Raw genomic sequence first — 60948 nt, 5'->3', positions numbered from 1 at the left:
TGCCAGTGAGAGGAGGGAAAGGAGGAGACGGCAGGGAAGAAGATAAGGCGCCAGTGATAAGAGAACAAGGGAGAAGGGGGAATGGATTTCCCCAAGGACCTATACACAATTTCAGAAAACTGCAGGGACCTATTTGTAAAACAAAATTTCCCACCAATCTAAAACCCGAACGAAGAAATGCCCAAAACGAAAGTTGGAGAGTTTTTCAAGCTCTACAACATTGCTTTAGGGCTCAAGTTCAAAAACTCAAAACTTGCATTTTTACACGTGAATTTTTGAACAAAAGTTGGATTTGAATTACTTTTGTCCTAAAAAGCGTAACTTTATAAAATTCAGGACCTAAATGCAAGCATTTATGACATGTCATGATGACTTGCACTTTTTACACTTTAGTCCTGAATAACTTTGGAAATTACTTTTGTAAATCAAATACTTGCGTAAAAGGATTTGTATTTGTATAAAATTACATAAATACCCTTATTTTTACCACTTTACCCAAAATTTTTACACACTTCAACACACACATTTCAAATGAAACTTTTGGTTAAATAAATATATATTTTTACAAAACATACAATAAGAAAAACCTATTTGCAAAACTACCCTTCACTTATTTTGAAATCACCTCCATCCAAATACATTTTGCAAAAACAACCCTGAGTTTTTCTGTATTTACAAAAATACCCTTTTTACTTGCACTTTAAATTTTCAAAAACTTCACATAAACACACATACGCTTTATACAAACAAACACATATTTTACACTAACAAAATATATCTAGTATTGCAAGTACACGGACGATCACATCCTCACTCTCTAAATTATCCATATCATAAAAATCCCTTGGTTTTGACTGAAGAACAGCGGCCCACTCAGTATCAATTGGATCAGGAACATAGAAGACTTGAACTGCCTGTGAAGCAAGAATAAAAGGTTCATCTGATATTTTTTCGCCTGTATTGAATAAATACCTAAAATTGACACTGGTAACCCCAAACTGATCGGTTTTCACCCAGTTGTCCTGCACACGATTGTCAACCCAATCACACTTGAAAAGAACCACATTTCCTTTATGTTGATAGTTCAGTTCAACAATCTCCTTTATAATACCATAGTAAGTCTTGTTTCCTAGTATGATGTTATCCTTATTGCCCCTTTCAAAGCATTCTGACTCAGCAATCAGAGCAACCCCACTATTTTGAACAGACCTACCATCATCATAAGATTTTGTATGGAAATCAAATCCATTTATTGTGTAGCTACTATACTTTCGTGCGATCATCATTGGTGCCTTAGCTAAAATTTGTATCTCATCTGATGCTTCCTCACCTATTTCTTCCACCTGTGAGTATAAAATACTACTGTTAAGGTAGCTATGATGTTCATCTCAAATAATGTGTGCCGTCTTCCTAGTTACTTACATGCGACCTAAGCCACTCATGAAAGGATTCATGCTGCATGCGGTTGATGTCTCGTTTGTTTCGAAGACCAATTGAAGATAGATATTGATCATGCTTGCTGCAATGGTAATTTTATAACTTTACCATGAAGAGAAAACTAAAATGTGATTTTAAATAAATGAGATAACTTACTCCAAGTATGGTCCTATATTGGCATAGTTGAACAAAACATATCTATGTGCTTGCAGCCATGTCTTGTAGTCTAAGCTCACCGTACACTTTCCAGCCAAACCCCGACCAAAGCTATGAAAGAAAGGAGTTGTACTGCAGTTGTCTACTTGCTTCCTGTCATCATTTCTAACTTGTCGACTAAATTGAGTCTCACTATGTAAATAGCGAGCACAAAGGGTAAGGCTCTCATAAAACAAATGCCCCTCCATAATTGATCCCTCAGGATGACTTTTTGTACGAACATCACCCTTACACCTCATCAAAAACCTGTACGCATATAATAAGCTCAAAATGTTGTAAAATAATATGTACAATTGTTTTTTACTACAATTCAGCATGCCTAAGGGGAATTACCTCTCAACAGGCCACATGCTACGAAAATGTACAGGACCAGCAATTTTTGCTTGGGCAGGAAGATGAACCATCAAATGTACCATGATGTCAAAGAAAGATGGAAGAAATATAGCCTCAAGAAGGCTCAAGGTTTCAGCTGTATCAGCCTCTAAACTCTCCATATCAGTTATTCGAATAACTGGTGAGAAAATTTTCTTGAAGAAGTTACTAACATGAATCACTGCAACACTGACTATTTCTGGTAATATTTTCCTCACAGCAAGTGGCATTAAGTGTTGTAGAACAATGTGGCTCCCATGACTCTTCAACCCAAACACCTTTCTTTCATTGACATGAACATTGTGTCGTATATCATATCGTAACCAGCAGGGAACTTTACCCCTTTAAGTACTTCACAAAATAATTTCTTCTCATTAGGACTCATTGTGTATGGTGCAGGTGGTAAATAAAGTTGGCCATCAACATCAATAGGGTGAAGATCACTTCTAATACCTAGAGCTTGAAGGTCCAATCGAGAATTCAAATTGTCCTTAGATTTCCCATCAGTGCCTAGAAATGTATTAACAAAGTTCTCATCCACATTTTTTCCTATGTGCATGACATCAAAATTATGTTGCAGCATCAATTCTTTCCAATAGGGAAGTATGAACCAAATAGATCTTCTTTTAAAAATTACTAATGCCTCCCCCTCCTTGCGTCTCTTGCTTGCTGGTTTCTTTCCAGATGGATCCTTCCCAAAAACTGTAACAATATCTTTTGTACACTCTAAAATTTCCTCACCGGAAAGTGGAGTAGGTGTTGGCCTAAGTTCAGTTGAACCAAATTTATCAACATCAAACCTAAATGGATGATTTTCATGCAAGAACCTACGATGACCAATATAGCAAGTCTTGGTACCATTACTAAGTCGAAACGAACATGTATGGGAGTGGCAATCAGGACATGCTGCTTCACCAGATGTTACACAACCTGATGCATAGCCTAGACCTGGAAAATCAGTGATTGTCCACAATATTGCAGCACGCAGCTGGAAGAACTCCCTCTTGGAAGAATCATAAGTTCTGACTCCATTTTCAAACATATCTAGCAAATCATAGACAAGGGGCTGAAAATAAACATCCATATCACTACCAGGATCGTGCCGACCAGGAATCAACAAAGAGAGGATGAAGTTTGATTGCTTTATGCACATTGAAGGTGGAAAATTGTATGGAATACAGATACCAGGCCAAATGCTGTAGCTAACATTCATGCCCCTATATGGATTAAAACCATCGGTGGCAAATGCTAAACGGATATTGCGGCTGTCTGAAGCAAATAGTTGATGTTTATCATCAAAGTCTTTCCACAGAGGAGAATCAGCTGGATGCCTAAGTAAATCATCCTTTGTTCGCTCCTCATCATGCCATCTTGTTAGCTTTGCTATTTTGGAAGTCAGGAACAATCTTTGGAGCCTTTTCTTTATGGGAAAGTAGCGGAGAACCTTGCTAGGAACCTTATATACATGTTTCCCATCTAGACTCTTCCTAACTGATTTCCACCTTGAAACATTACATTTTGGACATGAATCTGAATCTACATGGTCCTTCCAATACAGGATGCAATCATTTGGACAAGCATGAATACTAATGTACCCAAGTCCTATGGATTTAATCAATTTCTTAGGCTCATAGTAGTTTCTAGGTAGAGATGAAGCCCCAGGTAATGTATCATTGAGTAGATCAAGTAATAGGTCAAAACTTTTATCGGTCCATCCTCCAAGAAGTTTGATATGAAGCAATCTAATGAGGAAATGAAGCTTTGTATAATTCTTTCATGTAGAGTGCAGCTCTTGACTATTTGCTTCAACCAACTTATGAATCTTTCGTAGATCATCACTAGGTTTCTAAATAGAAGTTTTGTCTTCAAAATCCCCTCTATCATCTAATCCACAAGCTAGGTCTCTAAGCAATTCAGATATTTCATCTTCTTCACTAGACTCATTGTCACTATTCCCATGATTCACATTAGAGGTGTTTGCTTCTCCATGTAAGTTCTATGTTGTGTACCCTTTTACAAACCCATCACATATCAAGTGCTCACGTACATCACTTGCATCTCTCCAAAATGAGTTAATACACTTTCTACAAGGGCATAACATTTTTCCTCCTACGGCTGAATTTGTAAATGCATAAGCTAAAAAATCGTTCACCCCTTGCAAATATGCCCTTGTATGCCTACATGCAATTTATTAAGTTAAGTCACATATTAACTTGACAACACTTTCGCATCTTTGAAATAGTTGTGATGTACCTAGCCTCATTGTTGATCCAGGTTTTATCCATCCGTCTTTATGGAGATGAAGCTGCTTCTAAATTATATCTTTTAACACTAAACTATTGCACAACAGATAGCACAGACAAACAGTAAGCATGAAAGACAATGCAACAATCAGTAATAGGCATGAGAGAAATAAAACTTACTGTTACACATAAGCTCCTTCACTTAATAACTTCTCAGCTACAAAGGTTGGCTGCTATGAGTGTTGTAGATGCTCCAAAACGATGTGCGAGCTGCTGACAATGTTGTAGAGGCAATTCAATATAAGTCTAAAAAAATTTAACCATGAGAAAGAAAGATGGAAATATGTAGTACATGCATTATCATATCTTGCAACCAAATTAATTAGCATTTTATATAAAAAAGAATGGCATAGCTTTATTACCTTAATGGGACTTCAGAAGGCCAGCAATGCGGCGGCCACCTATAGATAACACAGTTGGGGAGGTGTTGTCGGTCAAAACCCGCCGGCGAGCAGTGACAGGCAACACGAGGAGCCGGGAGGCTTCCGGGACGGCTGGTGGGCCCCGGTCCCTCGGTCAACGGCCCAGTGATCCAGCGCGCGCCCTGGCTGCAAGTTGCTAGGCGTGCCACCTGACCCTACACCCGATCAGGAAGGTGTGACGTGTCAAACTCCTGTACGCACAGACATGTGTAAAGATTAGTCCGAGCCGTAATCGGCTCATCATCTCCCCCCGGTATCGGCTATAGAGAGCCGATTGCATTAATACCGGATCGGATCTTTGGAACAGGCAATATATATATGCTCCATCTTGCTCCATCTTCTAGGCCCATCTTGCTCCATGGCCCACTTCTGGCCCAGTCAGATTATGGCGCTAACAGGAGGATATAGGTTCAAAAACTAAAAGTAGGAAGCAAGACATAGATCCATAAGAAGATTCAAAATAAAAGGCCTCAGCAGCAAGGATACGACAATATCAACAAACATTGAGCTAATAAGGGTGTACATCTGAAATCATGTCTTATCACAAAATTGTACAGAAGTGACGGGCTAAATCAGCACACAAAACTGCATTTATGTAACCGCCAAATGAATCATCAAGTAAATCACACAGAATTCTCTCCAAGTACTAATAATCTAAGGATCCTATGGCATCATGCATCAACTCGCTGTTGAGTTGTGTTCCAAATTCAGTTGCACATAAAAGGCCGACTTGTGACGGAGCGTAGCGGAGGCCTATCGCCGGAGGCTTACCCAATTAGGGTTTCTCCTTGATGACAATCTTCTTGTAAGCCGCCGCACGGCGTTGTAACCCGACTCTTGATATATTGAAGTTCTTGCTGGTTGGCGCCCGTAGTTTTTCCCTTCCGCATTGGTTGGGTTTTCCACGTTAAATCTCGTGTCCCCTTTCAGTTTGATCTATTTACTTTCATCGTTTATTCGTCATCATTCATAACACTCGCAACATCATACAGAATTCACCAACCCCTATTACTGTAAGCAATGCATCATCATCAATTTCTGCTACCACCTTCTAGAACTGAGCATAAACTAATCGTGAAATAGAGCAATCGAACAAGCCTGCACTACCATCTTTCAGCATTGCCTACCCCCTAAGCGCTCGACCATATATGCAATGAAAACAAACTAAACTACAATAATCACTCAATTAGACACAGAGCAAATAATTTGCACAGGAAACCTGCTATATCCGCCATAGATCCTACCAAATCCTAGCACTGAACAAGAGAAATAGAGGGAAATACCTGGGATTACGAGGGGATCTAGAAATAGAGGGAAATACTTGGGATTACAAGGGGATCTGGAGGATGAAGCCAACGAGGTGCTCCTTCACGACGGCGTGGCTGAGCTGGGGTGGGTCGGAGGCGGCACGCAGCAAGGATGACCAGACGGGGGCAGGAAGCGCGCGCGACAAGCGGCCGGCGACGGCGCGCGCGAGCGGACGGGGATGGGTTGTGCGCGAGGGAGATGGGGGCTGGGTCACGCGGACGGGGGCAGGGAGCGCGCGCGACAAGCGGCCGGCGACGGGGCGCATGAGCGGACAAGGATGGGATGCGCGCGAGTGAGATGGGGGCTGGGTCACGCGGACGGGGGCAGGGAGCGCGCGCGACGAGCGGCCGGCAGGGAGCGCGCGCGACGAGCGGCCGGCGACGGCGCGCACGAGCGGACGGGGATGGGATGCGCGCGAGCGAGATGGGGGAATGGGTGGCGGCGCTGCCTGCTGGTGTGTGTCGAGCAGAAGCGGGCGGGAGTGGGTTTTTTCAGCCCAAGAGAGCAGAGTTAGGGTCCAAAACATTATGGGCGGGCGCACGAGCCTGCGCACGGAAATAGTTGGCGCTAAAATTTGTTATGTTTTACCGACTGACTGCCCGATGTAGTATCAGGATTTACCGACAGATCATTTATTGGTAAATATATATACATTTATCGACGGACCGTCACTCGTTAAAACAGGAATCACGGACAGATTGTCCATTGATAAGTTTTACCTACAGACTGTCCATTACTATTTGTGCACTTTTACCAACTGACTCCTGTCGCTAATACTGTGTTGTGGTGTAGTGTATGTACTAGTGTAGCTAAACCAAATATCTATTGCACTCGCTCTGTGGAAATCAATTCAGTTAACCAAACATCCGAGTCCCTGCATGTCTTGTACCTTCCCAATTTAGCATGGCTGCTAGGTGCGAGCCAGGCTCCACCCAACAGCCAACCAAACGCGCTCCAAGTGCATATATGACTAGAACCTGAGGCGCGCGTTGCGCGCCCTATCATTGAAAATAACTTGTAGTGTCTATAAATCAAATATAAGATGTTAGTTTAAATACTTGCGTCACTGCATATTTCAATGGCACTCGAGACAACTAAATTGCTCAAACGCAACATAATGTGAGGCACAGAAATAAATATATATAAAAAAAGTCTAGTTTCACCATTGCCTCAGAGAAGTCTAGGCACAGAAATAAATAACAACACATTATTAGTTCTGTATTTGCACGAGCAATTAAAATAAATTCAGAGCACATATTAGTTAGGCAGCAGAATATTATAGCAGTATTACTGGAAGTCGTATGCCTTACAGTGACTACGAAGTCCAATAGGCATGAAGAAAATGGATTAAAAAAACATCAGAAGGCGATCATAAGTTTCTATTTACATATGCATAAGTGGCAACAACAATATTTGGACTACATTGCAACCTGTAAGGTTGTTCGGAGCACTGACTGAAAAGCAAGCACCAACACAGTAAATTAGTTTTTTGATACTACCAACAAAAGAGGGTCCATATGGGCGCATATAAGACGGTATGTTCTCAAAATACAAGCACTGTTACAGTAGCAAGTGCGCTGGACAGCGTGTTCGTAGCAGTAGATGAACACGTGTTACTTCCTTTAAAATCAAACACAAAAGGATGGCGACCTTTCGCTCAATCCCACTCCTAGTAGTAGATTAACACACATCCGTTGTAGTCTATCCATATGAACATAAAAGCATGACACAAAAGTAGGACGATCCCTGTTTCGGTTAGGCGTCACCTTTGGCTGGGCTGTACAGAAAAAAGAGGCCATCAGGGATAATTCAATCAATGATAGAGGATAGTAAGGGCAAAGCATAATAACATACTGAAACTAATTTTTCATTACGTTGATTTACTTCTAGCATTTTCAAAAGCCTATTCTTGATGAGTATGTAGAATCGCCTTTCAAATAGGGATATCAAAAAAAATATTAGAGCAAGGACTTAGCTAAACTCAGTGAGAATCTCTGAGACAATAAAGTAACAGCTAAAAGGTTATGCATGTCACTTGAAGATTATTAACTGGAAACTTTCATCTAGGACTTAGCTAAACCCAAAGAGAATCTCTTAGAAAATATAGGACCACTAAAAGGTTATGCACATCACAAAACATTTCCATTTATTCAATGTACTCCTTTTATTCTTTTCCATAGTAGTTTCAACAAAACTTTCAAGTAATATAGGAAAAGAGGTCATCACATTACTTAGGCATAGGACAGCCTATCCAAGATCCAGATATAGAAGAACAGCCTAAATTCCAAAGCATAAATAGGCACAATGCACTAATCAGCTAGTTATATTATAAGGGTTAAACGTGGTATAGTAAATGAATAGGTAAAATGACTGAAATGTAAACACATTTAGACAAGGATGACCATATAGTCCCCATTTGTATTCACAGCTGGCAGCATCACCAACAGAACAGCTAAAATGCCACCGAGCGCTGCACGTTTCCACACTGCACCGCTAGAAATAATCAAACTTTGAACGCAAACCGACAAAAATGCAAGGCACAAGAATCCCCACTTTTCTGCAACGTATTTTTCCAGGGAGCACTGCCACCAGACACAGAAACAAATAGGCCTATAAGGTGTAGTGGCAGGCGACATACCACCTCATCTTCATGGTCGTTTAAGTAAACAGAGTAACGTACCAGCCTGTCATTTATTTTTGTATTGTTTTTAAGCCTAAAGAGGATTTATTACCATGGCGTGGGCATGGCAGCACATTCTGCATTCAATGAAATAAATGCTGTGCAATGTAACCCAAGCTGGTTCCTTTGCATTGTGATCCACACCACACGCATCAAAACAAATTCCTCACGCCACACAATTATAAGTTAATCTTGATTGCAAGCAAGAGGCAGATATTTTAAAGATACCTATATCCTGAGAGAGCCACACAAAATTAGAGGTATGTAGCTGTAAGCTGGCAAACAAATACTGGGCCAAGTCAGAACTGCATCCACATTCTAGTTATTAACTTGTTAATGTATTGGATACCAAGCCAGATTGCATACATTGTACATTTTTTAGCCATATTCACAATGCAATATCAATTAAGCAGATAGTGGGAGATACCTAGGCCCAGTAGGGGGAGCAGCGGAATCATCCCCACTGTCATTCTTGTCACCATCATCCAAAACAATCTTCCTTGCAGTTTTTCTCTCGAGTGATGCACGGTTTCTAGAACCATTATTCTATCCCTTAGTGATGTACAAAATTATGTGGTATGAACTGAAATATCTAAAGGAATCAAACAATGTTGTGCTGACCTTTTCTTAGTTGTGCTTTGTTGCGCTTCAGGCGTTGAATAAGTTGGTACAATTGGTGACACTGTAACAGGACCCTCACTTGGAAGGCGGCTGTCCTTGTCCTGCACTGCCTGTAATTTTGTACATGAGATTTTGACAAGAGTAAGTCTTGAAGTAAAACATGTGTTTGCACATCAGGCTGCGAGAACTATTCTACCGTATTCTTATCAGATCTTGTGCTGCTCCGTGGTGTAGTTGGTAGCCCAGTGTCAGGCATCACGGTCTTAGAAGGTGTGGTGCTTGATGCATGAGTAGCCTGTGTTCTGGCTGATGGTGAAGGTAAAGTGAAGTCAGAGTCCTTTTCTAGTGTGCACTCTACACTGGTGCCTGCATGGTGCGAGAGCACAGCTGACGATGACTGTGACCCAACCGGCGTTAGTGGAACAGGATTCCCATCGTCAATCTCCGCAACAATGGTATTGACCTGGAAAGAGACATTGCCAGAAGAAATTGTATTCTCTGTGAAGCAAACATTGAACGTGAAAACCTTTTCCAATAGTCTAGTGATCTCGTCAGGGATAAATCCAGGCGGATTATTGGCAATGAGAGCATCGACTGTCTTTTTTATGAGACGCTGTGCTATGCGTCCAAACATGACAAACTCAGTGTCACCAGTCTCGTCCCCAGCAATGATGACCAGTTTGTACCTGCAGTGAGAGAATCAATTAGTAAAAGTTGTATACGTCTAATGTGCTTGTGAAGAAGATAACCTCTAGACGAAAAAAATGGATGGTAGTGTAGCAAGTATGACCTGTACCTTGGGCTAGGCGCACCAATGGTGCTACATGTTGGATTAAAGCATTTGTAGGTGTTGCCATGAGGCCTAGTTGTCCTGAAACATTTCTTGCACGACTCATACCACCATGACTTATCAATCTTCATTATCTTTACTGTAACCAACCATTCTACTTTCTGTAAAATATACAAGGAAAGTAAGCAGCCTTATATAGCCAGCTAGGTCTATCGTTTCGAATGTGGTGCCAGAGGAATGACCTTGTTCTTGAAGGGGTGAAGATACTTGATATCAGATACTTTCTTGTGTTCTGCAACGGAAGTTCTGGGCTCACTGTATTTTACTTGTGGAGCGTGTGCGACTGGTTGGTGCACGCTTTTCATGCTGGTAAGAAAAGAGGTTAGTTGTTAGTTAGTACATAGACAAATGCTGGTAGTGAGTATCAATAATGCTTTAGATGGGCACATGGCCTGGCAATAAGTTTTTTTGCTTCAGGGACATCAGGATTTATATACCACTTGCATGATGAGCCACCAGACAATGAGATGGTTCCTAAAACAGCAAGGAACGGTTTTAAGCATAGTGGTACAACACTTGCCACTATACAGTTGTTAGATATACATACCAGCACCAGCATAGCCCCTCACAAGAGTGCCAACAAATATTACAATTTGTGGTGAATGTTGTCCATCTTTATGAAGTTGTTCAGCTGGAAATGAAGTGGCTCGCTCACCCCAAAGCGTGACGTCCAGAGAAGCACCACTGCTCATGTGAAATTGCAGACACACAATATTATACAAACATAGGTGCAGAACCTGCTGCCATGCAAAATAGAATAAAGCATGTAAAACTAACCTTTCATCACATACTGTCACAGTTCTTTTCATGGTATCAACTTGCTGGGATCTTGGCTGTAATGGCAAAGCATCCGAGATCTTTGTGACTGCGCCAAGTACATCTAACATGGAGAACAACAATGCATGAGAAGCTTTTTATTTGTTTTTTACCTGCATACATATAGAATGCATCGGCCTATGGAATCTTACCTGTAAAGTACTCTTTGTTATCCAAAACTGATGGGAGCTTCTCTATGGGAGTAAGGGAGTAGGTGAATTCTGGGAAAGCTGGTGGAATCTCAACAACCTCCTCCACTGTAGTCCATCTTGTGAAGCTGATCATAATGTCGTTTTGAACTGGTTTATAAAGTCGGTTCGCCTTTTTAACTTGGAAAAAGGAGAGATTGTAAACTCTTCCTTCCTCTAACAAAGGTTTGAATTTTTCAGGGAGAGGCGGGTAGATTTGTGCATGAATGATATTTCCCTGTATAGATTAATCAGAGTTAGCATATATTGTAGAACGAGTCAGTAAGATAAGTCAGTACAAGAATAAACAAAATCCTAGAGAAGCAGTGTGCTGTAAATGCGTTGAGGTAATTCTGGTAAAAAAAATAATTGTCACAAATTAATGTGTCAAGTAATATGGTCAAGCTATAGTCAAAGCAATCAACTGAGAATATGCCTAACAAATATATTCATCTGGCTGGACAATCACAAACAATGCACAGTATATCCCTAGTTATATGTTTTCAGGAAGTGAAGTTTTTTCCTTGCCTAGACCATGCAATATCCCTACTTCAACTTCGTTTTCTCAGTTAAATTAGTTCCATTCAAACAAAAGAATAATTTCTTTGTTATTTTCATTTGAACAGTTTTTGTTGTGTTTTAATTCAAATCGTTACAGGCTGGAGGTCCTGCTATTCAAGTTAGAAATTTTGGACCACAAGGCTCGTGAAAGAGCAGGAGCCATAACACCAACTTTCATAGGACCAGTACCAGTCCTTTTGCAGCTTCATACTGCTATGGAGGTAAAGCCACACATTAAATGGAGACCATTAAGGGGATTACAGAGTTGGCATGCAGCCTATATGAATTTCATTTTCCAATAGATACTGTACTTGATATAACATATTCATATAAACCTACTGTATCCGGTCCATAGTCATCAATTCTGAGATTATATTTTTTTTATTTTTGCCTTTTTAACAGCTCATGCATAGAATGCTGGCCACTGGATTTTGTATGTTGAATATCTTAGGATTCTTCATGCTAAATATAGCACATTTGGACGTTTTTTTATGTTGTGTTAAAATGTACTATGCATCAATATGACACTCAGCTTCCAGTATGTGTCAAAACACTTATGCACCAGATTCAAAAATCCCTTGCCATTTCTATGGTGTACCCTCTAATGGTAGAAATGCAAAATATTTATAACAGAAGTGACTTTTCAATATGTTCTCATCTTGCTGTTTATATTATGATGTCTAGATATGTTACGTGCTGACAGTACTGTCACTTTGTGCATTCATTATGGATTCTCAATGGAAACTGTTCAATGAATAGAATTACATGTTCAACACACTATTCACTTTCATCTTGTGGCCTCAAATAGAATAAACTTGGGGTGTTGTGGGACAGTTCGTTAGTTTGTCTGGTTCCGTGCCAGCATCAATGCATCCTCGGAAAGGATATGTGAATGTTTAGAATACATAAGGTTGCAAGAAATGCAACCTTGTGGAGCTTCTGAACAATCACTGAAAAGATCTTCCACGCACTCTTGATTTGCACATTATTGTGCTTATCTATGTCTTATTGTATAAATGTATTTGTGAAAACTGACTTATGGTTAGGTGGATTCTGCTATTGATTACTTCTTAGATATTGGTTGGGAAGGATTTCAAGGCACTGATATTGATTATCAGTAAGATTTTCAAGTGGGAGCGAGTAGAAAGTAACTTGTACATTTTTCCTGTAGTAAATCTGCAGCTGATCTGATTATTCTTCAGTTCTTTTTCCCTCTAGATTCTTGGGGAGGGTTACCTTTTTTTAACCTGTATTTCTCTTCCACTCGGAACAGTTACTGACCAAGTGCTTTCTTTGTAGGCTTTGCAGTATTTGTCTGTCAGGTATGCAGTTTTCCAAGCTGTATATAACTACTGGAAAGAAAAGGTATTTTTTACTTTCAAAATGCAGCATATGGCTTCTTCAAGTACTAATGGTGCTTCTCTTTTAGTTTTTGTAACATGACTCGCTGTCTTTGATATCTTCTCTCACTATCTATTTTGTCTGAAAACCTTCAAATTCTTACTTAGCCTTTAAGTCAGAAACTTGGCTTATATTTCATGATCTTATACCTTTTGTTCTTTTATAGAGGGAGCGATGGCAAAAGTCTATTCTTCGGCGGTTGCAGGTTAGCATAATCTTTTTCTGAAGTGATAAAAATGTCGTTCATGAATAATCTGCCCAACAAACTTTTAGTTTGCTTAATGAAATCACATATTGTAACTGCATGATAGCAGGGCAGATGTTGGGTTGAATCTCTGCATCAATATCTGTAGTTTTATGGATGTCTTATGTCTTGCTTGCAAAATGCCCAATCCTGTAATTTGATGATGGTCATCTGTCCAGCCCTAATGAGTCATGCTGGCAACTTGGCCATTTTGGCACCTCAAATGAGATTCAATTGTAGAACACATTTCCTCAAAGGATTTGGGCATTATTTTCCTGTGAAATTTCTTTGTCCATGCCATAAGCAAATATTGCAGTTATGAAATTCATGTAAACTCTGTTTTGGCCTACAAACTTTGGCTTGTTGTAAAATTAGGACGTTGTTATAATATATTCTGGCTTCTTGGCTGCATTACTTTTAATATTGGATGACTTGGCCGTTGTTTTGCAGCCTCCTCCGCCAGTGAATGATACAAACCCATACAATGTCTTCAGGCCAAGAGAAAAGGCTCATCGTCTTCATACAAGAAGGGTAGGTGTCTTGAGATCAGCGATTATTAATACATAACTTATGGCTGCAGCTATTTATAAAGAAGTTCAATTTCCTTTTTAAAATTTACTTTCTCCTATCATGTTTTTCTTTTATTTGAACTTGAGTTTACTTCTCTTTTGAGTTACATCATGTTTGCTGCCTGTTCCAGATGCAAAGACGGGAAAACAATATCCAGTCATTCGAAAAACTCCGCTTGGTAAGAGTTATTTTTCTTGTGGTTATTATATTAGTTAAACATTTTGGTATATATATATATATATTTTGTTAAGGCTTTTCTGGCATCTCATTTTGTTTTAGTTATTGCTGTTTCCTTCATCCTGTGCATCTTACTGGATATTTCTATCCAAATTTCGAATCTAAGATAATACTGTTTCTTTTAAATTAGAAACGTAATGATTCACTGATCATTATCTTTTTGGGGAAGTGGTACTCTTTTACTTTTCAAATGTCAAAAAAGTAAGTAAGTTGAATGTTTTGACACTCTTATGCCTGTTTATCCTATTGCAACGCTGAATTTGCTGAATCATATTACTTCTCAATGAATCCCATTAATTCCTTCTTTTATTTATACCTTTTGTTTCTATGTTTTCAGGAAGTGAAGTTTTTCCTTGCCTAGACCATGCAATATCCCTACTTCAACTTCGTTTTCTCAGTTAAATTAGTTCCATTCAAACAAAAGAATAATTTCTTTGTTATTTTCATTTGAACAGTTTTTGTTGTGTTTTAATTCAAATCGTATTTTTTCGGATGATAACACAACAGCTTCTATCCTTGGAAATATCCCTAGTTTACTTTGGTGTTGTTATATTACTCTGTCCAATGGATGTTGTTACTGGATATATAATGCAAATAAAAATACGCAAGCATCTCTTCATGTAGGCAAGAGTAGGCAGACAAAAAATAAACTGTACCTCTTCATCGAGCAACACCAGATCAGTATGCAGCAGCTTTGTTTCATCTTGAAGATCGTTGAACTCCCAAATCCTAGAGGCACGTACGCATAAGCAGTCACTGCAGTCCCCAACCATAAGGGCACCAATCAAAACGTTTCCCATCTGTTGGTATAGAAACAGAGCTGTTAGGTGCAGAAATAGTAGGACAGAAAGAAGCAAATGTGGGATTGCGATCAGTCAAACACTCTAACATATTAGGATCAAAATACTTTGCATGCAGCACCAAGCTCAACAGCATAAACGGAAGAAATGAGAGCCAACAACAGAGATCACCAAACTCCGATAAAATCATATTTACACGCTAAAATACGTACAGTGCTTTTTTTCTATGTAAACAAGTCTAAGCTGATGCCGTATTAGCTGCATCCAGGACTTCTTTGTAAACTACATTTCGAGTCTGCGAACCACATGAGCCATTGTCATTTTCAATCAGGACCCTAAGGCCGCTTCTAGATGTTGATCTTGAAACAGCAACATAAAGTTGGCCATGTGTAAAAACTAGTTTTTTTAGGCAAAGGCCAACCGTTGATAAGGTCTGTCCTTGACTTTTATTGATCGTCATTGCATAGCATATTCGCACAGGGAACTGCCTTCGCTGTAGTGTAAATGGCCACTTTACATCTGTAGTGTTTAGAGCGATCCTCGGTATGAAAACTTCTTCACCAACTCTGCAGCCAGTCAGTATTGTGCAGCATAATACACGCTATCCAAGTTGCGTCACAAGTAGTCTTGTGCCATTGCAAAGGCCCGTAGTTTGATTAAGGTTTCGGAGTAACATAACAATGACCCCTTTTTTCAGCACAAGTTTATGGATAGGGAAATTATTTGTGTTGATGGAATTTAGGAATTCGGTTGGGTACAAGACATCAAAATCAGGTATATGTTCAGTTGATTTAGATATTGTGTCGCAGCTAAGATATTGAACATCGTCTCCAGGGACCAGTTTGACGATATAATCGTTTATGTCGTCAGCATCTTGGTTGTCAGGACAGACAATAGCACGTGCGGCCAAATATTCAGGATTTTTGTAATTCATAATAAAATCTGGAAACACCTCTGCCACAAGGGCAGCAGTCTTATCACCGTCGGTGTGCACTAACAGATCATCAGGAATTGTAATCCACGAAGCCTCACGTTCCTCTCCCCTTTGCTCGGCAGCAATAGTCCCATCACCAATAGATAAGATCCACTTGCCAAATGATTCAATTTCAGCACGTTGGGTTGGATCTAGAGAGGGGTTATGAAGTCTCATGTTTGTATGTAGTTTTAGAACAGACACGTGCTGCCATAACTTAGAGCTTGTAATGCATGCATTAACAATCGCAGAACGTGATCCTTTGCGAACAACGGGTAAAATTTGGCGAAAATCACCACCAAGAACAACAGGTTTGCCACCAAATGGAACAATAGCATTGGCGGGTTTCTCTTCAGAAAGTATATCTCGCAAGGTTCTATCTAGTGCCTCAAAGCAATGTCGATGTGTCATGGGTGCTTCATCCCATATTATCAGTGCAGATACTTTTATGAGCTCAGCTAACATGGTGCCTCGTTTTATACTACATGTTCCAGCCTCGTTTAAGTCAAAAGGTATCTTGAATCTAGAATGTGCGATGCGGCCTTTAGGTAGTAATAGAGAAGCAACTCCTGATGAAGCGACAGCAAGAACAATTTTCTTTTCAGATCTAAGGTGTGTGATGATAGCATTCCATAAAAAGGTTTTTCCAGTACCGCCATGACCACAAACAAAGAAAAACCCAGGAGAGTTGCACGAAACTCGTGCAATGATTGTATCAAACACATGTTTTTGATCAGGATTTAGTTGGGATACCAACGACACAGCTTGCATAGATAACATTAGAGGCCTTGTATCTAGTTCATCATTGATCAACCTATTACCATACACATCAGTATATGTAGTTACTATCCTTGGCAAGTCATAGTCATTTATGTTGCCGCCACTATAAGCAAAGATATCAGTCAGTTTGTTTATGAGCAGTGACATAAGTTGTTCATGAGGCACAGTGTAATGTGGGTTTCCGAGGGCATGGCAAACCGAACGGTGTATATCATCACAAAAATAGAGCCAATATTTGTCAAACAAGGCACGCACATTACCAACCGAGCAGTGCAGCACAACCATGACAAACAATTGTCTCAATTGATGTGACGATGCATATACTATTGACTCGTCAAATAAAAGGTTCCATTCATTATCGTCTTCAAGGAGTCCGCGTGCCTCACATGCTTGTCGAAACGTATTGTACACCTTGTTGTTAAACGTCCTTATGTCAGCATAATTTGTAGCTCCCTTCACTATCATTAGCAACATGCGTAGGTAATATAACTCTCCAGCAGTTGGATGCACATAGTATATCCGCCCAATTTTAGTGTCGGGTGTTTTCTGACTCCAACACCTATGTGAAGCGTCCCAAGACCACTCTTTTGGAAAGTCACAGTAGGTCAGGTGCCTTGCCCTGCTGTGCTTTGAATTAGCATCAAACCATGCTGTTAACATAGTGCTTTTTGCTGCAGGGCTCTCGAGTATTTCTGTCAAGGTAGCGTTAGGCTCATATCGTACATAGTTCATACCAGGAAGATGCACAGTCAATCGCTCTATGGAGGGGGTCCTATAATGAATGTCAAATTCAAGAATACGCCATACGGCCTCACACGTGGATAGGTATCTCGCATCAATGTATTCCTGAATTTCATTAGGAGGAGCCAGGTGGGGCCCTGGAGATGCATTGGGTGTTTTCGCGGTAATCTCAAAATACACCTTCGCTTGGTCGCTCCCCTTGTTAATATATTTGAAGAGGTATTTAATCATGTTCATTTTGTTGCACCATTCAACATTAATATGCGCATTATACTTCTTCAGTAGCGACATGTTGTGTGGAACGATGTTCCTGTTATCCAATCTAATGCTGTTTTTTAAAACAGATCTGCCATCATCACGTCTTCTATATATCGTAAACCCAAAGTTATCTATGATGGTCTCGTCTTGAAATGTTTTAGGAAAATTTTTGGAGCACTTGTCATTTTTCATACATGGGCATCTTTTATTGTAAGTACCACAGGGACCATGTATCATGAATTCATCGACCAAAGCATATCCCAATGGATCTGCGTTTACATTGGGGATTTCAGCACAAATTATATTGTCAATAGCAGAGGCATTAAACTCGGAATTGCTGGTCATTAGCCACACAAGGTAGTGTATATGTGGGAGGCCACGCTTTTGAAATTCAACGGTATATAGAACTACATAAAGTAGGTAAAAGTAAGGATCAGTCAAAATAGAATAGGAGGTAGACTAAAGGGATGAGGCATGACATTAGAATATCATACCAGCACGGACCGGACCAAATGTCTTCCCCTCTCGAATGTCTATTATGAATTCTTCAACTTTCATATGGAAAACCCGAACAACCAGTTCAGAACGGTCACATGGTTGCTGTCCAGGTTCAAAATGCAATGCATCTGATATTTCTTTCCACTTGGGGTTGCAAGTGAAAGTAACAAAGAGGTCGGGAGGACCATATACTCTACAAATGGCCATTGCATCCTGGTAGTTCATGACATAGTACCTCCTACCGCCAGTAAAAGAGGGGGGCACAATCATCCTACTACCAACAGAATCAGCGCTAGTCATACCCTTATCAATAGCATCGACTATTCCTTGCACTGACTCACACCGTAGCTCCTTTTGGTGGTTTGCAATGAATTGCAATCTCGATCCTTCTATTGTCGAGTACGCATCAACATCTATCTGATCACTTAGCCGTCCATAGCAAGTGTATGGATTGGGGACGTTCAACCTATAATGCACATGGTATCTAACAAACTCAAGCATTGTGACATATCTACGTTTCTTCCCGTCACCCTCATCTTCATTATATTTAATGCCCAAATGAAAGCCATGTTCACCGTAAGGAAATAATAATGGGTACTGCAAGGCCATATAACATGGATGTAGGTATGAAACATGTTTGAGTCCAGATTTTTTATCATGCACAAGAACATCGTAGGTGTATTCAGCAGCAGAATAATCGCCTATAATTACAGCTGCAATCTCGCCACTCGACGGCAAATTGTATCGAACATCATCTCGTGTGTTGCACCCTAACAAACGAAGTGTAACCTCTTTACCAGGTTCTTCTTCTATATGTTCTCTAGCATATCGAAACGCCTTGACAAGTTGGTTATTTTCATTTAGCATATTCATCAAAGAAAGGGCAGTACCAGGATCTGGCTGAACACGAGTGTTGTCATCACTGTCAAATAAAGTAAGTCTGTTTTGTATCTCGTTTTCAGTATCATAAATATAGAGCTGCGCAAATCTAGGTCGTGTTCCTTGGTGGGGCAACAATGTACCGATACGATGATGAACTACTCCATTAATTTTGAACACATAAGGTGCATTACCACTGTTTATCGTCCTATCGACAGCCGCACCTAGTGAAGTGAATGCAAAAAGGGAGTTGTATGATCGAATCTGGCGCAAGAACCTCTTTGATCGTGCATCACCATCAAATTGCAAAAGGGTACATAAAGGCTATGGCGGTTTTTTGTAAGTTTCCAACCTGATCTTCCCTCCTTTACAGCAAAGGTTGTAAATAATTTTCCATTGTGTCACAGCGGATGTACGCTTAACACGCTCTTGGAACCAAAAAACAGCTCCACAGTACGCGCACTCATGCGTAGGGCCACCATAATATGACCGGTCGGGGTAGTTTTCTACAACATAGAATTGGAAAATGTTTGTGTGCAACTCACAAAAGAAACGTTAAATCTCGTATGACATAGAGGAAGTGTTTAGGCACCTTTAAGAGTCTCAATATATTCTGTACTAAGAGGAAGCAGGGCAGCTGGTGTAGCACTGGAGGCTGCCACGGATCCAAATAGTTAAGAATAGACAATTTTTATGCCGGCAAAGTAGGAAAGGATAGAAGCTCAAATTCCAAAGCAGGACAGAGGAAACCACCTCCGAGAGAGGTCAAAGAAGGGTTGATGCATATCCTACGATGCACCCTACGTATGTGAAGTCGATGACGTCTATTTGAGCTAGCAACATCCCTAGGGAAGTCCATCAGAGACCTATGTCCTGTGCAGCACGAGGGAGTAGCAAATAGGTACAATTATGGTGTACGGTATTCCAGTACTTTTTTATATTCAAAGGTTAAACGAAGGAGACATGGGGCCTAACCCAAACTAACCTGCTTTCTTTGGACTAAAAAACGGCCAACTGAGCGTCGTCTGCTGATCAGGCACTGCTACTTGAGCAGAGGTGCTAGGCTGACCAGCCTCATAAGAAGGCTTACCACAGGCTGATGGTAGGAAAAATAGAGCATTTGATTACCCCTCAAAGGTCTTTTTTTTCAAGAAAAAGGGAATTCGTAAGAGTAAAACCGACCGTGCCCCAAGAGTTTCCTCTTCTTCGCCTTTTCACGGCAACGCGTAACCCTCTCAGATGGAGTTCCAGCCATCAAGAATCAGATCGTACAAAGCTAAGGAAGACCGTAGCGCAACCACAAGTAAGCAGCACATATACCAGAAAGAAACGAAGGCAAAACAAAGGTGACAATCGCATCATCACAAGCACATAGCAAGGGAAAAGAACACATTATGCAACAAGATAAACATCGACACGATAAGGGACAAATGCGTTTGATAGCAGAAGCAAGCTACGAAACTAAGTACATACCTTTTCAGTTGCAACTTGTCTAGCTTGCTTGTATGAGCAGCGTCAAACGAAACAGAAACCGCAGGGGGTGAAGAGAAGAGCTGTATTTAAATTAGATTTCAATGCATATTTCGAAAACAACAACCTACATATATAAGTTCATCAAGAAATGTAACTAACCTCACACCTTTTTAATAATTAACCACCTAGTAGCTTGTAAGCAGGGACAGTTCAGAAGACGATGGCAGAAACCCTGTAAATAAAACTCACGTATTTAGACATCGCAAATACAATTCGTCAGCCATTCAGGAATCCACATAATTTACTGGTTTTGTCTATGCATAATAATGTGCCATTTTTGAAGAAAATGGCATCTCTGAAGCATCTATATTCTAATTTTAACTGGGTACAGCATTTATCCATACGGGATCAACCGAATGGATGTAAGAAAATATAAAAACCGGAATATAAGGAAGCACAAGTGGCAGATTCATCGTCTCTAATTGTATAAAGGAAATGCCGTTAGGCACATGCTGGGCCCTGCACTACTTATCAGCCTAAAAATCAAAAAAGGTTCGGACACTTCGCTGGTTTTTGCGACAGCCAGAAATGGAGAGAGGCGTGCCATTCTTTTAAGGAAATAATAGAGAAAGATTTCCTTCCCCAGAGGATGACCTTTGAAACGCTGTACCGTGGACTGATACAGGCAGATACGCTAAGGACCTGGAGAAGGCTGAAGCACAGAGTTGACCAAGAAGCAGCAGAATTTGGTGATCAGATCAAACTTTATCACATCAAGCCTTACAAGAGGTGAACATGTGCAAAAGTTGTATGCTGGCCTTGTGACTCCAACATGATTGGAACACAGCCATCGGATGCACGTCATCGAAACTGTATTCGTCAAGGGACTGCGGAACAAATTGTTAGTGCTTTGGACTTGTACTTGTAAACTTTTCAGTAAACTAAATCTATTAATGTCTTGGTGTCTTTACAGTAAAGCAAATTCTTCATAGTGTAGATCTACAAGAAAGTTCTTCAGATCTATTGTTCAGTTTTTTTTTAGAATGATCTGATCTATTTTTATAGACAAATAGCAGCATTCTTCCTTTTTTTTCTCTCTGTGGAGGTGCAGCAGGACCTTTAGTTTCTTTTTTCTATATCCACCATACAGCTAGCGTACGATGCCCAGTAGAAACTGCAGCTAATATTGCACATTGATATCAGCCCTTTCAAGGATATTTTAGTGGTCATATTCTCACATTCTTGTGCAGTAACAAAGTAGTTCAACAAGATTCAAATGTTATTTAAGTAGTACTGAGCTAGCAATTTAATAATATTCAGTACACAATTTTCAGAATGTTCAGCTAGCCCATGCATTTAAACAATGCTTAGTTAAAATGTTTGCTATTATTCCAAAGAGAAGCACAAGCCACGATAAATAAACACACATATTTTTCCTACTCAACTGAACAACTGTGGTTCCTGACTCAAATGAAGCACCTGTATTGTTTATAATCTGATCTGTGCATGTGCGCACAATACTATGGTAGATGTGTTTCTATCATTTCCTCTTAGTGAATAAGGTTGTCAAATGATTCGTGAATTTCATAAGGACTAACCATGACTAACATTACTCTTTAAAAAGCTGCAGTAGGACTTCATTCACTCCTAGATTGAAAAGGCAGTATTTCTTTGCTTGTCTGTACTCAAGCCTCAAGAAAAAAAACTATTTTTGCACGTGGGTCGTGCTGCCTTTTCTATGACCCCACAACAAGTCTAGTTTCGAAGTTTGAATGGTCAAAGGTAATCTTTTATTCCACTCGATCACTTGTAAATATAGATTAAGAATTGTCAACAGATTTTTGTTGCCTAAATCTGTCAAATTCTTCACAAATCAGATGTTAACATCTAAGCAAACAAAAAAATGGCACTAACAATAAAAGGCTGGAGCTAACTACCATTGAGCTCAACACATATGCACCGGACCAAAGCAAGGAAAATTAGTTGACCCCAAGTGCTGCCCTACGACTAATGTAAACAGAAAACAAGAATGCAATCAACCTACTAAGCACTAACAGGACAAGCTAGATTAAATGCTCACAGCAATGGATTAAGCTTGTCACCACACGAATCCACTATAATGCAAGCAAACAAATAGCACACCAAAAAAAAATCCAAGCAAGACCTAATCCAATGCTTGCTAGCAACAGGAGTACAGGGTCAGAATTCTGTTCATTATTCCGCAAGACATCCTCTTACATGCTTATGTACAGGGTGTTTCAAACATTATATTCATGGATACGAATGGATCCAGATAGACCCTCCCTCTCTTGACCACATTCTAGAGACTCAGGACTTTATTTTTCAGGGTGTATCACACAATGATCAGTCCTTTAGAAAGAACATAAAAAAAACAACGACTCATACATTACATGTCACAAGGTAAATACTCTGCATATCCAAATGCCAGGCATACAATTCTAAAGAAAGGACTAAACGGGGAAGCATTTGCAAAGAGGAAGCATTTGGTTATCTTATCAACACAGCTGATTCGTCTAACCTGCTTGTACGTGCAGATCACGTTGTTCTCTACAGCTTCACGTGACCGATGCCACTGCCATTGTACCAGGCCTACCAAAAAAAATAACAATACGCAACAGAGAAGCCACAAGCTTAGAAGAAAAGATCTGTACTTAAATTAGATTTCATTGCATCTTTCGAAGATAACAAATTACACGTGTGAGTTTATCAAGAAATATAACTAACCTCACACATTTGGATAACAGCCCACCTAGTATATTGTAAGCAGTCACAGATCAAAAGACAACCTGTAAATAGAACCAATGCATTCAGTCATCACAAATATATTTTACTAATCATTCAAGAGTCCCTTTATTATACATAAATCAGCAAGCAGATACAACATAACATGTTTGAACATAAATAGAATATCATCTGCGTTACAATCCATCAAGAAGGCAACACTTGAGAGACTCAAGATAACCAATACAACTAATACACCCCATTTGGTGCTCATACGTACAAACTTTTAGTTTGTATACTAACCAGTATAAAAAATTCTGATAAGAATATTTGTTAATGTACTTCTATAACTACTCTATTCAATGATAAAATTTTATGCTAAAATTCATCACCAACCGGGAGTTACATATATGCTAAGTTTTTGACAAATAAGAAAACAAAACGAGGATAAGGTTTGTGACCATTAGGCTAAAATAGTCATGATGTGGTAGGTGCATGGCCATAAAGCCTGCTTTGTCTTATACTTCTTTACATATACCTGCTAATAACAGAGCTGTTCTGCAAAAAATATGGGCTATGTAAATCAATTTTGACGTGCAGATCACGTTGTTCTCGTCGAGCAACAGTTGTTCCTTGAATCAAAAATGCGTCAAAATTGATAGCAGGTTATGGTTCAACAGAGTCAAAATAAATCAATTTTGACTCAGCTTGTCCCCTAAATTCCACTATGTAATATATATAAAACATACTGCTTATTAGCAGGTTATGGTTCATATTGACCTTGTCTATACAAAAATCTTAGTTTAGTAAAATAATTTCAATACGACTTTATAAACTGTCCCCTGAGTTGTAACTATTTTTTTTTCTGGAAGCTGTTAAAATCAGCTGTAACAGGTGTCAATTTTTTTGTGTGCCACTATGGCTTGGTTTAACACCAATTTGGTAGGGTATTGGCTGATTTAACAATCAGGATTTAACAATTATAGAACTGTAACAGATTGCAAAATATTTGCCGGGAGAATCTTGGTTAGGAAATTCAGATACTTAATATGATAAGCTCCTGGTATTCTATACATGATTGTTAAGATATTCTTTAAGGATTTCCTGACTTAATTTGTTGGAGTCTTAAGTATACTGCTTTACAAGCATCAACGGGCCATCATGTTGTACTTTCAAAGCTAATGGAAATATAATTTAATCTACACGTGCTGTAAAAAGTCCTCAATCTTACTATGAATATCAAGTGAGGACTTTGTGATAGTGCAAAATGCGGTGTTTCATATGATTATGATAGTGCTTTATGTGATGCTGCTTAAGAAATTTGACCAAATGTCTGCAATTGAGCTACTTGTTGGCTATTAGTAAAGTTACCTTATTCATCCATATGGTGGTTCAGCTACTGCCTTGTCTTTTTTTTTCAGCTAGAGCACTGGGATCTCACAGGGGAAATTATGGGGATCATGAAGTCCATAGTGTTTATTGGCAGTGCATATCAATGTTGTACTTCAGATCCTTTCCACAGGGTTGTTATAAAACCTATGAGCCTCATTTGGTTGGACTAATCACGGATGGAAGTATTGGTGATTTTTTTCCTTTAGAGCATGCAGAAATATTATGCAGTATGAGCTTCTTTTTGGTAAAAGGCTCCCTTTCTGAACAGTCAAGGTTGTTTCACCAAGTGGCTATTATGCGACATTTCTATATATGACAATCTGGTTATAGCAGTTCAGGATGCTTGCTAAATTGTCTTGGTTTTATCACTTTCTGCAGGGATGTCTGTTGCTGCCTCTCTAGTGTACAAATGTTTGATGTGGTTACCTGGTTGCTCAAAGCTTTTGTTCTAACCAGGGAGAGTCCCTCACTTTGTCAGGAGGTTTGTGGTGTCATTCTTGTGTTCTTGTAATGACTTATAATGCTTAGTGGATATTCTATCTTTTTTTTGAACAGCTGGTGTAGTGAGGTTATCATTTTCTTTGATCATTAGTTATATTGCCTGCTTTACTGCTTATGGCTTGTGTATTGAACTGCAAATTGGTTGCAGATTTGCAAGTTACTTGCATGCACATTTTTGCTATCGACGACAGGTTCCTGCATCCACTTGCCTTTGTATTCTCAAGAATCTCTTTCCTTGAGTCATTGGGCTGCATACTTCCATGAAATGTCTGTGGGAACTTATCACAATTATCATTACCTTGCTACTTTTCAAGCGTTGCCCAGGAAAAAGTTTTTGAAGGTCTGTACTGGCAAGTTAATAGCTGGATTAGAATAGTGCTGTATTCCAATATTACTGAATTGTTTCTCCTTGCCTTTTCAGGGCACCCTTGAAGATTCTAGAAGTGAGACGCATGAATGAGTCTCAGAATTTCTCAGGTTTAAAATTTTAAGGAATAAGCCCACTTTTAGCCCCTAAATTCTTCTGTTTGTCTAATTGATTTTGACCCCTCATACTTTAGGCCCCCAATATAACAAAAAAAGTTTAATATATAGTAATTTTGATATTTTAAATAATTGTGTAGCCACCTCAGATACTTATATATGTTGCTTGAATACATTTCTAAAATCAACTCATCAGTTGCCCTTATTCTTTTTTTTTCTTTTCATGCTTTTCATAACCAGAGTTATATTTTCTATTTCAACTTTCAGAAGACATGATTTAAAAAAGATGCACAAATAGAGAAAAAAATAGAATTAGCAGGGCCACAAATTCAAGTAGAAAACTGCAAGCACATGCAGGTTTACAAGTATTGACATGATTATTAGTACCCCTAATGGGGTAGCTGAAGTAGAGTCCTTGAGAACTCATTCCATTAGTTAACATTAAAATGATGTTTGGCACAATTCATTTCTCCTTGTGAACATAACAATTAACAACAGCATGCAAATTCAAATTTTTTGCTTATTCAAACTTACTTGTGTAGCGGTAAGCTCCGGGCTAAACTTTCCTTCGAAATAGTTCTCCTTTACAGCACTTCTTAGGCTACTCTCAGGAACGGGCATGAAATCACCATCGACCATAAATTTAACCTGCACATATAAAAAAAGGTCACCTTTGTTCCATTAAGAATACTGTAAACTATGAGGTTAATTGCTAGATGTCATTACACAGTTTTAGATGGCAACTAAAGAGCATACAACATGCGCCAAGAGAATGATAATGCAAGTAAAACAGAATGTAAGCAATTAATTTGCATCAAAAGGTTATCTTATGTAAGCAATTAATTTGCATCAAATGGTTATCTTATAATAGATGGAGCTCTTTGACATCTTCCTCAGGACCCTTACAGTAAGAGATGTAAGCAAACACGTGCTGCTGAATGCATGTCATCAGTTCCACCAAGTCCCAAGATGCACCCCAAAAGGGAAGCACTGAAAGACATTAGAATTTTAAATACAATCTGAACTTAAGATCTTTTAGTCCCAGAATCCAATTGTTCTTCAAACCTCAAGAACAGTTGGATGGTCTGTCGGGAACCAAAGACAGTGCCTGGACTACCAAATTTCCCAGAAAGATGCTTTATGCTGTAATCTTTTTTTGCAAACACGCGGAAGAGCTGCATATAATTATATTAAAGAATAAAAGAGTACGAAACCCTTACAAACACACACTGACCAACACCAATGTTACGCAGATTACAAGCATACACTGGCTACAAAATATAAGCGACCTCAACCTAGGAAGCTGTTGTTATCTCATCACAGAAATAACAATGTGACTCGTCATCCCCATTAAATGTGGTTACCTATGATCTAATATAACCCGGTGTGTTTCCTGAATAAACATTGCAACCGCAAATAAGTAACATCATATATCCTACACTTCTGATAGCATACCAATAACCATTTGCCTATTATATATTTATAGTATCAAATAATGACTGTTCTACATGCAAACAATCAGCACAGTCCAACTATACTACTGCCTGCATAATAAACATCCATAATGGTCCAAGTATATTATTGCCTTTCGAGAAGCTAATGCTGCTGCTGCTCTCTACGCACATGGAAAAATACCGAAAAAGAGGACCACATCTAAGAATAAGAGACAACCCAGACCACAATCGCCCATCTAGCATGATAAGGGCGAGCAGGAACCTACCTGGTATAAAAGCAAGGAGACAAAGACTCCAGAGTGTCCAGGCAGGTTATGTCACCTACGCCATGATTCAGTGGCACCAGGGCTACAAATTGAAACAACATATCAGCAAACCACGAGAAGAACCAGAATGAACACTGCAAAATAGAAGGGGTTGCAACGTTCCGAGGCATGGAACCTGGATATAGCAAGAAAATGGAAATGGCGAAAAGGAGTTTCCTCGAAACTACAGAAACAGGCCACAGGACAGTTAAGGAGGCAAGCAATGGAGGGAGGGAGAGGAGGAAAACAGCCCTCAGAACAGGTAGATAAAGGGAGGAGGGTTGGGAACAGCTCCAAAGGGCAACTGTGCAGGCGTCACCGAAGCCACTGCACAGCAAGGGCGCGCGTACGGGAGGTATGGGCGGCGAGCACAGCAATGGCGCGCGTACGGGAGGAATGGGCGGCGGGCTACCAACTACGCCGATGGAACCCGCAACAGGAAGTAGCCGAAGTGATTAGGTACGCTACCCATCCTCCAGACCTAATCACCGGTGGAGATCGACACGGCTCGGAGGCCACCAACATCGGCGTGAGGGGCAGCGGAGGTGGGCATCGGCCGCGGGACGGGAACACGCGGATGGGACGGCAGCGGCGGCGCGGGAGCAGCGCGTGCAGCGGCGGCGGCGGCCGCCGTGCCGGGAGCAGGATCTGGAAGATACGACCGAAGGGGAGCCGCAAGCGGGGGTGGAGCAGAAACATCCGCGGGAGAGAGGGCGCGGAGGCGAGCACCAGCGACGTGGCGGGGGCGCGGACGGGAAGACGACGCCGGCGTGCGAGCGGCGTGCGGAGCGGCAGCGCCGCCGGCGGCCGTGCGGAATCGAGGGCCAATGGGGAGCGGCAGGCGGGGTGGTGCAGAAAAGGACCTGCGTGAGAGAGGGCGCGGAGGCGGACACCGGCGGCGTGGCGGGGACGCGGACGGGACGACGGCGCCGGCGTGCGAGCGGCGCGCGGAGCGGCGCGCGGAGCGGCAGCGGCGCCGGCGGCCATGCGGAATCGAGCAGCAACGGGAGAGGGAGATGCGGATAGGGTCTGCGCCTCCGGGAGGAAAGCCCAATTCCCACTAAACGCGAGGGTTTTTTTTAAAATCGCCGGCTTCTGGGCGGCCATCCACGGGAGCCAGCGCAGGCACGCGTCGGCACGGGACGCGGCCGCTGCCGACGTGGCCGCTCCTGGTGCGAGGAAACGGCAGGGAGTTTTAATAGAAGAGATTCGTCAAAAGGGATGCGGAGCACCATGAGTGGCTGGTGTTCGTCGATCGGCCGCCAAGCCACTCGCTCGACGGAAGCTTCCATGCTAACAGCAACCACCAAGAAGATGGCAACCGGCCACGCCATGGCGTTCGTAAGCACCAGGTTGCCAGGTACTAGTGCTCCACCTCATCTGGTCAAAGACGACGACGTCAGATTCCACATCGCTTTGTGCAATTGTGCTGCCTCCACTGCTTCGCTACATATACACACACCACTGCAGATCCACACTGCAAGGTTGCCACTTGCCAGCCTGCCAGGTACGAGGAGGATACCACCCAACCCGACTCCGACACGTCACTCATGGAAACCTCGACGGCACAGCCGCCGGCGAAGACCGTCCTGAGGGTGGCGGCGATCTCCGGCTCGCTCCGCAGGGCGTCGGCCAACACCGGCCTCATCCGCGCCGGTGAGTTCCACTCGATTCATTACCCCTGACTCGCTCTCTTCTTATCTGAATGGCTGCTGACTGCCGCGCACGTGTAAAGCCGCGGAGATCTGCAAGGAGTCCATCCCGGGGTTGCAGGTCGACCACGTCGACATCTCCGAGCTGCCGCTGCTCAACACCGACCTCGAGGTCGGCGGCGGCTTCCCGCCGGCCGTCGAGGCGTTCCGCGCCAAGGTCCGCGCGGCCGACTGCTTCCTCTTCGCCTCGCCCGAGTACAACTACTCCATTTCAGGTAGGGACCCGATTCTGAAGTCTGAACTCAGGACAAAATATTTCCTTCTGAATTCTGCGTCTCTAACTGCATGCTCTGGACGCTTCTCCCTTGCAGGCCCTCTGAAGAACGCGCTAGACTGGGGATCACGGCCGCCGAACTGCTTTGCAGACAGAGCCGCGGCGATCCTGAGCGCGTCGGGCGGGTCCGGCGGCAGCCGGTCGCAGTACCACATCCGGCAGGTCGGGGTGTTTCTTGACATCCATTTCATCAACAAGCCAGAGATCTTCACCAAAGCACACCAGCCCCCGAATAAGTTCGACGATGATGGCAACCTGATCGATCCAGAGACCAAGGAGCAGCTCAGGAAGATGCTCCTGTCGCTAAAAGCTTTCGCGCTGAGGCTCCAGGGCAAGACTGCAAGCTCTGAACAGGGGAATTGATGGCTCCTCATTTGTTTCTCACCTTGAGATGAATATGTTAGCAGCAGAGTAGTGAGTGATCTGTGCTAGCGTACACTCGAATTGATGTCTTGAATAATTATGTGCGACTGAACATTTCGGTGGCAATAATGCAAAACCACATCTATCATCTTGCCGTTAACAATTCTGCTCATGGGAATGCAACAGTAATTAAACGTCCTAGTGATTACAGGGTACGTCCGGTAAAAAATTTACCTTGAGCTCCATTTGTTCTTCTTTCCACTGTTCCTTACATTCGCTGCAGATTAGTCAGAATCCTGATTTTTCAGGAAGCTTGCTCCCATCCTAATGAGATCCTTCTCAGCATTTTTTTAGATTCGGCTGCACTATTTATTCTTGATTAGTTTTGTGAAGAAGAACAAAACTTCCACTAAGCTGCTCTGACCCGCTGGAATCGAGGGACCGAGGCCACGGAAGCAGAGACCTCTGTCCAACTTTCAGTTCGCTCAAGCTCAAGTAACCCTTTGTGTTTTGCTTTGCCTTTCCATGCGCAAGCTCGACCGTAGATGCCAATGGCCACGATTTGGTCAAGCAAAGAAATCCAAAACTCGCAGAATCCATGCTGAACCTGAACAGACACCTACCGTGGCAACCACGCAGACGCAGGTAGGTACCTGCCAGGCGCGGCACGGACACCTGCCCCGCCCCCGCCGACGGTGGAGCGGGGGCCCAGACGCGTCTTCGGTCGCTCCGTCGCCGGCCGTCTTCGCCGGCAAAGGGGAATCCCCTCTGCTTCTCCTGAGCCGGCGGACCACCACGGCTCGAGGTGTCCGAGCTTGAGGAGGACGACGACTCCCTTATGCGCTGAATCCAGGCCGTAGAAGACCGATCGGACGGATGGTGTCCACCCGGTCGGTATTTGAAACGCCGTCCACCCCCTGAATCGCGAGGAGCGCGCCTCCGCTTCAGGCCGTGCCTTGCCGGAGCTCCGCCGCACCCAGGACGCTCCGTCTTCCCATCTCCCTCGTTATCCCGCCGCCCCATATTGCCTGGACCATAGGTGACTAGACCTCCAAGGGGTGTTCGGTATCTGAACGGCGACCAGTCGACCAACGCTTGGGCGCCGCGCACGACAAGGGAGGCCCCTCTCCGCCTCGCTCCCAAACTCGCTCCCAAACTCTTCACATCAGGAATTTGAGATGACGTTGAATTACAGAACTGATGAACAACAGAGTTCTCAGGCTGGCCTGAGGTAGGCAGTGATCAGCTCTGCTGAAAGTTTCATTATGTTCTAGTGCCAACAAGCCAAACACAGAAAGACACAAAGCCTGAACCTGAAGGCCGATTCATTCTGAAATGAATCAGCAGTGTCAACATTGTCAAGACCTGCTGCTGGTCTGTCACTGCTGCCGTGGTCGGCCGGCGGCGAGCCCTCCCTGCCGTGTTTTTCTGCTCACTGCGCGTATAAGATACAGGTTAAAACTGCAGCTCATAGTCGAATCCAAAGAAGAGAAGCGCACATTACGCTTAGGCGGCGCGGCGTGGTTGCGCCAAACGAAGTTGTAGTGGTTGTAGCCGCCGTCGCCACGCGTGGCGACCTTGTAGATGGGTGCAGACGCCAGCCAGGGCGTGGCCGCGTGGTCACCACCTCAAGGGGGCCGGGCTGGAGCGCAGGGAGGTCCGGTTGCTCGGTGAGGATAGCGTATTCGGGAAGGTCTTCAACGACGAGCCGCTCTGCTCCGGCCACCGTTGACAGGCGCGGCATGAGGAATGGAGGACCCCGCTGTCGACCACCTCGCGTACCATTAGTAATGGCGAGCGACTAGTTGACTGCGCAGAGCCGGGCACGCCGTGGCGAGAGGGGCGCTGTCCAGCGGCCCAGCCAAGAAACGTCCCAGAAGGCGGTGGCCACCCTGTCGCCAACGGACAACAGCGACCGCGATGATGCTCTGGTAGGCAGGGAGGAGAAGAGAGGTCGACCACCAGGGCGAAGCTCACTGTCCGTCCGTACGGCGGAAATTAGAAGGGATTGGGGGTGAGATACTGAGGGGAAATGGGGAGCAGTGTTCTGGAGGAGGAGCGCAGCTCCGTTCACGCCATCGCCGGACGGGAGGGAAGCTCCGGACAGAGCTGCCATGGTGGAGAAAACGCTGAGGGACGGTTTTGCAAAACTATAACCCGTTTTAGGGGTTTTTCGCGATTAATAATCGCGATCCGATTCAGGGGTTCTGTAAATACTTGAATAAATCTAGTGGGTTTTATGCAACATATTAGCTAATAGGTATCCCGGCGAACCACCAGACGTCGCCGCCGCCACGGCCGGCTGCGGGCTCCCGTAACCTCGGTACTTGGTGCTCACGCCGCCGCCACTGCACGCACCCAATCCTGAGCATCCCTGAATCCCCGGTCCGCATTCGAATGAAAACGAGATAGATGATAGATGGAGGGCGGCGGCGCGGCGGCTATGGAACTCCTCGCCCGCGATCTCCGGTTCAGTTGCCGCGCATGCAAACATGGCCAGCGAAGCCATGTCTAGAGTTGCAGGAGAAGCAGGCGGCGGTGGCGAGGAGACGCTCCGGAATGCGAACGCGAACGAGTGAATTGGGCTTGGACAGGAGGCAGAGCAGATAGAGACTGGTAGGCAAGAAACAGCGAACAAGTTAAACCGCATGCCCTTTGTTTCTTCACTGTCCGATGTTAGCATCATGCAGGAGCATACCCCGAATGATAGTTGCAGATAACGTTCAAACAAATGTTCAGGATCCTACAGTGATAACTGCCTAACTGGATAGATGGAGCTGTCTATGCCGATTAAAGGTGCCTAAATCATGACATGTTTTTGCAGTTGCAACTTGTGGACTCTGACAAAGCCTATATAGGATGCCTGACGGACTGAAATCGGAAGATCCCAATTCTACAGAGCTTGGAATTCAGGGAATCAGAGTGCCCTCAAGTTTTTTATGCGAGATGAGCATCGAGTCCGTCAGGTTTTACATTCTGCTGGTCTGTCACTGCTGCCGTGGTCGGCCGGCGGCGAGCCCTCCCTGCCGTGTTTTTCTGCTCAACTGTGAGGCGATGAGGCGGTCTGTCTCTATGGGAGCTGTAGGCACTAGTCAAAAAACGATATGTTCTCACCTCTCTCTCTCTCTCTCTCTCTCTCTCTCTCTCTCTCTCTGGTACTGGTCGTCGTGAAAGTGTCATAGGTCTCCACTTCTCCAGAGGATTCAAGGTGCTTCATCTTGTGTTTCCAAGATAAAAGACTGATCGATTTGATGAAGGAAAAAAATATTTTGCGGTAAAGATACAAAATAACGTAACGTCATAAAAGACGACACAAAATGGCTCTCTGAACAAAAGTCTTCTCGCGGCAGATAGTTAAAACTGATAAAGACAGCATATATAGCTGATATTCAGCTACTCTTTTAGCAGGATTCCGTATTCCATATATAAAAGAACTTTGAGATTCTACTTCAGGGGATCAATATTGCAGGGGATACCATGGATAGACCTTGCATCCACGTGGACATGTCTTGAAATGTTGCTCGCGTTGTAATAAAACGAACTATGAACACTAAGGATGCAAGTAAGTACCTAATAGTGTTTCCAATAGTGTTTTTTGAGGCAGCTAATTAATTACGATGGCATGCCACTCTAATTCATTTCTCCTCCTAAATTATTTACGTAGAATATCATTCTAGTTCATTTTATCAGCTTTTTGAGTTGAACTAATGATCCAAAATATATATAATTTGCATCCCAAATGAACACACATGCAGATCGATGAACATAATTAAATTACAACCGGATGGATGCACGTTACACAGGAATGGATGAAAGCACGGAACCGTGCAGAGCGCTGCCGCGTCGGTCTTGGGCTCTAACGGCCACCGGTAGCATCTTCTTGCGATTTCTTGCCGGCTCCCTCCGCCGAAGACCTGCTGCCGGTGCCCGGCGGCGGCTTCTTACTAGTGTGCCCTTCCTGCCCTTTGCCGGCATCTCCTCGGCCGCCACCGCTGCCAGCGCCGGGTTTCTGGCTCCCGTCGAGCGAGGTGGCGCCCTTGGCCGCTCCCGCTGGCCCCTCCTCGTCGTCGACGTTGAAGTCGAGAGGGAGCGCGCGAGACGGCTGCCGCCGATGGCGAGACATGGCCGGCCGCCTGACGCACGTCGTCGTTTCGTTAGAACCTTAGCTTGTACAGCACTTGCAAGGTGGATTGGGCAACTAATGTCACTGCCGCATACAGATATGCTGAGCAGTGACGGACCTGAGCGCAGACTGAATCGAGCTACTACCAAGTACTAAACCGAACCGGAGGCAGGCAGCTAGGAGTACGGGCAGAAATAATTGGAACAGAATGATCCCACCCGTGTAAAACGTTCACCAAAGCAAAGCCTACTACTAGGTGGCGTGCGCGCAAACAGAAACAGAAATAAAATATTATAGTTTTGTACCCCCATACTTGGAGAGATTCCCCGCGAGCAACAAGCAGGCTCCAAAGAGATGTCATGCCAATCCAAGACCGTCGGCAAGAGAGCTGCGACGAATGCAACCAACCATGCGTATAGATATGGACGCCAAGAAGGCGCAGGGGACGTAACGTAACCCATCGGCGGCATCAGCGACAAACAGAGGTGGCAAGCTAGCGGACAGAGCGCGTCGCGGCCTGCCGCCTGATCGTGACGAGCACATGCAATGCAGCCTTCTCCTCGACCTCTCGTCTCCGTCTCCATCCGATCCATGGCGTGATCAATTATTGGGTGTGACACGTCGCGCGCGGTGGTGGCCAGGTGGGCACCACGATGGTGTCGACCTCTGCTTCTGTCTGCAAGGCTGCTAGCTGAAACGAACGAATCAGCTCAGCTGACTAGTCCGCCGAGCGCCAGTAAGCCTGTGCTTGGAGCCATTTGTGCCTGGTGTGGACAAGTCTGACTCTGTTTGACAAGTAGTAGTAGATCGAACCTGTCGGTGTTCCTCTCTCCCCTGCAGAATGTCAGGCCCGGCATGAAATTGCAGGTAGGCCCAGTTTTTCATTTTTCTTGTGCCGCTTTATGGGCCGCGTGAGCCCAAAATGAACAGTACATAGGCTGGTCATGCTGATTTCCGCGGCGTACGAATTTGACAAGCGAAGAAAGTCAACTTGTCACACGTCTTTACCCAGCAAACTTGAGAGCCAAGTAGCAACACATCACGCGCAGGATGGCGTCGCTTGAATGAACAGTAATTAAATTAATGAGAAGAAAGAAGCATTTCCTCGTCGTCAGCGTGTAGATCACGGCATGGCATCACACGGTCCACGCACCGAGCAGAGCTGGCCAAACAAAACCCGCGCAGGAGCAGCCCAAAGGAATCCGAGCCGTTGGGCCAGGCCCCGCGCCCCATCCCCCGTCGGTCCGTCCAGCCCGTGGGTGTGGGTGTGTGTTGGGTGGGCGGCCGCGGCACGCGTGGGGCGCAGCCGAGGCGACGGCGAATAAACGGGCGGCATCTCACGTGGAGATCCGCCGGTCTCTCTTTTCTCCGGACGCGCTGGTTCGCGAGGCCCCCCCCCCCCCCTCCTCACATCCGCTCCGCTCCCGTCCTTCTCTGTTCTCTCCTCCACCGACCCCCTTTCCCCACCGACATGGCCGCCGCTGCCGCCTCGTCCTCCTCCGAGGGATTCGTCGGCGCGCCCGCCGCCCTCCCCCTCGACAAGGTGGCTGCTGCCCCCTGGATCTGCGGCGGATCGGTCCGATCTGTTCGCTCGGTGCCCTGATTTGATTTTGCTTGCTTTTCATCGTGCTAGGCGGCGGCTTCGGGCTCCGGGAGCGGCGGCGGCGACCGGGTGGTGGATTGCGGGGTGTGCGCGATTTGCCTCGATAAGATCGCGCTCCAGGAGACGGCCCTTGTCAAGGGATGCGACCACGCCTACTGGTATCCCGTTCGAAATCCCCAATCTCCCCCCTCCCCCCCCCCCCCCCACCAGAAACAAAAAAAAATACTAGTACTTCGTTTCGCTTCGGGCTTGCGATTCCTTTCTAGGTTGTTTCGTGTGTTCGTTGTCTCGGCAGATTTGTGTCTCTCGTCTAGCAATCGAATTCGTAGATTTGGGACATTTCGACCAGACCCTTCTACTAACTTGGAACATTGGTGGTGGTTGGCTTGTCTATTAGCATGCAATTCAGAAGCTGATTACTAATTCAACTGTTTGCACAATTTGCTTTGATTCTAGCATCTTAGGCCTATAGATAGAATATATGCGGTATCAATGCCACTATTATATTGACATAGAAAGTCTTTGCGACTTGTAGTGTATTCCGAATGGGGCTATGTTTGGTTGTTTAAGTCTATTCTCCGTAGTTGCCATGTGCATTTGCTCGCTCCTTGCCAACTAAACATATATTTTGCATTCGATGGTTGTTTCAACAACCCTTATGGTTTCACTCACTAGATTGAATTATAGTTTATTAATCCTGTGAGGTAGTGACTTGCTCAGATGTATCCATTTCAATGCTAAACAAATAACTTCCACTGTTATTCTTCTGCTTGCACTTACTTTCTGTTTTCTGCTACGGAAACCTCTCTTTCATCCCAAGACAATGATTCATTTCCTAAAGGGTGATTCTTCATAATGTTTTTTTTTCTGTATGCAGCGTAACATGCATTTTGAGGTGGGCATCCTACAAGCAGGCCCCTCAATGCCCACAGTGCAAGCACCCATTTGAATTCCTCAGCGTGCACCGTTCTCTTGATGGCTGGTAACCCCTTGTTCATCCATAATGTGGGGGGCTTAGTTGTTTCAGGTAGACTGTGGACATGATGCTTGTTTCTTTTCTTCAGCCTACATGACTACCTGTTTGAGGAGAGCGTTTGCCTTCTCCTGAGGGCCGCTTGGTTTGAACCTCTGATCGTAGAGGCTCATGAAGAGGCTCTGGAAGAAGATGAGATTTACCACCAGTACCAATATGATGACGATGAAGATGATCTTGATGAGGAAACTTATTACATGAGCAGGTCCCCAAGCATTCGCATTGGTAACAGGAGGTGGGGTGACAATGGGTACATCAGAGGAGGCAGGAGAGAGGCGAGGCCAGTGAATGCTGATGCCGCTGGTCCATCCAGGACCCCAAAGAAGAAAGAGAAGGCGGCATCGACGTCGGGTTCAGGATCGGGGTCAGTATCCAAGGATGTCTCTGGAAGGCGGGCAAAAAGGGCTCAGAAGCGGGAAGCTGCAGACAAGGCAGCTGCAGAGAAGCACCTGAAGCACCTGCAGAGGTTGGGACTCGTGAAAGCACCTGCACCTGAAGTGCCCGCGGAGGTCGGCCCTCAGGTGAACGAGTGATCCACCAGCAGCTGCTGTATATAATGGTGCTGTTAGGCAAACTGCAGCCCTTGGGCCACCAAATAATCTTCCTTTGTGAAGAACTGGAGCGGTGGCCTTGTATCATGGCAACTTGGCCGCATTGTACAGTTGTTTTAGTTTCTCAACACTCCTTTAGATCCAGCACACAGAAAATGGACTGCTGTCTGCACCACAGTTGCAGCTGTGCGGTTTTATCTCACTCAGAATCTTTTTGGATTCGGTTATGTTAGGGGATTAAATTGCTAGCTGTGCTGATTTAATATGGGCATCTAGATAGGATGTTGCAAATCAGGTGATTAACCAATTGCCACTGCAACTGCGAACTGTGTAAACACTCTGTCTGGTGACTTGTTATTGATGTAGTCGGTGTCTTCACAAGTCTGTTTACTTTGCGCATGCATGTTCTACATTTTCTGTTCTGGCGCCTCGTTTAGATACTCAGAATGATGCTTTGCTTTATAATGCGGCGACGTGGCTGGACAGTATTGTCTCATAACAAGAATGATCTCATTGCCTTGTAAATGAACCATACTGTGTTACCGTGTCTGTTAGCAGTTGATGCTATTCTTCGATGGACTCTGTATATGCTTGTTCTGAATCAAGGATGAAGGTACGTTGTCAGAGACACCCCACCCCCCGCGTCCTCTGGCTGAGCATCTTCTCTCCCGGGCCTCAGGTGGGCCGGCTTGCAGTATTCATCGGGGCGAAAAAAGGTTTTGACGACAACCAGGCCCCTTATATTTTTCTTTGACGGCCCATTTCATTCGATTGCGGAGTCCGGCCGGCTCGGTTAGTGCCTTGATGCCTTCAAATTACTTCGAGTTCACGAGCTGTGTTATTGGTGAACTCGATTATGTAAATTTGATTGTGTTTTGGCTCGCCTGACTACGCAGGCTCGCGGTCGCCGGACTAGTCGCGCTGGCACAGGAATGCCGGGTGCGCTTGCGCTGCCCGTACGGTCGGACGCGTCGCGCGCGACGGGTGAGAGAGATGCTGCTGGTCCTGGGCACAACAACGGGGGACGCCCATCACCTCCGACCACGGTGGACCAACACATGTTACGTCAACAACACTAGCCGCGGCACGCAACAACAGTGCCTCGCTCCCTCCTCGCCATGGTTCAGTCAACTCCATCCTCGACAACTAGCCGAGGCCTGGATCGTCCGGCACCTGCACTGCACGCACACGTTCGCTCCAGCACTGTTGCACGTCTCGGCATGCCCTGCGGCTTCTCACCCGACCGAACGCTGGGTCCAAAGGAAGGTACTAGCTACTACCAGACCTATCTCAGCGACGGCGACCGAGCGGCCGGCGAGACGTGTGGCCGCCGGCCGCTGGGTCACGAGAGCCCGCCGGCGGGACTCTCTTGCATTTTGCACAGACGAGACGAGTGCTACTGCGCGCCTGCGGCGACGGAACATGGGGTGACAAATTAAAAAGGGGACAGTCGTGACGGGACCTGTGCCCTGTACCACGGCGGAGCACACATCTCCATCTCGCAAAAGCTATGTCCCTACGCCCTAGGGTTTCCATGACCCCTAGCTAGCTAGCTAGGCCTCCCTACCCAGCAAGGACACTCGAACGGATGGCCATACCACGGCATGCAACCTTTTCATGCAGCACCTCACCTTTGCTAGCTGTGCTGCGCATGAGGAAATTTGGTTCTCTGTTGATTCACGGGTCAAGATGAGGAAATAATTCACAAGTTGATGACCCGTTGCACGTTTGAATGCTCGTGTGGCCATCCAACATTTCGCGACAAAATAGAGGATATTGACGTACTGCAGCCCTGTTTTACATAGTTTAATATCAAAACGGCTTCACTGGTGAAGCCAAAACTGGTAAAGAAAAAAACTGATTTCAGCTGGCTTTTATTTTATTCTAGCACGGGCTTCACGCTGCAACGTCTAGATTTGCCCGAAACAGGTGAAAATTCTACCACCTCTTTACCTTTTCATCATGCTATCGTCGTTTGATCATCTCCACTGCCTTTAGTTCTCCACAGCACTCGTCAGACAGGGCCGGACAATTCTCGCAGCAACTACAAAAGCTAGCCAACAACGCCAAAAGGGGAACCCAAAGGCGGAGGCATGTCACATAAATGCCGAATTCATATTCACAACAAAGCGCAGTAAACTGCAAGCAAAGCTAACACAATGATACCAAAACTTTTAAAACAAAATGCGGCAGACAAACCTCGTCAATGCTTTCTAACCTTATATTTTATGAATATCAGCAGAACTATATTCAGTTCTTGCATTTCAAGTTAGAAACTCACCTGCATTATTTCGAACTGATACTAGATAGAGCAAATAATATCCAGAAACACTTGCCATTATTTTTCTGGAAGATTGAAAAAGGCAAAAAAAAAACACGCGGACGCAAAAGTATGTAATAGATTGCGAATAAGCTGTAACTCAGAAGCACATAATGCCCTGTAGAGCAATTGCACTAAAATTGAGTTCATATTTACAGAAACTTTGGTTTCCAGAAGAAGTAATTCCTTTGCAAACAGGCAGAATCAACAGGCTGAGAAGTGAACAAAAACCAGGCTCAGATGCAATTTGTCTCTACTCTGTATGACCCCACAGAACAAACACCTCGTCATGCTTTTTATGGATTTGCAATCCAAGAGATACATTGACTGGTGCAAGAGTATTAGAAACTAGTAGAAGCTAAGTTAGTGCCCTGGGGTATATCGTTCATAACAACGGTACGGGCGTACGGCATTTCAATGCAGCAATATTCACAAGCAGGCAAAACGATAACAATAACCAATAAATCCATACAGGACAAAAATGGCATAAATAATGGACCGATGTGAAATTGCCTCCTGTTCACAAGAAACCCATTCAGGCAACCACTAATAATTATTTTCGTCTCGACATCATGCGCCATACATCAACACATAAATGATTAAATTAATCATCTTTAACAACTATAGCACAACCAATAAAACGTTACAAGAATTTATCCCATAATCACTAATTCCTTCTTCAGATATGCATGTGCAACAAATTCTTGGAACCTAAACTCCCCTCATTAGCTATGCATTTGCATCAAACCATCAAACAGTGAAAACTGCACATGATGCAATTAGACACAGCCAAGTAGGCAGCATCGTTTTAATTCAATCTTGTTCTCAGTTCAACAGAATTGCAGACAAGGCTTATTCTGGCATCATTACAAACTTGGTGACATTTTTAGGTCAAATTTCAGCAATAGCAATTATCAGTTCGAGCTTGAGTTAAGCAAAAAAAATGAAGCCGCTCAAACACCACAGGCCCCGGCCCACAATGACTCAGTGATCATGATCATGGAAATAAATTGTCTTCCCCACTAAAATCATAAAGGTCCCTAGTATTGCACAGGATGGCGCTAAATATTAACCTTGGTTCGTGGTCAAAATGATAAACAGATTAGTCACCATTATGTTCATATAGTATACCTTGGGAGGGCCATTATCTCTCAATGCAACTAGGAAAATTACTTACGTATAAGGGGGAGCAAGTACTTATATGAATTGGAACACGTCAACTGAACCTGTATAAAAATCAAAACTATTGCCCTCTATTATTAATCCTCAGCAAGTATAAAACAAGAAACTATTGTCCTTATTATTAAGCCTCAGCCTGTATACAAATGGAATGTGCTGTCCTCTATTATTTGCCTCAACAAGTATAGAAATTGAAACTAACATGTAGCTGGACGAAGATTCAATGCTAAAGAATAATTATAAATATCAAACAAAAGAAACATGGCTTGAATTCGTCCATATACACATGTACAAGTATATTGGAATAACAATAGCTGGTTACATAAAAGTCATACATAACTGCAACTGCTGTAAGTAACTAAAATAGCCAACTTTTTTGGAAGCAATTTTATTCTATTTAAAGCAACTAATGTAGCCAACTGAAAGTTGGACCAGTCAATTGGATAGGCAAATACAAAGACACAGCTTGGATTGGCACGATAACAAAAGACAGCAAACAGACGTCCACATTTCTAGACGCATCGTATTTATTGTTCAGAAAAGAGACGTATCAGAATTCACAAGTTCCTAACAAGCAAATATATGCATGTGACAAATGTGCAAATTGCAGATGCATCCAGACAGCATGCAAAACGATTGCACCAATCATATGACCCAGCAGAACCAGTCATTGCCGTCAGTCTGTCAAGTGCCACACGTTTCTTCATCAGTAAACTCAAGTAACCTCTCTTGCCTAGTTGCGTTTCTGTACAGCTAAAACAAAGAACGAAGTGCAAACAATCGCAATCACAATTCTGATTATTGTACTATACTGGTAGGCAGAATACTTGAATTGGTAAACTCAGGAAAAGCCATTCAAGTAAGTCTTTTGAGTTGCAAAAGTAGCCTACCACAGAAGACCTGGAACAGTAAGAGCTATTGAAATATTCAGTTTGCAAGACAGTACTACCACAATTCACGGTGCCGAGTTGTACGCATTCGCCACAGCTATCTACAGCTCCGAATAAAGAAGCAAAGTGAACAGTGACCGTGCCTCCCGACGGTTGACAACAGTCGACAAGACGATATGGACCAATGCCATCATCACACATACATGAGATAATAGCAGCTTTGATGATGACAAGATTGCGCAACAACAGCAATCTCCAATTTTAAAAAGTTCCCCACAGCTCATGACTGCCCATAGCACCCATGTGCTGTGAGCTTGAGTTGTTACAGAGTTACTCCAAACTTGTTACATAGGCCTTGCCTATGCAAAAATGCTCACGAAAAGCAAAGCAATGCTCCCAGTAGTAAAAATGGAGTACTGCAATCAAACACAACGAACCAAATCAAACACCCGACCCCAAAAAGGCGCAGGCAGGGCATGCCATTGCTTTTACAATCACTACCTTTCTTTCGTTTCACATCTTGTCAACCACGACGGGATCCGGCACAAGGAATAAATTTGGGGGCTTGCACAAAAAATAAGGAGAAGGGGAGCAGGAAGCCACCATGATCCAGCATCCTCCTCTGAACGTGTCAAAAGAGGGAAGAAGCAGCAGCGGTATCACCGGCGGCAAGGCAGGCTATAACAAAGGACGGGAGTAACATGCGTGGTGAGATGCAATATCCTAAGCCCAGGGATTATCTCATCACATGCATTACCCATTGGCCTCCAGGATGCAAGTCCCAATGCACGTAGTAGAAGATGCTCCACACGGCACAACAAAGAATCCATGCCTTCCACACCAACCCATAGAAAAAAGATAAGAAACCAAAGGAAGAGTGCAGCGGAAACAAGTGAAGCTCAGAGCAAGCTCACGGTGGCCAAATTAGGCACGCAAAGAGCAGAGCTGGCGGCCAATCAAATGAGGGGGGAGTCAAACATTGCAGCTAGCTCAGGATGCGCTTATCAATCACGAGGCACAACAGCGCACGGCTCAAGGTGCTCGAGGTCGAGGTGACACCCACGGGGAGAACACTGAACACATCCCCAAATATGGAAATGGAACGACAGGCATTGGGAACATGAGAGAGCAGGAACCAGAGGCCAAAAACCAGCAGGCATTATCTTATGCATAAAGATTGATTTAATCTTGCACTATCTTCTTTCCAATTCCTAACAATTATTCTCCATCCTCTCTACCCAACTAGTAGGAAAAAAAGGAAGTGGTGCCAGCAGAGCACTAGTACGACTAAAAACAATTCTTCATCGATGTTATTGTACACCAACGAATCACTAATAACATCACAATGCGATGGGATGAAGTTGGACAGGCACCATGCATTGATGGCCTCTCTAATGGCGGCACGGGCAAGAAACAAGGGAAAATTAATCCCCACCAGCAACAGCAACGAAGAGGAACAAAGAATGGCAATACTATCGGTGTAACCATACTCTCCCGGTGTAGAACTACGTACGTACTCAGTTCATGGTGTTGCCGTAGCCTGACCCGCCGAGAATGTGATGCTGTCCTCCACCGCCGTATAGCTCCGTGGGCACCATCGAGGAGCCGCCTTCCTTGACGCCGCTCCCACCGGCACCGGAAGCGGACGCCGCTCCGAGGTGGAGCTCCGAGATGTTGGGCACCCCCGCCGTGGAGTCCTCGTTGCTGGTGGCCGCGTGACGGCCGTCGTCCGGGCCCTGGTCGTAGAGGAACCCCTTGAACAGGTGGCCGTTGATGGTCACCATGGCCTGGTACGCGTACTCGTCCTCGCCGTCTTCGATGGACGTCACGCGCACGCACTTGAACACCGCCGGCGCGCGCACCTGCCGCGGAAGGCTGTCCCTGAACGACGCGTCTGCAGCGAGCAACACATGTTTACTTAGTACTTACTTGTTCGGTGAGCATGATGGGTCCGACCATGTATACTGGAAGTGTTGCTAGTACCTTGGTGGCTGGAGGTGGTGTCGAAGCTTCGCGGCGTGGTGGCGTTGGAGGTTGATGTGTGCGATGTGGTGGTCTGCGACGACAAGAGGCGGGGCTTCTTCGACGCGGAGGCGGACGCGACCGCCGCCGCAGAGGCCGTGGCGGGGGAGGAGGAGGCCGAGCCGGATGCGGCGAGCTGCTGGCGCTCCCGTCGGCGGGCGGCGGGCACCCAGGTGCTCTTGACGTGGGTGGAGCAGTCGAAGCCGCGGCTCTTGCAGCAGGTGCGGCACCGGTTGTGGCCGCAGTCCTTCTTCGCTTGGTTGCCGCAGTCCTGGCACGTGGTGGCGCCGGAGCCGGAGGAGCCGGCGCCGGTGTCCAGCATCGGGAGGGGCTTCTTGAGGTAGGCGAAAGGGCTGGCGCTAGGGTTAGGGTTAGCGCCCGCTGCCGACGACGGCGACTGCGGCGGCGGCTGCGGCTGCCAGAATTGGATGGCGCTGCCGGGCGGCGCCCCGGAGCCCGACTTGGCGGCGTCCGGATCAAGCACGCAGGGCCCCCCGGAGAGCAGCGGGAAGATGGGGTCCGCGGCCGCCGCGGCCGCCGCTGCCGCCGCGGCCTCGTGGTGGTGGTGGTGGTGGTGCGTGTGGTGGAAGGACGCGGCGGGCGCGACGACGACCATCCCCACGTCGGCCATCCCGTAGTTCAGCGCGGCCGCCTGGCGCATGGAGGCCGCGGAGGAGGCCGGGCCCCAGAGGCCCGCGCCCAGCGAGGCGCCGGAGGCGGCCGCGGCCGCGGCGGCCGCGCCGGCATTGAAGCCGAGAGAGAGGTCGTCCCCGCGGCCGGCGGCGGCCGAGGAGGCGACCCAGTCCGCGAAGGCGCCGGTGTCGGATGGGAAGCGCCGTCCCGAAGCCACACTTATAGGCCCGGAATGGATTTCGCAGAGCTAGCTGCGGAGAGGAGAGGAGCCCAGATTTCGATTTAAAATTGCGCCGCTGTAGATAGAGCCTAGATTTCGTTACGGCCGCAGCAGCAGCAGTCGCCGCCGCCCACCCGCAGCAGATAAAAAGGGGAGGAGACGCCGCGCTCTTCTGCGAATAAAAATCTCCCGTCCCCTCTCGTCTCCACCCCTTCTTGCTGAGCTGAGCTGAGGTCTCAGCTTCTGCAACTGCTAGCGGTAGTGCCCTAGAGCGCCCGGTCTCTATCTCCCCCTTAATTACTGGCCTCCTCTATATACCTGGGCCTATGATCGATCTAGTGGGGACGAGACGAGCTCTCGTCCTTTTTTTTCTCTCTTCCCTTTCGCCCGGATGTGATTTTTTATTGCGATTTCTTGCGGCTAGCTAGGAGAGTGACATGGATGGATGGCTACATGGAAGAGAGAGAGAGAGAGAGAGAGAGGGAGGAGCAAGAAGGCGAAGGAAGAGAAGCAATACAGCAAAGTGGTAGAGAGAGGAAGCTCTGAAGCACTGCAGCAGCGAAGCGACGAGAAGAGGAGAAAGAAAGCAAGAAAGAAAAGAGAAAGAGAGAGAGAGAAAGCGGGGGCGATTTAAGTGGGTGTGTGGGGACACTGAAATTCCTCTGTGAGATCTTCTCGATCACTCCCTATCTATCTTTGGCGGGGGCGCGCCCTTTTTATTGGCTTCCTCTTGGCCGCTTGTCTTGTTGCTCTGCCCGCCCAGGCCCAGCGTGAGCCCTGCCGCTCATCCCAGCTGAGCTGCTGGCTACTGACGAGCTTCTTCTGCCGCCTGCCGATCCTGCAGCTGCGTTAAAAGCTAAGCGCTCAGCAGAGGGATCTAGCCTGCCGCTGCCTACTGCTACCGGCATTGCCATCCCACACATCCACACACCCAGAGTCAGAAAACCACTGTAGCACATTTCCGTCGCCACTCCTGCCATTTGGCTCAACCAAAATACTCCTACGATTGTTCTTCTGTTATGAAAAGAAAAAACTCCTACCAACCAAATTTAGTATTTTTATTTTGAAATATCGTGGGCAGGTAGCACATCTCCTTTTATTTATTAAAAGGAAGGAAAATTAGTTTGTCCATCATCCTGTTCGGAATAGATTGGGTTGTCGTTATCCTAGAACGGACGTTGCCGTATCTTCAAGCCTACAAGCATTAGGTTTGCCCCTGAGATTAAACATGCAATCAGACTAGCATACCTAATTATACTACATACACATGCTAAGATTGCACATTGTTTCATGCATGCAAGCTTCTACTGTCACTACTTACTACTCAGAAACAGATTTTGTTTTCTGCCAGCGACAACTAAAAAGAATTAATTTTATCCGTGACACAAGGTGGTATCTTCGGTGAGTGCCTCATATTTGACAGATATGTAAATCGAACGCCGTAAATATGTTTGAATGCACGCAATGCAATTTCCAGATGGAAGATAAAAACTAGGAGGTGGCCCCCACAATTGTGCCGTTAGTTTGATGTCAATCCTTGTGTGGCCCTTGAAATGTTTTTACTCTTGTGTCTGCTGTCAAACCAATTGATTTTTTTGAAGCATGGCTTGTTGCTACAAGTACACCATCAATGATCGGCGAGCTATATATGTCTTGCTTTTCAATTTGTCTCACACCACGACCTCGAGCTAAACGGTCTACGCTTTGGTGCCGCCTAAAGTAGCTCATATCATCATTTATTACCGTTCACTCATGTCGATTCCTCTGCAATCTAATGGCTACGTTAAGCAGAAGCTCAAGCCAGTCTCGATATACAGTTTCATAATATAATATAATATAGTTACCAAGACAGAAAACTATGTAACTGTGCCGGCTGAGTTTCATGAAGATCAAATTTCTCTCTCATCTTATAAAACTCCCTTATTCTTTCTCATCGTCATGTCAGCAAAATTGATGATATGGCATAGAATTTAATGCTATGAAACTTTCCATAAAACTTCCATTGGGACTGGCCTCGTATCATCATTTACCGTTCACTCGTGTCAATTTCTATGCAAACTAATGTCTATGTTGACGCGCTCCAAAGGTTGCTGCTCTACTTTCAGCTCAAGGATTCACATAATACTTTGTGTTTTGGTTGGCATAGAGCGTCTAGGGTTTAGGGTATTTTTTAGTAATGACAGTAAACTGTAATTTATATGTTGCCCTCATTTTTCTTTCATTAATATTGTAATTCTATGCTTAAAATATTAATATATGAATGCCCCATTTAACCAAATTATAGTTTAACTAGCCTATCTACCTAGCGTGGGCTAATTAGAATTAATATAAAAATAAGACTTATAGCTATGTGAACAATATAAAAATTGGTATTCTTATATCTTCCCCATACATGACACGCACATAGATAGTATTTTTATATAAGCAATAATATAAATAATATATTAATAATGATAGATATAGTAATTTAGAATTTTATATTAGTGCACTTTAATATTTTATTATAATTATATAACTTAGATTCAGATTTAGGAGTTACTTTAACTTTTGATAATGATATAATTAGATAATTTATATATAAACTTAGGGGATTATTTGATATTATTTTTTTAATAGCAGATGTGGGTAATTTATTATAAAAAATAATAGATCCAATGGCTACTATGATTGGAGTTGTGGGATTGATTGCCAGATGTTTCTGTTTTTTATGATAATTTCTTGTATTTCTCTATTTTTTAAGTGTCTACCTAAGATCATAGGTGGGTTCATGTGGAGGCTTCAAAAGTAGACTCTCATTAATAATAGTAAGATACTTTATTAGCAATGGTGAGCCTGAGGTTGAGACCACTTCCGCCGTCGATGAGTACTCTGGTGAGCATGACTTCTGCCACCACCGGCCCAGGACCAGGGGGAACTTGCCGGGCTCCGAGAAGCTTGTCCACTGATCATCGTGTGAGAACAAGATGGGGACCTCCGACCAACGGAGTGGTCGTGGTACCGCCGGCTCGACAGTCATGATCTCTCGGAGCAGCAGTTTCTATTCCCGTCTGGAACTAAAGTCCTCATCTCCCCCAAAGATGACAATGACGGTTTTCGAGGCATCTTGGAACTTCGCGCTATGCGATTTGTCCCCTTGATCATCCTCTTCGGGTTCTTTGTCCGATGGCTTGTTCTTCCTGCCACCACCGGGATTGCTGAATATCCTCCGGAGGTGGTAGCAATCAATTGCCGCATGATTGGCACCTGGATGACATGGACATTTCTTCTACAGGAGCTTTTTGAACTCCTACTGCGTCGTTGTCTTCCTGCCTCGCGAAGGACGATCCACAGCCATGATGAGGTCGTCTGGCTTGCGCTTTCGGGATGGACCCAAGTAGTCCCGCTGGCTCTTGTCGGTACGGTTGTCATTTGGGCGCCTCAGGTTGCTGTCATTGCACCTCGGGAATCGCTCCCGCATCTTTTCCTCCTGCTCAGACCAGTCGTGCATCATATCGCGAAGCCCTGCGACAGTTTTCGGTCTATTCCGTCCAAACTCTCTGTAGATGTCTGGGTCGGTGATGCCATTGTAGAAGCAATCGACGATGTCTTCCTCTAAGATATTCGCAATGGTGGCGCGCACGTCGAACAAACGCGTGTATAGGACCGTAGGAGCTCATTACGTTCCTGTTTACATTGAGCAAGATCGTGACGAGTACCTGCATGGGTGATCGCCCCCTGGAAGTTGTCGATTAAGGCTTTCTTGAGCCGCTCCCAGGAGTCGATCGAGTTGTTGCTGAGGCTCTCCAACCACGTGAGCGGCGCAAGATCCAAAGCCATCGGGAAGTAGACGACCTTGGTAATGTTGGAGCCTCCTGCGACTTCAATGGCGGTTCAATGCCTCCCGCAATGGCTGAGGAGCTTTGTTGCCATCATACTTAGTGATCCTAATCGGTTTGAAGCCCTCACGGTACTTGTAACTGCTGAACCGTGCGGAGAATGCTGGAAAATGATCGCTGCAGTCTGTACCCTCTGTCTCGGCTACCTCACGCTCGCTGCGCTTGGAATCAATTATAGATCGCACGTCACGTCCTTCATTGATTCGCTGACGCAGGTCTTCTGGAGGATTCTGATGATTGGCCTGTAGCAGGTTGCCTCCTGGAGGTGGCTGCTGCCTCCCGCCAGTGGTCTGACTCCCGCGAGCGTTGTCGTTATTGTTGGTGCGATGAGGTCGAGGACGGCCACCTGCCGTTCGACTGTGAGCCTGGCTGCGGCTTTCGCCCGCGTGTTCTTCTCTGACAGCGGACGTCGAGTTTTGTTGATCGAGCTGAATCCACGCCTTCTACGTGTAGCGAAGTGCTTGACGCAGGTTTGGATCGTTACTGCGCTCGAGTATAGCTGTTACCCTGGCGATATTGGCCACCAGAGTTCTGAAGCCCCGCTCGCTTACGGCAGCGAATTTGGCGTCTAGCTCGCGATGCATAGATCGCATGCGCTCGTTGACCCTCCTTTGCTGGACTGCGCGAGCTCTGTTCCTGTCCCTCCGTGCCTCACGATCGGCGTTGTTTTCGTCGCCGGCGTTGGCTGTGGCCTCATCTTCGGATATCACGTCAAGTTCGTCGTTGGGTGTGATGCCATCATCCTCGCCCTCCTCCGCCATCAGCACCTGTCGTGATATGAGCTCATCAGAACTCGCTTCGACTAGCTCGGTTGACTCCTCTGCCACAGTGGCTAATGGCTTGCCCTCCTGAAAAGGCAAGGGCTCAAGGTGTGCCACAAGTCGGTCTTCATCCTCGAGTAGATCAGAGAGTTTCATGCCCTTCCAATGCATGAAACGGCCCTCTGGAGTGGAGGTGATCATCGGACCGTTGTCACCAAGACAACCCGCAGCCTCCCGACGTGCGGTGGCTTCGGGCTTTCCGATTCGAAGTAAATAGTCCAAGTCTTTTTCCAATACGGAGCGGGACTCGGAATCGTTGGCCTCCTGATGATTAGTGGCCGAATTGCGTAGGCCGAGTCGCGATCGGCTACGCAAGTCCTCAGATTGGAAAGAGTCCAACATAAGCAAGGTTGTTGCAGCGTTGGGCGGAGTCGCATTGCCAATGGACTCCTCCACGGTCTTCCTGGCGGAACCATGGGCCGGCAAGTCATCGAGATTGTCGACGAACTCTCTGAGGTTGCTATGAAAACTCGCTGCGAGAGTTTTCGGCTTCATGTCGATGATGAATCGACGAAAATTGCCCGCACCATCTGCGACTCAAACCCACGAGCCGAAAATGAACGTCGTGCCGTGAGGGGGCACAGCACTGGTGAACTTGAAGGATGCCATCGAGTTCGCCGGTGGATCTTCGATGCGCACCCCTACCTAGCGCACCAGCTGTCGGTGTTTTACCGCCTGTCCACCAAGGGGTATACCCGAGGTGGTAAGTTTTAGGTAGGGTGACGCTGAGATCAGAAACTCGAAGGTGCAAGCAACACAAGGTTTAGACAGGTTCGGACCGAGATATGCGTAATACCCTACGTCCTGTTTGGTGGTTTGTATTGCCTTAGGTGTTGATTGATGTTTTGAGGGGGTCCCTGCCCGCCCTTATATATCCGGGAGGACAGGGTTACATGAATCCTAGTCCGACACTAGCTTAGGAATCGTACTCAAGTACAACTCGAGTAGTTTACTTCTATACCGGCTAGTCCTACTTCGCATACGAGTAGAGTACAACATAGATAATAAGGTATAGGACATGTCCTATCCCCTAATCCTCTATGAACTATGTTATGTACGTTGTCCCGCAGTCCCGGATCTGACATGGTGATAAGCGGATTTTTTTGAACAATAAAATTGATAGAACAAGCTAATTAATTAGTTCATCAACTGGTGTTGTAAACATAGTAAGAAACTAAGAATAGGAGAACGTGGGGGGGTATAGCATTTCCGATTCCCTTCGTACTGCACCACTGTTGTACGTCTGGTAGAGAGTACCTACTCTTGTTCGTCGTTTCTTCCACCCCGGCCCGCATGGCCGCATGTGCCGAGAGCCAGGGCTGGTGCTTATCCGGCGAGGTCACGTGGCGCAGCGGCGGAAGGGAGTCCACACCAAAATGAGAGAGAGGCGGCCGCAGGGCGCGCCGGTCCAGGGCATCATCTATCGTCAGCGCCGCGTCGTTCCCTTTTTTTTTGAAGGGGCATAGGGGCGGCGGGCGGCAGTAGCAATTTTCCTGTGTTTCAACAGCGGCATGGCATGATTTGATTGAGGACGATTGGGCGAGAAGAAAGAAATTACTCCTTTTCACTGCCAGTGGGGCCAGCCTTACCTGCTCCACCCGATCGCCAGCATGCGTCCCACAGAATTTCAGGAAGAAGCTAAGGGAACCCACCGTTGTACCAAAGCATAGGACCCCCAGCGAGCTACTGTTAAGTTGATGGTAATCGTCGGTTAGCAGTGCGTAGTGGGGAGCACTATTGTGCACGTTTTCACTTGGTTGGCAGCTGCACACCCAATGAATGAATGGACGAAAGTGACAGCAGCTAACACTTGATGCATGCATGGATCGATCAGGGTCCCCCAGCCAAAATCAAAGCCAAAAGAATTGAAACGTGCGTGGCCGTCTGAAGTTGCGGCCTGCTGGAACAGATATATGAAGAAGGCGACCTAACCTAACCGGCCAAACGACGACTCCAGCAGCAGCCTCCCTTTTCGAAGCAGCAGCAGCAGGCCAGGGCGGCTACCTAGCTAACCTCATGCTCATCACCACAACAATGAGCATGCATGTGAATGCAAGCCGCAAAGCGACGCGTCGGCGCGCCCACACTGTACGGCTCGCAGGCCAGGCCATGCAGGGCCATCAACACACAGCTCGCCGGGCGAAAAAGAGCAGCTAGCTAGCTAGCTCGATCGCTTCAATGCCATGGAACATGGCGGCCAGGGAAACGGGACCAAGCACCAAATAGATCTGGTACACGGCATCCGGCACAAAAGGTCAAGCGAGCGGCAACTGCTGCCGTGGCACGCCGTGCAGTGTTTCACACGCTCAAGCCACCAGGTAGGAATGAGCACGCACGCACGCGTGTCAACCAGCCACGGCAAGTCGCCAAAGTAGGCAGCAGCTGATCGAGATCAGAGAGAGCTGCCTGCATGGCGTCGGATGTGACAAAAGGCGCTTGGAGCGTGACGCAAATAAAGCTTTCCTCTCTCGCCGGCCCAGGGACGCGAATCGCGGATGATATGCCTGGCTCCGTCAGCTTTTGCTTCCTGCGAGCCAGCAATGGCATGCTCTCGAGCTTGTTCTTTCTGTCCGATCCACTTTTGTGACGCATCGTGCTTGGACGACGTTTCGACCAGAGGTTTTACATTGATTGGTCCGTTGTACTTGGGCGGCGTCGATACTATATGGACGACGGAATATTCGTAGAAGCGCGTATAGTAGAATAGAAGGAGGGCATTATTATTATTATTATTATTATCTTTGAAAGGAGAAGGCGAAGTAGGGAGCAAAGCAGCAGAGCAGAGGCTCGCTGCAGTCCACAGAGCGGCGGGGGGACCGTTGGATTTTTGGACGCTAGTGGCGTGAGCATTAACTGCGACCGCTGCTGCGCGCCTAACGGCCTCCACACGCAGGGGCAGCTTACCCGGAGAAGAAAGCCAAGACTGACCGGCTGCCTCGTTGGGACGGTCTCGCGACGACGCAGTACCTGTACGTGCAGTGCAAGAGCGTGGCGTTGGTGGTGCCACCGCCACCGGATGAATGGATTGATGGCGGTGTACCGTGGCGCCCGCCGAGGGCAGTCGGTGGCGTACGTCTATACGTACACGCGTGTACAGTACAGGATCGAGCAAACGATAAGGTGTACGTCGCCCGAGACTATCGATGGTATTGATCGAGTGTCATCTGGCTATTGCACGTCAAATCTGGCAGGGACGGTATATACTGTATGCGCGTAGGGGGTTAGGTTAGGGGTACATACGTGTACGTTCGTACTGGAGGCTGCGACTGGATTCAACGCGTACGTAGACCCAACGCTGGTCAGTGGTGTACGGTGCATGGGCGTCCTTGCCGTGCACGCGATGCCACGCCAACGTCCGTGGCGAGCGCCTCCTTTCCGTTTGCGTCCCCGGCCAGAACGAGATTTGGGCAGGAGAACGGAGGGGGGTCAATTATTGATGTCCGTACGCCTCGCCAATGCAGGCAGGTATTTGGCCCGGCTTGTCGCCGACTACATTTGCTCTGCTCTCCCGCCGGCCGTGAGTCGTCCTCCTTCACATGTGTGCTCCATCGATTCGATCCGTTGCCGAGACGAAATAGAACTAGTTGATTCACATCTCTGCTGGCTGCATTGAGCTAGGCTCGTCCTGTTCGATCGGAGGGCTCCGTGCCAGCGATCGTTGTGTTGCCTCTCATGCTTCCTTTTCAACTCTCCCAAAGCTCCACCCGCAATCTATTGCATAAAGTTCTTCCCAGTCGATGCTTCGCTTTCCTAAACTAGACTTAGTTTTCATTTTCCCTCAGCTCGCACAAGATCTCATTCCCGCAGCCATGCAGCAGCTCACCAATACATAGAGCTGCATCTGGTGCAAAGCTGGAAAAAAGATTCTGAAAAGACCAACTGAAAATTCAGCATACCGGCATTGACCATTCGCTGTAACGATCAAGTACCGAGAACCCTACCCTTGAGAATTTAGTATCGTCCACCACAACTGTCGATCAATATTTGGCTCTAACTTATTAAGAGTAATAGGCACCGCCAGTAGCTAAACTTATCAAGGTGTGTCACTAAGCTCCATCAACTCCGAAAATGCATTTTATAGTACATGAACTTTTTAATTTGTTCATCGTAGATTCATATGTATCCACGTATGCACGTAATGCTGATATTAATTTGTTCACCGTAGATTCATATGTATCCACATATGCACATAATGCTAACACGACACAATGATAGTACTCCCCAGGCTGCCAATATCGATTATGACGAGAAATGACACATTTACCTTTAGCTTCCTTCTCCACCATGCCATCCCCCTCCTCTGGTCTTCCTCTTGGCTAGCATGTCGCTCGTCAATCCCGGCACTTGCTGGGGCCGCCCGATAGACTGAGCAAGGTTGGATTGGAGATATTTAGAGAAGAGGAAGATAAATGAGACAGGAGGCATACAGTCAGCATACTATGTCAGCATTATATGTACACGCGGATATGTATAGACCTGTAGTGAACAAATCAACGAGTTTGTGAATTTATAAATGCACTTTCGAAGTTGAGGGAGCTAAGTTAAACCATCTAAGCTTTAGCTCCAAACGTTAGCAAGTTAAACTTTAGTTGGGGAGGATCTAAAATTGAGCCCTAGCCGGGGCACCTCCACCTGCACGCTGCAGTCTCGACGTTGCTCCCGCAAGGGAAGGGCCAAGACGAGGCCGGAGCCCGACGAGAGAGCCCAGGGCGCGGTGCATGGACGCGTCGGCGTGCGCCACCTGCGGTCGGTACTCGCTTCGGTGTGGACGTCTGGTGGTGCTGCGTCCGGGGAGGGTTGCTTTTGGGAGAAATGGGCGGCGGGAACAGCGGCGGCCGCGCCTTTCCGGATTGCGTCCTGTGATTTGGGCATCATGTCGGTGTTGTTCGGCCTGCTGGACGGGTGATGATGCCCAGCACCCGCGGGTTTCATGTGCTTTTGTATGGAGTGGTCGTCGTGTCCATGCTGCCGTGCAAAGCTGCAAGATTGGCCAGGCAGAGCCCAGGATCTTTTTTTACTTCTAGGGGAGTATTAGATTGGCTATTATTGTATCTTCTAAGAATTTGGTAGGCTTGACCTATGAATTGCTAGTTAAAGAAGAGGTTATACCAGGGTCATGTTTCATACTATTTCCACTACTAATGCATATTACTACTCCAGTACTAGCACCCAACTTGTAGTAGTATCTGTCTCACCCATCATCGTGCCCATGCAGATCACGAGCCTTTCTGCCCGGCTAATCCCATCATCGTTCTACTGCTCGCCTCATTGGTCCCTAACAATCTGAGCCGGTAAAGACAGAGCTGGTCGATCGGTGTCAGGTTCAGAGTCCAAGCCCGCGAAGCTGCTACCCGCGGTAAAAAAATAAATAAATAAAATTGGAACGGTCCCCAGATGCTGGTGCCCGGTGGTTAATTATTTATTAATCGCCCACTTGTTGCGCCAGCGTCGCGTCCCCTCCGTTGTCAATTCTCCTCCATGGGCCCGCCGCGCCGCGTCGATGGAGCGTGTCTTTCCTGTGTCCCTCCGTTCTTTCCGGCTGGCGGCCTGCAGCCGCCGCCCGCCCCTCGGCGAGCCTTTTCTCTCTTGCGGGGCCGAGGTCGCCTGCGCGCGAGCGACGAAGGCGTCCATGTGTCCGCTGATCGCCCCCCGGGGGGAGGGGGGGCGGGGGGAGCTCTTTGAGATGGGGGCAAGCTTGCTGTGTCGTCCATGGGAAGGCGTCGCGCTCGAGGTCATCGCTTTCGTGCATGTGACTCGCCCGTTTCGACCCCCGAGGCGCATTCATCTTCTCCGCGGCTGCCACGGCATCGTTGACAATGGCTGCGGACGCGTACCTCCAGCATGATGGATCATCGGCAACAAATCTGCGGGCGACGACAAAGAGCTGCGTCGCAGGCAACATCCAGCATCATTCGCAAAGACAAAACAAGCTCGGACAGTGCATGCGGTTGAAACAGTACGGCTACCTCCAGCACCGTGGATCGGAGTAGCGGATTGCGTAGATTGCGTAGGTGCATGCCAAGATTCGCAGGGGTTTAGAAATGATTGCATAGAACGAGCAGCAGCTGTAGGTGCCGTAAAGTGTTAAGCCAAGTGGAGTGGTGAGCGAGTGGTGACAAGACAAAAGGGGAGAACACACACTCTGAGAGTGAGCTGAGCTGGGAAAGGGTAAACTTAGGCCGCTTTTTTCCATATCTGCTCTAGTGGTTGGCCACCAAACCACGACACATCCAAAGGTCACTCGTCACTACTGTTAACCGAAGCCGTGTAGGACACTGCTGGCAATAGAGAGGCGAGGCCGGCCGGTTAGAAGTAGAGACGAGAGAGAGAGAGAGAGAGAGGGAGGGGATGGAGCGCCAATTATTGGGTGCATCATTCACGCGTGCGTCTCCTCCTCCTCCGGTGAAGCTTCTTCTGCCATGGCATCGGATCCTTTGCTTCGAGTGCACTGGAAGCAGCGCAGTACACCAACTGCTTGCTTTCTTGCCGTGGTGCAGGCGGATGATGTGCTCACGGGAATTATGAGGCCGGTCGGCTTTTGCTGTATACCGTGCGCTTCCAAGGGACGACAGGATCGGGGCAGAGTGAAAATAGCACCTTGCTTCCTTCTTCCTACTGCTAGCTGTCCTAGTATTTTCTTCTCGCCTGGACGGTACCGCAGCTGCCAATTCTTCTGCCGCTGGTGGCGTACTGTGTGATCGCATGGTGGAAAACACGTCGTACCCTGAACATGTCATGGTACTAATTCCTTGACGACCCGCTATTCCTTTTGGTACCCTGGCGAAACTAGTCTTTGGCACAAGGTAAACACTGGCTCAAGTAGCTAGTATGGCTTGCCGAAACTCCCCACTATTTCATGCAACCCAATTTCTCCTCTCTTAAAGAGGAGTGCAACATTAGTACCTGTACCGCGCTTTCTACGACTTGCAGTGAAGAGGACGGGCACGTCGCGCGACAGTAGTGAAGTGGAAAAACAAGCGCATTTCGTGCGTGGCCCGGGGCCGGGCTTGCATTGCGCCGCGCCAGAGGAGGAAGCAAAGCGGGAGGCACGCACGCATGGGCCCCCACGCGCGGCACGGGGAAAGAAACTTTCGGCGCACTCCACAGCTCGCTCCAGCTCCTCCAGATGCCACGCCACCGGACGGGACACACAGGAGAGGATGATGCAGGGGCAGGAGGTGCGGGCGGTGTGCCTGCGCCGCGGCGATGGCACAGGCCAGACGCGCCTCGTCTTTGGCGCCGCGGTTTCCGAGGAGCAGCAATGGCAGCGGCGGATGCCCGCCTCGAGCCCCGCGCGGGCAGAGGCGGGGGAGGGGACCGGCCGCATCCATCCACACGCCACCTGCCATGGCATGCTTTCTTTTGTTTTGTTTTATCGGCGCCGCGCCGGAGCGCGACCACAATAACTAAACCCCTGGCACGGCCAGTGCCCACCGCCGCAGCCCGCAGGCCTCCCCGATTATTATTTAATGAAAGCCTGCGGCCACCGGCCCGGCCAGCCAGCCTCCCGGTCCAGCCGCACCCCGCCTCCCCGAACGCCGACACGTCCGCGCCGTCCCCCGCCCAAGGCATCTTCTTCGTCACGTGACGACGACCCCGCCGCGTCTCCCGCTCGCTCAGCAACGCGCTTCGGTTGGTTGGGTGACCTCGGCTGGCTCACCGCTCCGATGCCGCCGCCCACTTGCGTGTGTGGGATGGCAAGGGATCCTGCTCGCTCGCGATGGACCGAGGCCCGACGCAGCAGGTGTGCGCACGGAAAGCCGGATCGAGCCAGCAGGTGGCCCAGGCAGGCTAGTAGCCAGCAGGCCTGCGATCCAGCGGCGGCCTGCTTGAGATGCCTCTGGCCTGGTCCCAGCGGGGGAATGGGCCTCAGGCTAGTGCACGCGGAGGCGCAGAGCCTATGTAGGCATGCGCGTCTTTACTTCTTTCCGGCCTGTTTCCCGCCGACTAGTATTTCTGGCTCGCTCGCCGCTGCTGGGCACGTACCGTACGGATGCGATCTCTGCGCCACGATAACCTGCCTCAGTGCCTGTCCGCTCCGCTGTCACGTGACCACGGCATGGCCTCGCCCTGCCACCTGCCGACGGTGGCTGGGTGGTACCGCGCTACGCTGCTGCTGCTGCTGCTGCTGCATCATGCGTGGCATATACGATAATAACAAAGAGCTTTCTAGTACTCCTTGGCTCCCTCCGAAGCGTCTACGATGCTAATAACAAAGAAGCCCTATATGGTTGGGCTTCTACTTGCAACTTACACACACCTCAAGTACCAAACCAGCCCAGCAGGCAAGAACTCGCTCGAAGGGCCGGCCCACGCACGCGCTATTGGGTTCTTCGGAGAATTTGCTATGTCTGCCACTCGTATGGGCCGGGCCAGTTTAAAAACCAAAAAGTTCGCCCACCGTGGGGCTCGAACCCACGACCACAAGGTTAAGAGCCTTGCGCTCTACCGACTGAGCTAGACGGGCAGCTTGCCATTTCCAAATTTTGCAGGTCTCCATCTACCCACAGCTTCAACACAAATCTTCTGGTCAAGAGAAGACGACACGACATCCACGGTGCCTGGAACGAGCGCTTCTAGAGTACTAGTACGCAGCATACATTTCAAATACGTTCCGGTTGATTCAGACCGTGCACAGCTCGCGGGAGAAGCCGACGCGGCCGTTGGCGACGTCGAACAGCACGCGGTGGTTCTGCTGCTGCATGCTGGCCAGCACGTTGAGCGCCGCGTTCACGCCGTCCGCCGGGCCCGCCGCCATCGCCAGGCACGCGACGCCGCCCGACGAGCTGCGGATCACCACGTTCTCCTCGGGCAGCGTCACCGTCACCGGCCCCGCGAACGTGAAGCTGATGCTCGGCACCGCGACCGTCACGTTGTAGCACGTGTCGAACCCGCCGAGCGGCCCCGCCACCGGCGCCCGCACCCTGCGCCGGAACGCGTCTCGCACGGCGGCGTACACCGGCGCCGACAGCCGCGTGAACATCGTCCCGGCGTCGATGATGGTGCCCCTGCCGCTGGCCGGGTCGAACGCCAGAGCGGACGCCGGGACCGGCACGGGCTTGCTGCCCACGCGGATCCCGATCATGTTCACGTAGTAGAGGGAAGGGCGATGGGGGTTGGATAGCAACGGCGTCGTCTTGATCCTCTTCGGCTGCCCGATGGGGCCGAGCCTGAGCGTGCCCGAGAAGTTGGACGACTTGTAGCTCGGGAGGCAGTAGGAGAAGACGGAACCGTACACGTCCTTGGTCTGTGACAGGAACGACAGCGGCCCACGCCCGAAGCCGACGAGCCCCTGCGGCGGCACGGAGCTTCCAGTGACGACGTGGAGACACCCGAACGTGTACGATGCGGGGGCGCCGTTCTCGAGTGCGAGCGAGTCCTGCCCCAGTAGTGCCTGGAACGTGGACGCCGCGTACGTGAGGTTAAACGCGCACGACGCGCCCGCACCTCCGGGGCACGACGGGCTCGGCACCTGCGCGCACTCCGGCGAGCCGCAGCGCACGGGGCGGAACGTGGACGACTGCGTCGGGGCGAACGACGGCGCCGAGGCGGCGCAGCCCGTGCAGCCGCCGCACGGCACCCACGCGGCGTCGTTGCTGGGGTCGATGGCCACGAGCAGCGTCTGCGCCGGTGTGCCGAGGCGCGCGCGGGCGACGTAGTTGGGGATGCTTAGGATCTGCCTTCCCGGCGCGATCGGCACGAACGACCGGCGGCCGCCTTTCTTGGTCTTGCCGAAGCCCGCCGCGAGCGTGGCCACGCGTGCTGCGTCCGCCGCGGACTGGGCAACCAGGGAGGCCGCCCATGCGGTGATCGGTGCCCCGGCGTCGGGCGAGATGGAGTGGGAGCGTGCAAGGTGCAGCGTCACGCTGCGCACGGCAGTGGAAGCGGCCCAGAAGGTGGACAGGAGTACGAGGACGAGGACGGGTAGTCTCGGCGGTGACATTGTTGGTCAGTGCTCCCAGATAGCCTGAAGAAGGATCACAACAAGGGAGAGATTAGATGGGACATGGAAGGGTTGGACGATGTTACATACTTGCATGGCGCGGTGTATTTATAGGAGCTGTCAACAACATGGACAAGGAGTGATGTTTGATGGAGAATTTGCCTGTGCATCACAACTATGGAGATGCAACATAAGTGGCGGATGCATTTCATGGCAGAGTTGGATGACAGAGAGGATGCATTTCCAGCAGAGGAAATGTTTCAAAGGAAAATCATTACATTGCCGCGTGAGGTCTGGTTGTGATGCAGTTTTATCGGACAGCATCGCGGGACGGATCAGGTTGGGCGTCTCCGATCTAGACGCAGATCACCGCCGGTCATGTGGTTTCTGATGTTCTCTGCACCCTTTTTCAGTGATCACTAGCCGCGTCGGTGGCTGACGAGGGCGCACCACAGAAGCTGTGCTCATGGAGGGAGATGGTCCATGCTGTTGGTGGTTGGGGTGGAAGGCGATGGTGATCGTCTCGAGCTGCTGGCATTGTGAGTCCGCGGCAAGTCTGCGGGTTTGGGAGGCAGGAGGTAGTGCTGCGATACGACGAAGAGTTGAAAGGTAGACGAGAGCCACCCCGCTCCGCAGGTATGTGCTTGCTAGCTATGGCTGCCGCGCTTTGCTCCTGCAGGGCAGGAGAGCGGCACATGCATGTGTGACCTATCCAGTGTGTTGAACCAGCCCCTCTACGCGTCCAAACGTCAACCCCCACAGTTTTTAAGCTCATCTCATCATCGCTGATGGTGACAACTGACAACGATGGGTTTTGCTAAGGTACACCCAAGTAATTGTGGACCGTTGATCTGGATGACTTTTATCCCATATTACCTCTTAGGAGGTAACAGGAGAAATGAATATATTTTATTTATTTATTATTTTTAGAAGAGTGAAAATAGGCAAAATATTTTTTTAATTAGATCTAACACGTATGCTACATGCAAGATGGGTCCAAAATGTGTAACAACTTTTTAAGCTAAGTGCTGGAACGTGCAAAATAGATCTCAACGTGAATGGTTTTCCTTTTTTTTTTAAGATGCATGCGCCGTGCAGGTATGATCCAAATGTGTAGCAATTTTTTTCTTTTGAATGGAACGTGCTAGATGGATCTCAACGTGTACGTTCTACTCATCATTGTTGGTTGATACTAGTCCTGCCCTGATGCTTGTAATTGTGAAGTCATGTCCATCCGAAAAAGCACAAGCAACTATCTGCTGAATGTGGACTTTGGAGAACAGTTTTCCATATAGCTTCTCTGTCCTTGGGCATGGCTGATGATTTTCCTTTTATTGGTTTGATTCCAGCCGCATTTGATTTCTTAGAACTTGAAAAGTTTTGAATGCCAGACTTAACAGGTAAGTAACAAAAAACAAAAGAAATTATATAATCTTTTCCTTCCGAATCATTTATACATGTACTAGTCACCTGATCCTTCACTTGACTCGATGATGTACATGGTCCACCAGAGGGATCCTTTCCACCTCTCGCATCCATCTAGTCTAGCGGCCGGAGAGGCAACTAGGAATAAAGAAATAATCTCGGAGGCCACGGAAGTGTAAGGCAGCCGATAGAAGCGCTGTCAGTTGCGTGATTTAGGGAGAGAGATAGCTGGGATTTTTATTTGAACTATATTTTGGTCAAGATTTACTTTATCCCTTACTCCCTCCGTCCCAAAATATATATCACTCTGGGATTAAATTTGTCCCAAAAACAAATCATTTTATCCTATTTAGAAAGTGCATGTACACGCAAGAATCAATTAGTGCTAAATATGGATAATAAATAGGAGCAAACATGGTTATTTTACTTTCTTATTAATTTATTATAGAATTCGTA

The 60948-nt window shown here is 46.7% G+C and overlaps 4 protein-coding genes, 1 long non-coding RNA gene and 1 other non-coding gene across 7 annotated transcripts; 3 read left to right on the top strand and 3 right to left on the bottom strand.

Annotated features, from left to right (window-relative positions):
• Positions 1 to 12554: 12554 nt before the first annotated feature.
• Positions 12555 to 14223, top strand: LOC112895241. The gene is made up of 3 exons (XR_003229171.1): positions 12555 to 13380; positions 13870 to 13950; positions 14120 to 14223. It is a non-coding gene; the product is annotated as an uncharacterized LOC112895241 (long non-coding RNA).
• A 14747-nt stretch (positions 14224 to 28970) lies between these two features.
• LOC112893833 (probable NADPH:quinone oxidoreductase 2) lies at positions 28971 to 30017 on the top strand. The gene is made up of 3 exons (XM_025961336.1): positions 28971 to 29161; positions 29241 to 29432; positions 29529 to 30017. Exons 1-3 carry the CDS (start codon positions 29056 to 29058, stop codon positions 29852 to 29854), a joined length of 624 nt encoding a protein of 207 aa, XP_025817121.1. The 5' UTR covers positions 28971 to 29055; the 3' UTR covers positions 29855 to 30017.
• A 5325-nt stretch (positions 30018 to 35342) lies between these two features.
• LOC112895308 (E3 ubiquitin-protein ligase SH3RF3-like) lies at positions 35343 to 37552 on the top strand. Of its 2 annotated transcripts, none has more exons than XM_025963257.1 (4): positions 35343 to 35520; positions 35611 to 35738; positions 36458 to 36562; positions 36819 to 37552. In XM_025963257.1, the coding sequence occupies exons 1-4, from the start codon at positions 35449 to 35451 to the stop codon at positions 37144 to 37146; spliced, it is 633 nt and encodes a 210-aa protein (XP_025819042.1). In that variant the 5' UTR covers positions 35343 to 35448; the 3' UTR covers positions 37147 to 37552. The 2 variants fall into 2 exon arrangements, with proteins under 2 accessions (XP_025819042.1, XP_025819041.1); XM_025963256.1 differs by having other exon boundaries at positions 35349 to 35520; positions 36645 to 37552.
• Positions 37553 to 42691: 5139 nt separating this feature from the next.
• Positions 42692 to 45096, bottom strand: LOC112895150 (protein LATERAL ROOT PRIMORDIUM 1). The gene is made up of 2 exons (XM_025963029.1): positions 43537 to 45096; positions 42692 to 43447 (listed from the first exon to the last, which is right to left on the bottom strand). The coding sequence occupies exons 1-2, from the start codon at positions 44234 to 44236 to the stop codon at positions 43071 to 43073; spliced, it is 1077 nt and encodes a 358-aa protein (XP_025818814.1). The 5' UTR covers positions 44237 to 45096; the 3' UTR covers positions 42692 to 43070.
• A 12422-nt stretch (positions 45097 to 57518) lies between these two features.
• On the bottom strand, positions 57519 to 57591 carry TRNAK-CUU. Its single transcript has one exon. It is a non-coding gene; the product is annotated as a tRNA-Lys (tRNA).
• A 156-nt stretch (positions 57592 to 57747) lies between these two features.
• On the bottom strand, positions 57748 to 59101 carry LOC112895677 (aspartyl protease AED3-like). Its single transcript, XM_025963658.1, has one exon. It carries the CDS (start codon positions 59065 to 59067, stop codon positions 57748 to 57750), a length of 1320 nt encoding a protein of 439 aa, XP_025819443.1. The 5' UTR covers positions 59068 to 59101.
• Positions 59102 to 60948: the final 1847 nt, after the last annotated feature.

The sequence above is a fragment of the Panicum hallii genome, chromosome 5 (assembly GCF_002211085.1).
Source record: "Panicum hallii strain FIL2 chromosome 5, PHallii_v3.1, whole genome shotgun sequence".
NCBI lineage: Eukaryota > Viridiplantae > Streptophyta > Magnoliopsida > Poales > Poaceae > Panicum > Panicum hallii.
The sequence above is the reverse complement of the archived record's forward strand: the minus strand, read 5'-3'. Positions and strand labels throughout refer to the sequence as shown.

What these genes read in the sequence shown, in the direction of transcription:
- LOC112893833 (XM_025961336.1), top strand. Translation starts at nt 29,056, where the DNA reads ATGGAAACCTCGACGGCACAGCCGCCGGCGAAGACCGTCCTGAGGGTG. An exon ending in CACCGGCCTCATCCGCGCCG is followed by an intron (nt 29,162 to 29,240) that starts GTGAGTTCCACT and finishes GCACGTGTAAAG; the next exon opens with CCGCGGAGATCTGCAAGGAG. An exon ending in GTACAACTACTCCATTTCAG is followed by an intron (nt 29,433 to 29,528) that starts GTAGGGACCCGA and finishes TCTCCCTTGCAG; the next exon opens with GCCCTCTGAAGAACGCGCTA.
- LOC112895308 (XM_025963256.1), top strand. Translation starts at nt 35,449, where the DNA reads ATGGCCGCCGCTGCCGCCTCGTCCTCCTCCGAGGGATTCGTCGGCGCG. An exon ending in GGATGCGACCACGCCTACTG is followed by an intron (nt 35,739 to 36,457) that starts GTATCCCGTTCG and finishes TTCTGTATGCAG; the next exon opens with CGTAACATGCATTTTGAGGT. An exon ending in CACCGTTCTCTTGATGGCTG is followed by an intron (nt 36,563 to 36,644) that starts GTAACCCCTTGT and finishes TCTTTTCTTCAG; the next exon opens with CCTACATGACTACCTGTTTG.
- LOC112895150 (XM_025963029.1), bottom strand. Translation starts at nt 44,236, where the DNA reads ATGCGCCAGGCGGCCGCGCTGAACTACGGGATGGCCGACGTGGGGATG. An exon ending in CACCACCTCCAGCCACCAAG is followed by an intron (nt 43,448 to 43,536) that starts GTACTAGCAACA and finishes TGCTCGCTGCAG; the next exon opens with ACGCGTCGTTCAGGGACAGC.
- LOC112895677 (XM_025963658.1), bottom strand. Translation starts at nt 59,067, where the DNA reads ATGTCACCGCCGAGACTACCCGTCCTCGTCCTCGTACTCCTGTCCACC.